At 40.3% G+C, this 72,089-nt stretch overlaps 1 protein-coding gene across 6 annotated transcripts; it reads right to left on the reverse strand.

Annotated features, from left to right (window-relative positions):
- Window positions 1–16,634: 16,634 nt before the first annotated feature.
- Cpsf6 (cleavage and polyadenylation specific factor 6) lies at window positions 16,635–47,525 on the reverse strand. Of its 6 annotated transcripts, XM_032912787.1 has the most exons (12): window positions 47,390–47,524; window positions 39,244–39,453; window positions 37,642–37,745; window positions 34,969–35,114; window positions 34,007–34,180; window positions 33,769–33,879; window positions 32,839–33,343; window positions 32,426–32,541; window positions 31,055–31,205; window positions 27,955–28,149; window positions 27,803–27,873; window positions 16,635–21,465 (listed from the first exon to the last, which is right to left on the reverse strand). In XM_032912787.1, exons 1-12 carry the CDS (start codon window positions 47,447–47,449, stop codon window positions 21,413–21,415), a joined length of 1,896 nt encoding a protein of 631 aa, XP_032768678.1. In that variant the 5' UTR covers window positions 47,450–47,524; the 3' UTR covers window positions 16,635–21,412. The 6 variants fall into 6 exon arrangements, with proteins under 6 accessions (XP_032768678.1, XP_032768702.1, XP_032768686.1 ...); XM_032912811.1 differs by lacking the exon at window positions 27,803–27,873 and having other exon boundaries at window positions 47,390–47,523; XM_032912795.1 differs by lacking the exon at window positions 16,635–21,465 and having other exon boundaries at window positions 26,643–27,873; window positions 27,955–28,147; window positions 31,056–31,205.
- Window positions 47,526–72,089: the final 24,564 nt, after the last annotated feature.

Here is a 72,089-nt window from a genome sequence, read left to right on the forward strand (position 1 = left end):
GAAAAAGTGACCAAAGCTCTTTGAAGGAGCCCAGAAGATCAAGTGTGGATCCCAGATATTGCAATAAGTGGAAGTTGCCTTAGATAACCCAAGATGCTAGCCATGTCAAAGCATGGGAATACCTGCTGAGGAAAGCTGCTAAGAGGGCGTGGAACCAGTCCAAGAGAATGAAATTTGTTGCTAGTGAATGACAGATCTACCAACAGCAGTCAACAAGCATGAAAGGAGTTAGAGATCTGAAGAGCCAGCCCTTTGACATGAGACATAGAGACGTGGGGTTTGCCCAGGTGGTTTTCTGTCTTGTTTTGGTCCAGTATTTTTGACTCTATAGGGGATTACAGTTAAAAGACTGCATAAATCTTGGAAGAGACTTTTAACTTTGGATTTTTTTGTTGAGACCACTATAAAATATGGATACTTTTGAAGTTGAATTAAATGTATTTTGCATTATGCTATGGTTAGGTATGACCCCCAGACTCATGTTTGAAACAGGGCTATAGGGGCCAGGGAGTGGAATGTGGTGGTTTGAATATGCTTGGCCTAGGGAGTGGCATGATTAGAAGGCGTGGCCTTGTTGGAGTAGGTGTGTCACTGTGGGTGTGGGCTTTGAGACCCTCCTCCTAGTTGCCTGGAAGTCAGTCTTCTTCTAGCGGTCTTCAGACAAAGATGTAGAACTCTCAGCAACTCCTGCACCATGCCTGTCTGGATGCTGTCATGCTCCTGCCTAGACTATGGACTGAACCTCTGAAGCTGTAAATCAGCCCCAATTAAATGTTTTTCCTCCTAAGAGTTGCTTTGGTCATGGTGTTTGTTCACAGCAGTAAACCCTAATTAGACAGTATGCATGTGTGCACTCCACCTCATCTTTCACTGAACTCAGTACTCACTGAATACCTAGAATGGCAGGCTAGAAGGCTCTGACCTTCCTCCCCAACCCTGTGCTAGAGTTACAAACATAAGCAACCACACCACATCACCCCTCACTGCCAATTTTTTTTAATGCTAGTGCTAGAGATTTAAACTCAGGTCTTTACCCTGTATGGCAGTCATTTTACCAACTAAGGCATCTTCCACGCCCATCTTTTAAATGAGCGTCTTGCCTTTCTGTTGTAATATAGCACCATGACAAAAGCAATCTAAGAGACAAAGGGTTTAGTTTTGGCCCGATGTTCATGTTCAACGTAGAGGACAAAAGATAGCAGGAGTTTAAAGCTCATCACCTTGCATCCAATCAGAAAGCAGAGATGAATGTCTGTGCTCAGCTACCTTCCTTTTTATTCAATATGGGACCATAACCCATGGAACTGTGCTACCCTCTGTGGGAAAGTCTTCCTACCTCAACTCACCAAATCAGGACAATCCCTCAAAGGCATGCATGCCCAGGGCCTTATCTCCAAGTCCTAGCTCAAAGTGACAATTGGGACTAATCGTCACAGGTCATGTCTCCACTCTTGTCTTAATTTTTGTTGAGATTTCAGTATTGAAGAAATCAACCATTTCCCCCAGACTTTAGGGTCTAGTTTTATATAGGAAACTTCCCATAGCCTGGATAGAAAGTCCGGGTGTTTTGAAAGCGTTTTCTGGGAAGGTGACCTCTTTGGGCTTGTATGTGTCCTTTAAACATAGAAATGTGTTAAGATTTCAATTCAGGTTGCTTTATGTTACGGTGATCACAGCACAAGAGCTGCACCTAGTGTCTACATGTGGTACTACTGATTTGGGTATATTTTCCTTTCATAATTATGCTAGTGCTTGGACTCAAAGTAGTATTTGGAGAAAAAACAAGGGAGGGAGGGAGGAAACAAACTAGATTCTCCTGGGAAAGAAATAGTCTGACACGGAAAGATTCTGGTCAGCGTTAACTGGCAGAGAACATTTCCAGCACTATGCTTGAGGAGCAGCTGATGATGCACAAGATGCATGTTTAGGTCCCACTATCCTGTCGGAGAGAATGAATGCTGCTACTTTTTGAGGCATCACATGAGAGGCTTTTTAGATTTATTTGCCACTGGCTCAAACCTACTATCCCTTAGCTACACTTGTCCTGACCCTCAGTCTAGCACTGGAATTTTCCTCTACCCACTGCTATTTGAAGAATAACCTTAGGGCTACTCTGGAAGAAAAACAGCATCAAAATCTCATTCCTAAGAAACCTACGTCTTGATTTTATTTGAAATAAAAATTCAAAGTAAGAGTAACTTTTAAATCATTTTTAACTTATCTTTCTCCACATTTAAATTCTCTGAGCAAAGAATTATTTTAAAGTAGTATCTTTGTCATGTTTTGGGAGAAATATCTAAGATTTCTTCTATCATTTCTAGGCATAACAGTAGCTTAAATTGTCTAGAACACATTTTGTGTAATAGGTTATTGTACTGTATATATATTCATGTATGTGCATGTGCACACACATGCGTGAAAATGTTGTTTGCAGCCCAGGCAGTGAAATAGAAGGTGGGAGCTCCTATGAGAGCCACATCAGGACACACATGTAGTCTCCGAGGCTCTCCTTGACTGGATGAACCCCTCTACTTCCTTGCCCTACAACTAACATGCTGATCTTGTTCACCGTTTTCTTGTACTACTTTCTTATATTATTTAATACAAAACCCACCATATTTGCAATTTTGCCTTTCTGGGAATGTACATAAATGGAATATTGAGAATTTTTCTATCTTCTTGAAGTCAAGATAATTTCATGACTCCTATGTATTGGTATACCTAGTTAAGAGTTAATGCTATCAGACTACAAAATGTTTTATTATATGACTATACTATTTACACTGGGTACTTGAGCTGTTCCCCTCCCCCCTTTTAAGATATTACAATACTATATTCTTATAAGTATCTCTTACGTGAAGACAAATTCCTCCAGCACATACAAGACATGCTAGGCCAATCTACACTTCCAACTATACTGTTTTCTACTGCACCATATCTGAGCTGAAATACACAACTGCTTAAGCATTTTCTCCAATCTTATGGTTGTAAAATAGCACCTGTGATCTTAACATACATTCCTAGATTTCTAATGAGTTGTGTCTCACATTTAAGGACTGTCTCTGTACAGAGTCAATTCATATCTGTTGTCCCCTCTGCCACACCTCCCCTTTTGTCAGGTGGGGTTCTTCCTGCCTCAGCCTCTCAAACAGCAGTGGCTAAGCACCACCCCACCTGACTTGCCATTCAAGGTTTCAACTAGCTTTTCCCTGTTATGATAAATCTGCACTATCCGGGAACATGGAGGAGGGCGGAAGCATGGAAGCTGACCAGAGGTGACCAGCCGTGTGGCAGACCTTCCAATAGAAAACGGGATGATTAGTATGTGAGCTAGTGGGGGACAGCCAAAGCTTATGGCCAAGGTGTTTGGAAATATAATTTAAGTTGTTATTCTGGGAGCCTGAGGACAGGAAGAACCCCCACTTTTACACTGGAGACCATACCTAGGTCATTATGCACACAAATACTCTATTATTGCTGTGGCCTCAGCCCTGTTATAAACATTAGTCTTTAGTGAGTTGTGAATGTCAAATATTCTCCCAGTATAGGACCTTACCTCTTTCCGATTTAAATTATCATTAGTTCTTAATGTACTCAATAGCTAGTACTGTCCTTTTTACCATCGTGTATTAAAAATAGTCTTTGGCACCAGCTGTGGTGGCTCATCGATGTCAATTTCAGGACTTCCAGGGATTAGTTTCAAGGGAGCCTGGGCTACAATGTAAAACTGGTCTGAATAAGCAAACAAAAATACCCAAACGTCAAGGTCATTTTAATTTTTAATCTCCTTTTATTTTTGCCTCTAACATCAAGTACTTATTTGGCCTACCCAGAGTTGATATTTCTATATAACATGAGAAAGTACAGCATGTGGTAACCTCTGCCTTTTCAGCAATTCCCACTCTACCACAATCAGCTTCACACGAATGGATTCTGTCCATACTGCTTCCTGTAACTTCCCTACTAATGCACGGAGACTGTGCTGTCCTACTTACTGCAGGCCATGGCACTCCCTAAACAATCCTACCTCGTATTTTCCCTCTTAGTACTCACTTGCCTCTCAACTCCCATATAAAGTTCTGAACCAGACTCTTTTTTTAAGAACATTTTTTAAGATTTATTCATTGTATGTATGCATATGCATACAACTGTAGCTGTCTTCAGACACACCAGAGGAGGGCATCCGACCTCATTACAGATGGTTGTGAGCCACCATGTTGTTGCTGGGAATTGAACTCAGGACCTCTGGAAGAGCAGTTGGTGCTCTTAACCGCTGAGCCATCTCTCCAGCCCTGAACCAGACTCTTACACTCTGTAACAAAATCTTTTGGGATTTTAATTCAACTTAATTTGATTCTAAAAACTAATTTAGGAGAAATTGTATTACAATACTATCTCTTCCTAACAAAGCACGTGCACCAATTTTCATTTATCTTAATGTCTTCCAATAAGTTTAAAACTTCCAGCAAAAAGGACTTTGCAGTTATCAAACTTAATATTGGCTACATTGGTTTCTAAATTGATCCTGTACACTGAGCTTGCTCAGTTTTTTGATTCTAGTAGTTCACATTGTGTATTTGCAAATGATTCCTAAAAAAGAATTCCTGTAACATTCTCCCTTGATTACAAGATAAAGCAAATCTACATCCTTATTCCTTAAAATGAGGAGCCCAAAAGGGCTTTGATGCTCATATACAACAGCTGAGAAAAGTGGTCGGTATACATAGTCTCTACCTCCTTCTAGACAGCCCAGTATGTTAGTCTTTATCTCTTCTTAGATAGCACAATGCTTTCTTTCAATGTGCAGACATATTGCACAATCATCGCTTCTGTCATTGGGAGAAGTATCTTTCCCTGGTTCAAGAAGATAGATCTACACACTTTCACCTAGGGCTAAGAGCAAACAAATCTTCCAAAAGCGTCAAGTCCAGATTCTTACATTTTATTCAGAACTTAGGACAGCATACACTTGTTTAAAAACCAAAACCTTAAATGAGAACCTGTGTAGCTGGTCTCTGCTACTTTGTGGGTTCTTCCCACCCTTTATTCCCTCATCCCATGTCACCCCTATCACTAGATAGGAGAGAAAGGATAGAGGGGAGAGAGACAGAGTCTTAAATCTAAATTTTCTTTTCTTGTTTCCTCTTTTCTACTTTGTGAGTTCTTCTTTTTCCCACCCTTTGCCCCACTCCCATTTCACAATTTTTACTTGTCCATGGGTAAACATCTCACTGAATCTGGGAAAATTCAGTGTTATAAAGTAGCCATTGGAGTTTATGGTCCTTTGCCCTCAGGGGCAGAAAAAGGACTGGGGGGGGGGTAGGGTGGGGTGCAGAAGAGATCCCTGAGTCTAATTTCTTTCCTTTTGTTTGTTTTTTGAACAAGACTACTTACAAACTGCAGCCAACACCTGCTGAATGACCACCAACCACCAAACCTGCCTCTTGGGGTCCTAGCATTTATATAGCCTCTGAAAAGTTCCCAGAATTCCAAACAGCACACAGTCAAAGAAACTATCTCCGGCTGACAAAACCACACCTCTAGGAGAGCACAAGGCAAATTATAGTCTGCTGCTGTGGTCAGTTTGAAACAGCGCCATATCCCACACCTGGGATTAAAACAAAAACACATTATATTTCTGTCTTAAACTAAAATTCCAGAATCCTCACATCATTTCCCCATTAATTAAACTATGCTGGGTGTAGTGGGAAATTATAAACAGACATTTTCAATGAAAATAAGAGTTTTTGGCTCAGTGACCAAGGTTTTAAGTGGACCTCTCCTGCTCTTTCTTCTGGATTGGCTTTGCTTTTGATGTGGGGAAACAGTAGCAGCTGAGCAACTCTACCACCTGTGTTAAATTGCGTCTCTCTTTTGAGGCAGACCACTATTTTATTTCTCTTTCGAAACCTTCATCTAGAATTCCTGGATGCACAACGAATCCTCGGGAAGTCACTCCACTCCTTCCCTAGGTTATTCCTACTGTCCCTGAGGGCAAAGGACCACAAACTCCAATAGCTACTCCATAACACTCAATTCTCTGACATAGAGTGAGTTGTTAATCCAGAGCAATGATGCTTGCACCTCCTCTTCTGCATGTCGATCCTTGGCTCAAATGACTCATACTTTTTGCTTCAGGTATGCAGCTGGGCTCCCAAGGCCATCCTGGTGCAACTGGATATGGTAACAAAATGGTCATTTTTTTTTTTTTCCTGGAGCTGAGGACCGAACCCAGGGCATTGCGCTTGCTAGGCAAGCACTCTACCACTGAGCTAAATCCCCAACCCCCAAAATGGTCATTAATGGTAAGAAATTACCTTGAACATCTTCTTTGGATGTACTCACTGGTACACTGGACATCTTTGCAACATCACCTGCATAAGCCCCGGAAGTATAGGCCTTCATTTGAATTATATTTAGAAAAATCATTGCCCTTTAGAGATGCCCTGTTCATAATTCTGTCGCAAATGGCCATACTTCCCACAATGGAAGCACTGGGCATTTTGATATTGGAGACCTCTAACTACAGCTTGACCTAGTGTATTACATGTTCAGATCGATATTGGTCGTATCTCTTATCCATTCATCCGTAGGCACTGCTCATGCTTTTAATGTTCTAATAACTTTTTTTTACATTCAATATTTGCATTCTCATACACCAAGGTTTATATCAACCTCTGCTTTGCAACAGAGTCTGATACATCTTGGTTCACAGGGGAGACTTATCTTTTTTCTAAGATTTATTTATTATATATGAGTACACTGTAGCCGTCGTCAGACACACCAGAAGAGGGCATCAGATCTCATTAAAGATGGTTGTGAGCCACAATGTGGTTGCTGGGGTTTGAGCTCAGAACCTCTGGAAGAGCAGTCAGTGAGTCATCTCTCCAGCCTGAGACTAATCTTTGTAAACCATCAGTGAAGGTTTCTTGAGAGCTTTGCATAATCTTTGTAAACAAGGTGAACCTTGGCTCCTCAACTTTATCCCAAGCACTTAAAGCCACTCAGTGGCACTGTTGTACAGAAGCATCATCAAACTGAGCCTGTTTTCATCTACCACAGAACCACCCTTCACCCAGCAACTGTCCTTAGCATATACCTTCTCCTCCGTGTTCTGCTCTTCAGTATCTGCAGCTTCTTCCCTCTACTGTGCTAACCACTGCAACTGTGGCTCAGCCTCTAGAACTGCTGTTATCAGTCCTTCAAGTCTTAGGGAATAATTCTATGTTGAGTAACTCAGTTTAGAATTTGTTCCACATAAGGCGACTGCATCCGTATGAAACCATGGCCTCTTTAAAATGCCTTTAGATCTACTATTTCTATAGGATACATCCTATCTTGTCATAACCTTTGTTCCACACCATTAAAGAAAATACTGGGAGTTGATAGTGATCTCATAACCTCCGGTTGCCCTCCTCCCACTCTGGCAGCACAGATTAACCCTTTCTCTCAAAACTGGCTGTTTCATCAGCTTGTCCTCCAGCCTTTCTGTGCTTCTCAGACCTCACAGTCCTCCAGGACAATTTTTTTTCCTCTTTCCTCCCAATGGGGAACGCCCACTCTCTTGCTCAGTCACCAGGACTGAGCCTCATTGTTCTCTTCCGTGCTCCTTTCCTCCCAAGAGCTTCCATCTCCCTCAGTAACCTCTTCAGTTGCACTGGCAACTCTGCAACACCTCAGAAGAGGGCAGAGTGACCCCTTTTGTTCTCCCATTCAGCCATTTTTTTTGTTTCTCAGGCCCCTCCATTTCCACACCAAAATTTCCCAACTGCTCAGCCATTCTTCCAACCTTTTCTTTTCTTTTTTGAAACAGAATATACAAAGGAGAAAAAGAAAAAATTAAAAACCCAGAAAATCCCCTCTGGAACCGAAGTTGGTTGTATGCCAGTGGTAGTCACTACAATAAATGTTTTTTTTTTTTTCCCTTTGTCCTCTGCCACTACCATTTGGAATCAAATTTCCCATTTTTTTCTTTATGGTTGGTTGCCATTTGTAGCTGGACTACTTTGTGAGTTCTTCCCACTTTTTAATCCCACTCCACCCTCTGCTGTTTCTTCCCCAACAGTAATAGTAGAGAAAGGCAGAGGGGTTCCCTGAGTGATTTTTTGATTCTTTTTGAAAGCAGGACTAGTAACAAACTGCACCAACCCCCCTGAACCACCACCAACCGCCAATCCAGCTCTTGGGGCCCTAGCATTTACATACCCTCTGAAAAGCTCCCAGAACACTAACCACTAGACAATCCTGGAACTACCTACACCTAGTAAAACCCATGCCTTTGCTAGAACACCAGACAAATCCCAGCTGTGGTGGTCAGTTTGAAATAGCCCCATATCCCCACACCAGGATCAAAACAAAAACACATTCTTGTATTTCTGGGTTCTTTTGGTTTTGTTATGCTTTTCAAGACATGGTTTCACTGTGCAACCCTGGCTGTCCTGCACTCACTCTGTAGACAAGATCTGCCTACTTCTGCCTCCTGACTGCTGGGATTAAAGGCATGTGTCACCACACTGGGCTATTTCTGTGCTTTTAAAGCAAACAAAATTCCAGAATTCTTACTATAAACCTGTACAATGGCTCAGTGGTTAAAGCACTTGTTCCCCTACCCCAACCCTGGACTAACCTCAGCCCAATGTTCTGAGTTCAATCCCAGAGATCCCCACATCTAAGAGAACCAATTCTCTCACATTGTCTTCTGACTATAGGAAACATAGTTCCCAATAAGTAAATGTCAAAATGTTTACCTTTTGCTTATCTTTTAGTGTTAAATGACAGCCTGGAATGTTACTCAGTGGTTGAGTACTTACTTGCCTACTACCTGCAAGGCCCTGAGTTTGAGTCCCAGAATGAACTCAAAAAATGGACAAAATCTCCAAGTAATGTTAAATGTATTCTCTAAGACTATAATGTATTTAACATCAAAATAATCTTTTAAATAACTTCATGTATATTGCATAATTTTACAAATATCTTCAGTAAGACAGGTAAGGACCCTAATGACTTCACCAGGAGAGTCAGCTTATTACTGTGAGTAAAACATTCCTCTTGGGGTTGGGGATTTAGCTCAGCGGTAGAGCACTTGCCTAGCAAGCGCAAGGCCCAGGGTTCGGTCCCCAGCTCCGAAAAAAAGAAAAAAAAAAAAACAAAAAACAAAAAAACATGCCTCTTCAAGAGGCTACAGATTTAAAAGCATTTTTAGTAATTTCTAGGCTGTTACATGAGCCTGCCCCTTTTGGGGTCATATAACTTCGGTTCTATATTAGTGCTTCCCTTGTTGCTAAAACAAAATATCCGAGCAAAACTACTTAAGTGTTTACTTGAATGTAGTATGAGAGGATTCCCAAGATGGTGGGGAAGATATGAAGGCAAGAGTATGAAGCCCAGCGCAGCCCAGTCAGGACCATCAGAGCCAGCAGCAGTTATCAGCTCATGAAATGGAGCCACCCCAAACTACGGTACTCACCTAGATCGTCCCTCACATGCCAGAGGCTTTCCTTCCAGGTGATTCTGTATCCTGCAGAGTTAACAACCAGTGTTAACTATCACAAGCTCTCAGTCTCTTTGTTGTTTAGACAGGTCTCACTGTACAACCCCAGCCGTCCGGGAAATCACTATGTACACTACACAGATCTTGAACTCACAGATTCGGATGATGAGATTTGGGTGCACACCATGCCCAGCAGATCCTGAATCTCTTTACTGAAAGGTTTTCCCAGTGAAAAATATTAGGGACTAAAACCTTCACACAATTTACAAAATTTGTGCAAACCTATCACTAGATGGCAGTATATTGCTAGAAATTCAGTAAAGATGACTAGGCTAAAACTCAATTGGTAGTGCTTGCTTAAAATTGTACGGCCATATACTGGATCTGTCATGTTACAAAGCAAAACTACCATAAAAAACAAAGTATGTTAAAAAAAATTAATCACCAGGGCAACTTAATGTGTTCAAAACTTTCACCTGCTCACTTTAATGCATAGCTTACTTTTATGTTCATTGGTGTTTTACCTTCATGTTTATCTGTGTAAAAGTGTCAGATGCCCTGGAACTGGAGTTATAGATAGGTGTGAACTGCCATGTGGGTCCTGGTAATTGAACCCAGGTCCTCTGGAAGAGCAGACAGTGCTCTTAACTCCAGAGCCATCTCTCCAGCCTCAACTGTTCGTTTTCTTTTTTCTTTTCTTTTTTTTCGGAGCTGGGGACCGAACCCAGGGCCTTGTGCTTGCTAGGCAAGCGCTCTACCACTGAGCTAAATCCCCAACCCCAACTGTTCGTTTTCTTAATCAGGTAATTGAAGTGATTTTTAGAAGAGATCTCCACTAAGATAAACAAATACCACAGTGATCCCTGAGGTGGGGAGGGGAGAGATGATTAGATAGCCAATGGTAAGAACTAGCTTAAATTATGGTATATGAATTTAAGTATCAGATGGGCATTACAGGTAGTCTAAAAATGGGTTGGCTGGGGTGGTCTCTGATTCTCAGTTAGGAGGTAGGTAGAAGCACGTTTCAGAATTCAAAAGCAGCCTGAATGAGATCCTATCTTAAGAGTAAAACCTGTTGTGGTAGCGCATGCAGGTAGGATTTGGTGAAGGAGGTAGGGGCAGGAGTTTGAGAGCAGCTTGAGCTACACATTTTGGGCTGGAGAGATGGCTCAGTGGTTAAGAGCACTGACTGCTCTTCCAGAGGTCCTGAGTTAAATCCCAGCAACACATGGTGGCTCACAACCATCTGTAATGGAATCCGATGCTCTCTTCTGGTGTATCTGAAGACAGTGACAGTGTACTCACATACATACGATAAATAAACAAATCTTTAAAAAAAAAAAAAAAAGAAAGAAAGAAAAGAAAGAACAGGGGTTGGGGATTTAGCTCAGTAGTAGAGCGCTTGCCTAGCAAGGGCAAGGCCCTAGGTTCGGTCCCCAGCTCCGGAAAAAAAAGAAAAAAGAAAAAAAAAATAAAAAAAAAAAAAAGAAAAGAAAGAACAAAGCCAAACAAAGCCAGGCATGGTATTAAAGACCAGCCTAGTCTACAAATCAAATTCCAGGATGTTACACAGAGAAACCCTGTTTCAAAAACCAAACAAAAATACAGAAAAGACAAACTTGCAAACCTGTAGTGTGTATTATACTTGATAATTGTAATGCAGAACTCAGTTCCCAGGCCAACTGGTGTCAATGTTGCTATAGACCATTTTCTACTGCATTTTTACACCTTTAATGAGAAAACTTTATAAAGCTGACAACCATTGAAAATGGCATCCAAAAATTTATAGTCCAAGTACTATGTTTTAGACTGTTTGTTTCTACTTTAACATGCTATCAGAACATTTCCTTGATCGCCACAGTATTATGCAAAGCAACAGAATGTGAATATAAACAACTTGGCTTCCCTGGAACTTGCTCTGTAGACCAGGCTAGCCCCAAACTCACAGATCTACAAATCTCTGCCCCATGATGGCACCTCCCCTGCCCAACGTCAATGAGTCTTAAATCTTATTAACTTATTTTTTTTTTTTTTTTTTTGAGATAGGGTCTCACTATGTGGCTCTGGCTGTCCTGGAACTCACTACATACTCCAGGCTGACCAGTACAGCACAGTGTGTCCAGGGTCCTGGGTTCAATTCCCTACATGTAAGGAGGCCTGTGACTGAGACCAAAAAGGTAACTTAGTCCTCTGACCTTGTATATGTATTTACTTGCTAAACCCTATTTTGACTGAATGGTGAGGATAAATTTGAAACACTAGCATAGACACCCACAATACTCCAGAGAGCATGGTATGTACCATGCAAAGATTCAAAGGGAGGAACATGTTGATCTGTCTGAAAAACAGGAAAAAAAAAAAAAAAAAAGACAGGAATAGGCTGAGCACAGTGGGCAAGAGATGAATTAGATCATCTGGTCAGAAAAAGGACCTAGAGCTCAGAAAGGAAGTTCTTAGCACTACAGCTTTACTGAAACAGGGAGCAAGCTACTGCAGGATTCTGATATCTGTGCTATAGAGACTGTGTGGTATCAAGGGCAGAAAGCAGTCTGAATACAGAAAGTGGTCCTGGGTATTCATTGATGGGAGATGGGCTGATGTGTTGAATGTGAAATGTGATGGATCAAGGGGAGCTCTCCAAGTTTTAGGAGGTAGCAACTAAAATGTTAGACTCAGTGGAACGCGTAGCTGAGATGGATGTACCAATGATCAGAGTTCAGTCTCAGCAGGTTAAGTTCGAGATTCCTATTGTGGATTTTGCCAGTAAGCAAAAAAGTTTGGGAGGATTGAAGTAGAAACTGTAATTCTAGCACTTTCGAGACAGGTCTCTCTGGGTTCAAGGCCAGCCTGGCCGAGGTCTAGGATAACCAGGGCTATACAGAGAAGACCAGTCTCAAGAAAAAGAAAGGTACAACTTACAGCCATTTAAGTTTAAAAAAAAAGCAAGGCAAACTAGGAAGACTAAACTCCCTTGGGAGTACTCAAAAACAAAGACAGACACACATAGGATCTTAAAAAGTGTGAATTTTACATTTCGTTTATGACAGTTCAGTTATGGGCCTAATAAAGGATGCCATGTTCTGTAGTTATTATGTGTGTGAGCAAGGGAAATAACCGGAAAACAACTGCATCGCCGTATATTCTCCTCAGATCATTAATCTAAACCAGCCCAATAAAATGGGCTATGAGCTGTAGTTTCTGTGTACAGATATACACCCTACCTTTCTAAGGAATGTGAGTTCTCTAAGGAGCTCGTTTGCTCACAGGATAACCTGAGACCTGCTGCTGGCTGTGAAGCCACCCACCAGTAAATGCACACAGCTGCTGGCTGAGCATCCTAACTTACACATCTTTCTAAACCAGCTGTGTTCCTAGGATGAGTGAGACACTTCCAAGGGGAACACAGGGCTCAATTTTCTACACTCTAAACTTGTATAAGCTTTGATTTATACTATTTAAGAGTTTGCTTGCATGCATATTTATGTAACATGAACATGCCTTGTGTCTTCAGAGTGCAGAAGAGGGCACTCTATCCCCTACAAGTGGAATAACAGCTGTGAGCTGCCACGGACTACTGGAAATTGAACCTGAATTCTCTGGAAGAACAGCCAGTGCTCCTAATTGCTAAGACATCTTTCTAGACCCTTCCCCAGGTTTTATACTCATCTGTCCACCTGGTAGCTGACAGTTAACCACAAATGTAGAGTAAGTACCAATATTTAAAAAATTATGTACACACACGTGTGTGTGTGTGTGTGTGTGTGTGTGTGTGTGTGTGTGCGCGCGCGCGCGCGTGCCAAGTGTCCATTGAGGTTAAATACTACCAGATATTAATGCTGAGGACCAATCTTGGATGCTTACCAAGAAGAAAAGTACACTCTTCACCGCTAAGCCAATTCTTCTGTCCTGCATAAATATTTGTATGATACTTTAAGAAAATGAAGTATTACTTGAGCTGCTTACTATACCCTGACTTAAATACAAAGCATCTCACAAGATCTATGTAAATAGGTACTCAAGATTTCTGGAAGTGAATATTTATAAACATATTCCTAATTTCAGTTTAATTATCAATAACTTAAAAAATAAGACTTAGTGTGATAGGGACGGACAAATAACTGTAAAATGAGAATCCCAAGAGTATTTTCTAACTTCCACTCATTTTTCTGCCCATCACAACTCCTCAGAGCTTTTTTTTGTAAAATCTACCATAAAGTGTGAGGGAAAAAATGAAAGACTAAAAGTACAAAAGCAGTTCTGTAACGCACAGCCTCAGGCAGGGAGTAAATGGGTAAGCTGTATGTTGTGGCTAGGCAACAACAAAGTGCAAGTTGAGGTGACAGCCTGTCTGCAGCTTTATGCATTTATCTCCTCCTGGGAAACAGATGCAGGCAAATGGACTGCCACAAATAAATGAAGCCTAAACCTCAATGCGTGCCAAGCCTTAATAGAGCTAAGAATATCACTTCTCCTAAATATAAGCCACACTTACATGATGGTATTCTCAACTTCTACTTCAAATATTGTAAACTTCCTACCACCTAAGTACAAACCTATAAGCTTTGATGTATTTATTCTCCTTTGAAAGAACTTTTCTGTTTCCATCCAAGAAAGTAGTACTCAGTACTACTGAACTCGATGAGTCCTTTGCTTCCTAAAACATAAGTATGACCATAGCAATGGACCTTCCTTTTTACCACTGGTCAAGTTCTTAGCAAATTTATCTCTATCTTAACTAAAGGTTACATAACTTAAGATTTAACCCCAGTTCTCAACTTCAAAGTCATGACTACATGATTATAAAATGGAAAGCAAAAACACTAAATGTGCACCCTTTGTCTCCCAATGTACTCCATCGTCACTGCTGCAGCCTTACACAAGCCCTTCATTCTCACTCTGTGCTACCTCACTCTCTCCCTTGTAGTTCATCTCCTGATTTAGTAAACTTCATTGTCCTACCTCCCTCATCTCTTTCCCAATTTAATCTGTAAAGATGCTTTGAAATGCTAACTAAATCCTGCCACTTCACACACACTCCTCACTCCCTGAGACACTGAGGGAATTTGGGAGGTGTGGGCGACTGTGCTTGTGTACAGAGGCAATCCACAGGAGTTAGCTCTCTCCTCACACCACAAAGCCCCATGACTCCCATGCTCCTCAACACCTGCTTCAGGCAATCAAGCATCCTTCAAATTTCTACCTACCACACTGAACTCTCCTGCCAACAGGTCCGTTAGGAGCTTCCCTCTTTGCCAGGCCTAACTCTCCGGGTTTCAGTAGTATAATGTTCAGGAAAGAAGCTAAAGCTTTCATAACTGAGTGTGGGGACTTTCCTCCCATTAAATGTAGGGCCTACCTGGGTAACCGCACTGGCTACAGAAACCCTATGGCGTGACTCCTAAAGCCCAAGTAAAAGCCAGAATACAGTGGCATGCACTTTCCATCTCAGCACTCATACTGATCACAAACCTGCTAGGCGGAGTGTGCCACTCTGGCAGAGACAAGGGGAGGCTATCTAAAAGTGGAAAGCAAGAGCTAACCCTGTATGTGGTCCTCTGATCTGACAGGTTAAGTGCCTGCACAACAAAAATAGAGATAACTGCTGACTTACTTTGGCTGGCCTCAAACTTGATCCTCTCCTTCCACTTCCAGGTGCTGGCAATTACAGGCACACAGTACCGCACACCCAGCTGACTCTATGGACTTCTGAAAAGGCCCAGAAAGTAGCTATTTCATGGTTAGGAAACCCAAATAGGAAGACTAGGGAAATCATCTTAAATCCCTTCTTTAGCAGGGAGACCCAGCTTTACCCAGGTCGGAGCTGGAATTCAGCTGTTAGAGTGCTTGACTATCATGCAGGAGGCCTTGGGTTTCAGTCCCTAGCTCTGCAGAAAATGGGAATGGCACTGTGCCTGTTATGGCAGCACTTAAACATGGCAGGCAGGAGGATCGCAGATTTAATGTCCTCCTCATCTATACTATAGTGTGAAGCAATGCAGGCTGTGGCTGGTTCCTTCTTAATTTGATGTGTTCTTTACTCAAGATATTCCCACTAACGTTACGCAGTTACATGCTCTTTGATGTTACATAAAGGCTAAAAAGAGCCTCAAGTTATTCCAATAAATGCAACTTTAAAAATGCATAAAGATGACTGGAGAGATGGCTCAGTGGTTAAGAGCACTGACTGCTCTTCCTGAGGTCCTGAGTTCAAATCCCAGCAACCACATGGTGGCTCACAACCACCTGTAAAGGGATCTGCTGCCCTCTTCTGGTGTGACTGAAGACAGCTGCAGTGTACTCATATACATAAATAATTTTTTTTAAAAAAATGCATAAACAGTAACAAGAAACCTAAAATGCTACACAAGCACTGATGGCAACCTGCATTATTTCAATCTAAATTATTTAGCATTGTTACTGAGAAATCAAATTGCTTAGTATTGTTATTGAGAAATTAGTATTTGCACATAAGAATTTGTTCAGAACTTCAACTGTATATCACATGTCTTTCTTTGTTAAAAGACTACCCAAAGACGGCCTGAATCTCATCAGATGAGGAAACTTCTGATCCCAAGTGCTCAGATTACAGATGTGCCCTACTGCGTCAGCTCTTATTGGTGCCATGTATCAAACCCAGACTTCCAGCGCTGTATGCAAGTACTCTGCACCAACTGAGTTATATCTCCAGCCCCAGTGGATCAAATATTTGACGAACTAATCTGTTCTTTAAAAGTATGTCCCATAATGTTCCTAAGTTAACTGGTAAAGTATGTTGCTATGATCCAAAAATGTTAATTCTAAAGGATTAGTGAGGTTCATAATCTTCTTAAGATGAGGCAACTATATTTTAGCCAGATGTCTGAGCAAGTAAAGCTGATGCCACCTAACCCCTGCAAGTTGTCATCCCACCTCCACATTTGGGCCATGGCTGGACATGCACGTATGTATGCATGCATGCACACGAAATGGATTTAAACTTTTAAAATATGCCAGGAGAAAATAGCCACTCTCAAAAGTGTTGGCTTAGACAAAATACACATGAAAGTCTAATCTTTCATATTGCATTTCCCCAACAGATATTATTCAAGGGTAAAGGAAATAGTTACCAAAATTATAAGCCAAACAAAAAGAGCAAACTGCAAAGTCTTACGAAAACTTTTTTATTTTCCATACAAGATAAATACCATGCTTGTTACTAGCGCAGTTTAAGGCCAACAATGGCCATATAGAAAACTGCTGAACAGTCACCTAAATGCTAAAGAAAGAAAAGACAAAGTAAACATTAAACACAAATTTGCAAGTACAAACATTTTAATAAAATGGGAATGAGCCTTTTGAAAGAAGCTAATATGGAAGTCTAGTTTTCATGGACATCAAAAGAATGCCTATTGAATGGAATATCACCTTACCTTTTGCACAGAAATCTTATGAAGTCACCACATTCAATAGCTAAATCAAGACTTTCTTTGGCCTTCTGGTATTAGACAACTTATTTACAGAGGGGGACCATAACCCATAGGTACTGTAATATGATACAATTTTTTTAATTGTTAAGGGTTTTCCATAAAAATTTGTAAAACAACTTTGTAAGGCTGTGCTGGGCTGTAAACTACTTTGCTAATATACCATGGGATGCAAGGAAGGAATAATAGACCTTTTCTTAAGGCTAAAGTCATAAATGTTATAGTTGCAGTCCTCAAAATGCATTATGATTCACCTCAAATGATCATTTCTCATTAAATACCACCTGAGTACTACAATTTCCAAAGTAAAAAAATGAAAAAAAAAAACCAAAAAAAACCCCATGAATTATCACTGAATTTTAAAATAATTTGCACACAGAAATGCTGAGAAGTGTTACACAGTAAAGTGTAAACTTTCAAAATGAAGTACTTTTACTAAAATGAAGGGTATATCCAATCATGAAGTGAATGTGATTTACTCCCATGGTGGAGTTTTAGGGTACTTTGATATGGAAACTGCTCGTAGTATTTACTATCCACGAATACCATTCAAGACCTGTGTGACTTCAATTCAATGCTACCTAATATTTTAGATGTCTCCCGTTACAACATAATTAATGTAGCAGGAAGTCTTTAAAATCTGCCTACATGTAACCAAGAGTTCATATGCCCCATATGAAAACCATAGTAGCTATATATTCAGTGAATGCCAACTACCTGGAACTTTAAAGAAACATTGGGCTAAAACCAACCTAAAGCAATCTGAACATAATACAATGGCCTGAATATTTAGAATATTCATAAATTCATATTGCTTCTTTCTAATGCTAAGAAAGAAGAGTGTAAGAACTTCCTCCCAGAAGCCTAGACGCATAGTACACTTTCTGTTTTGACTTAAAATGAAACTAATTCTAAATCTTGATTTAAATAAAATCTAAATTTAAAAAAAAAATCTCACGATATGAACACAGAAAACACCACATATAAGGCCACATCTCAAGAAATTCATAATTTTTGGTTGAATGTTTATTTAAAAATTAGTCTAAGGCTTCTAGGAGTCAAGTTGCTAAAAATAAATACACCAGTGTTTAAACTGAATATTAATGTTAACACATACACTATAAGAACATAAAAATAGAATGCTTTGCTACAAAAACCCTACTTAATATATTTTAGCACAAAAAAATGTCTAGTATGTACAATGAAAAAGCGTGCATTTAGTAAGAACACACAACCAGGGGAAACATTTACAGAGGGCCATGGGATGCAAATGAAGTTCATGAATAAAATTTAAAAATCAGTTTATCTGTGCAATAGCAAGAATCTCAACACTGTATTCTCAGTAAAGAATCAGAACATAAACTTCCTCTTAAAATAACTTAAGCTGAAGCTTAAAACACAATATTGGGGCCACCTTGCAAGATACAAACAATGCAATGACCATTTGGGTAGCAAAACTAAAACGTTAAGAGCACTCCAATCGGAGTTCTGCAGTAGCATCTCATTGTATGAAACAGAATGTACTTAGGCTATTGGCACATTTCAACACAGGGAAAGAGAAAGTCTTACCCTTTTCAACAATCTCCCCCCTTTACTATAAAATATTATACAACGTTCATGAAAACTTCCATGTTTATTTTTAGAACTGACTTTAAACTAGTAAAAACTAAAGCAACAGTCTCCATAGGAGAATCAAATCAAAATAATACCTTAAGCTACATGCTATTTGTAAATTCCAAATTGTAGTTAACTGCTTAAGATTATAGGTTAAGGAGACATTAAATGGCCTAACATGTATGATCAATAGCTATGGCAAGTCACTAAAATCTTGCTCATCTTGCTGATGAAAGCTGACAAAACATACACACATGTAAATGTACACTGAAAGAATCCTTTCTACAAATGTATTTCCTTTACCTCAAAGCAGTATATTGAATTCAAAGTGCTGCTCCAGGAGAAATACCATGTGGGCGCTTTACCAAGCATCTGGAATTTTAACTACTAGTTGCAAGGAATGTGACTGCACAGCACTAGGCAATGCTAGGATTCAAGACAAACTCAAGCTTGCTTTCACTGCCACTATATGAACCACAATTTCTTGAAAATTCTCCCTAGCTCCTTTTTTCTTCTGACTTTTTCTACTCTTTAGTTCATTTGTCTGCCTGCCTGCCTGCCTGCCTGCCTGTCTCTTATTTCTCTCTCTCTCTCTTTTTTTTTTTTTTTTTTTTTTTTGGTGTCTTTGTAAAATTTTATCTCTTTGGATTGTTTTTACACATTAAAAACCAGTTTTCAAATGAAACTGACTCCTCAACAACAGAAGGCTTTGACAAATAAAACAAGGTTTGCAATGTTTACTTTTACTGCTGACATTCATGTGTTATCAGGGAGGAGACACTGTAAAACTAGACAAACCAAAGTTATTTTATTTCTTCCTGACAACACTTAAAATAATGGACTAGCAGCAGCAAACAATGCTAGTCCACTCTGTCTGTGTCCAAAGTCAGGTAATGGAATAAGCCGGGCAAGAGGGTGACATACAGAGAGCAACAAGAGTTCCAACTCATTTTTAAAAAAGAAAAATAAAAGGTAATAAAGGATTAAAATTAGTACAAAATCTCCAGTTTCATTTCAAGTATATGTATTTTTGATTCCATTTTAAAAATGTTCAGAGAAGTTCTATCTATGGGCATTGTACTTACCTTTTAATCTCACTATCAACTAATCTTAATCTCCCTTGTAAACACATGTATGTCCACACGGCTTCACATTAGGATATTGTAATTAAACTGTTAAAAAAGCTAAGAAATGACAAAAACTTACAATACCTATATACAAAACAAAATAGATTTTGATACAACTCTCAAATTAAAAGGTAATTGCATTTCAACAAGATTAAAACTTAAGAAAAATCATTTCTGAGAGCTAACAACAGTTTGGGTAAACACCAATGATCCCTTGCAAAAAATACTCTGCTCACAAAATGTTTTAAAATGAACTGACAGTGGTATGGATATTTTTGAGTATTTTAAAAGCAGAAAAGATGAAACTGAAGAAGAAAAGTACAAATCTCTCAAGCTGCACACTCTCGACCTATGGTACATGCCTTAGGCACTGCTCTTAAATTTAGGTAAACTTTAAGATCTTTTAAAACATATTTAACACAAATTAGCTTAAGGGCTTTATCTAAAAATTCTTTAGTAATTCAGATTTTTATCTTCCTATAAAAATAGGCAATCAAATTAACAGTTTGTTTCTGCTAATTTTGCAGAACACATGCTAGCCAGGTGTGTTTAATACAACCTTTTATTAAGGCTGGATTAAAAAAAAAAAACAACTGATAACTAACTCTAATCAAGCATAGATCAACAAAGTTACAGGAATATACACAGAATTCCTCGAACCATGAAGACAGTGTAACTATAATTTTTCATTATTCACACTGAAGAATACAACCCAATGTTAATAAACATCATACCCCTCAAAAATTTTTATCAAGTACAATACTAGGGCTTTCTTTACTCATTTATCTTGCTGTGTGGCCATAATTACACTGCCTATGGCACCATCAGCATGAAACAGTAAATTACTGCATGAAATCAGAATTATCAAAATCTATCTTAAAAGCTAGCAGTTCACAATTTTCATTTCAGTATATCTGGGTTGTAATTAAGCTGCACTACTGTAGCAAATACATGAATTTTTACCAAAAATGTTACAACCTTCAATTTTTTGACCCCCTAACACATTGACTGGATTGCTCTGTCAGATTTCAGTTTTTACACGTTTACATACCATTCAGCAAAATCACAAGCTAACTAGGTAAAAACAGCTAGAAAAGCAGAATATAGAAATATTAAATACCCATGTAATCACCTATTCTAATATCAAAATCAAGGGCAATAGACACTTAATTAGTCATGTTTAATTCACTGAACGCAAGATTAGATTGATGCATATCCAAACACGCTATTGCAATGCTTTTTTAAAGGACAGTAAAAATGTTGTCATAGTAACATTATCTTTAGATATTGCTGAACACAAGACTTTCCCTGAGGTGTAAACATCAAATAACTTGAACAGCTTTACACATCAGCCCCATTAAACAGTTTATTACAACACTACATCTATTGTAATCAAATTGGTGCTGTTTACAGACATTATCATATGAACATTTTAACAAGAACAAACTACTATAAAAACAAGCATTTACTTGACTTTTTCCAATTGCTTGCACATTATAATGGCCAAATATATAACCAGTAATAAAGTTGCAAAAGCTATTAACTTTTTAAATCACACAGTTTCCTTCAAATAAAACAGTTAAGCAACATAAAAAATAAAAGTAGAGCTACTGGTTACCATTTATGCAGATTTGCTTTATTCAGATCTATTCCTGTTCAGTTTATCCATGAATCCTTACAGGTTCAGTTCAATCAAGAAGCAAACTGCTGGACAAGCGTCACTTTCCCCGTGAAGACTGCTTTGTCTTGGAAGGTGTTCCTCTTCCTTCAGCTGTAATGTGTCAAAATTTGTGATGTAGATTTTGCTATTCCCCAGAATACACAAAAAAATGTTGGCTTAGCTATACATACACAAGTCGTGCAACTAGTCACTGTTAGGGATTCTAACACAAAATAAAAAGTAACTCAAACAGTAGCTGCTTACATGATGGAGAAATGCTCCTATAAATTGAATTTACAAATTCAAAATAAATTCTCATATTTCATTCTTTATGTATTAATTCCTTTGAAATTTAGTGATTCTCATATGAAGACCACTGTTTTGTGCAAAAATGGTAATTTTAAAAAGAACAAAGTCACAGTAACAAATGAAAAAACAGCAGCTACTGTTTCTGGGATGATGAGAACAACCGTAAGTCATTGTCTAAAATATGCACACTACAAAATAAATGGGAAAATGCTTGGATTTGAATGTAGATATTTTTCATTCATCCACATATCAATGTATTTAACAAATGCTGAACTGAATATAAAAATGCAGTGAAATTTACAAATTAACTGTATTTGACAGCATACACGAACTTCTGCCAATTTGTTATAAACCAATGGAGTTCCATGTTACAGAATTTATAAGTAAATACCTCAATATGGTCATTAAATATGACATCCACATACAAATCTTTAGACACAATACAATTTAAGACATTACTTTCTTCTACTTCACCTATATCCACTAGCCCAACACAAACTAATGAGTATCTACAATGATGAGTCTCATCGAAAACTTACATAAAGAGGGAGAGGGGAACCCAACAATAAAATTGATACTATAGGTTCAGGAATACATATTTATGTAAATGTCAAGTAAATGTCCAAAAAAGAATCATTAATTTAAAAATGATCACTTTTATACCAAATATTTAAAATAGAAATATTAAGGGATATTTTAATATTTTTCAAAAGCACATAATACTTAGTGGCATTCTGTAATAAAAATAATTTTGAAAGATCCTTTGTTTTATAATTAGGATGAATTTTGGTAACGACTATGAATTTTGTGTTCATTTCTCTATTGGGAGAATCTTAAGAATATCAGTGTGTATAGACACATCCATCCTCCCTAGTAAAACCTTAAATCTTAAAAGTACAAAAGGAGTCTTTCTCAACTACCTTGTTTAAAGAGTCATTTAAACTATTCTAGAAATCACCCTTTGTACCTTCACTTTCATGATGTGTTGATAGGCTTATACAGAGGAATTATTTAACAGAAAAAAACTACAACATCAGTTTTCAAATGTTTTAGTTTTACAGGTTAAAATTTTGGTAGATATCTTTGTTTACTGGGATTGATGCTGAAGACTGAATTCAGGACTCCACAACATACTAATCCCATTACCTACACTAACACTTCCAGCATTAGTGACATTTAAAAACATTAGAGAAAGATATGGCAGGTATTTTAATCTACAAAAAAAGATTGTGGAAAATTCATAATCCTACTAAAAAAGAAATGTTATCTCCCCTAATATTTTTGTTTTGTTATAAAGGATGAAGAATGAGTCACTGAGAGAAAAATTACTTAATGTCACAATTCCGGGGTGAGGGGGTAGGGTGATATCAATCTTTCAAAAAGCCACGGGGTATATATATTACCATGACCCCAATGGAAACTTACTACTTGTATAGAGGAAATCCTGTCGTGAGGTCATAAAACACACGTTTATGCAGAACCAAAGCACTCATCTTTTGCTTCATTAGATTATAGATAGGTCTTTACTAATTGATAAATCTTCAAATTTTACCATACAGACATAAAATTTAGGGAATAGTTTAGAAACTTTTATTTCTAGTTCTAAACACTTTACATAAACACAAATTTTACAATCTCAAACGGAAGCAAAATTTGAAGGCAATACAACCCATTTCCAATAATCCAATTCCATATGATAGACTCGAATGTCTAAGTAGACATCTACATAAACAAAGATATTAAAAAGCTTAAAAGTAACAAATACATTTGATGCCCGTATGTTCAAAATTGCATTTGATCAAATCTGTAATGTCAAAGCCACACAGTTACTTGCTTTACCTGTCAGCTATGAAAAGGAACCTACACAAACAGCTATTACATGAACTAAGACAATGAAACTAGCCTTAAAGTCTGCAAGCTAAAGCAAGCAGTAAAATTTCAATAGACTGAAATGCCTATATTTTGAGATAATGAACTCTCAAATAATTATGAACGACTCAAATTGAGTGTTAATTATATATGCAATCTTGGTGTTATTCATATTTTAAAACTCATGGTAAATTAATCTTTTAAGTAAAACATTTGAATATTTATTTGATAAAGAATTCTCATAGGTTTTTATGTTGAGTGTTTGCTCTTATTTCTGAAACAGGGTATTAGTATAGAGGCCTGGCTAGCATGAAACTTCACATGTAAACCAGGCTGGTCTGAAGCTCACAGCATCCTCCTGCATCAGTAGTCTCTTTAGGTGTTAAGGTCACAGGTGTGTACTATCACACTCAGCTCTTACAGGTTTTCATAGTAATGTGTTGAAGGATCCTCACATAATTTTAGAAATGCAATTGCTTTTAAATTAATAAAATCTATATTTCTATATCTGAAAATTTCTCCTTAATGAAGAATGGGCATGAGGTAGGCAATAGAAGCATCTAAACATATTAACTCTTCCTGAGTTTCTCCTTATATTGACTAGAACACAGTACATTAAAAAAAATCCATTTATTACTAATGTTAACAAAAAGTTCATAGCCCCTTTTCTCTGAGCATACTTACCCCATTTCAACTAAATCACTTTATTACTGTACAAAATACACAATGAAGAATCCTATGCAGTTGACTACACAGAAAGATACTGCATCACAAAAAAGAAAATGAAAGAAAAAAAGCTTTGTGCCAAAGAGAGTCACTCAAAAAATATGGATATTTCAAAATAAGCTGGTTGTTATTTAGAATTCACCCACTATCAAGAGTTAGAACTTGCTAACTACAGAACACAAAAGCATAAATTTACAGAACATGAATGTTACTCTACTCTTACTGGTTAGTAGGTTTCCTTTAAACAATACTAACTGAATTTATTTAAAACATTATGTATTCCAAACAATCCAATATACAAACTAAACAATGGCAAAAATATCACACTGAGATGAGGTGAGAGCAGGTGACTCACACTGGCACTGAATTTTTTTTAAGACAGAACATCAATTATTTATAAACAAAACTATATTCTTAAACCACAGTGAGCAAAACAGACTATACATCCACCCAAGAGGCCGCTTTCTACCCTCTCTTGTCACATCAAGAAAAACAGTAGATAGATTTTACACATACTAAAACTCTGAGAAATCAGAAAAGAAACGAGAGCCAGCATGGCGAGATGAAGCGGAGCGGTTGAGATATATGGAAACCACAAGAGAACAACTCTGGGAACACTAGGCAGGTAACAACATGAGATCTAAGACTTGTAGAAGTACTTTGGAAATCTTGTTAACAGACAGTTATCATTCACTAGGCAATAAAAAAGAATTTAATTTTCATAAAAGCCTCAACGTAACACTCCTAACAAGATGGAACATCTTAATATAAAAGAAATGATTTTCTTTGGACTTTCCCCCAAATTAACACAAGCTATAATAACCTGGATAAAAAACACAAAGTATCCTAGATCCTATGCAGTAATTAAATCCAAGTACATGACATTTATGGTAGAAGTAATCACACGGCCATACTCTTAGAGTTATAACCCAGATTCCAAATACAGTATCTTAGGGGGGAAAAGTAATCATTTGAGAACATGAGAATCTCATAAATTAGTAAGAAAAGCCTGAATAAAAAGCATCTAGAAAAAGAATTTGCTTTCATTGTTCTTCAGTACACAGAATTCAGTTGTTAACAGAAACTGCTGAGTGGGGCTATTCTAAACAAGTTGTCAGAGCAACACAACCAAGGGAAGGAGCTCGGCTGCAACTGAACAGTAGCATTATTCCTGTGAGAACAAAACCTTACAGCTTTTATTTTGCTCAGAGTGGTCTGAGAATAGAGGCAAAAATTACAGAATATGAAGCACAATGCATTTATACATTGAAATTTACAAAGCTGTTATTTTTCTCGAAATATTATCACCTATTTGAACTCCGATATGGAAAACTTTTAGAAAAACTAATACATTTTTTTCAAATGAGAATGCAATTAACATTACTCAACAGTTCAAACACAAAAAAACTTAGGATGGGACAGACATTAACAGCTGTCAACATCACACTTCCAGAACCTGCCCTTTACCACCACCACCATCACTTGACAGTATGTTACATCATTGACTTATACAGAGACTGACATTCACTTTATTGGTGAAGTACTTCTAATTCCATTTATTCCACTTAAAATTTACAAGGAAGTTCAAAAGGACTCATATTTAAAAACTTCTAAAGAGGTCAACAGACCTTATAATGGTAATAAAATCTGCAAATAGATTTGCACTTCAATATATGTATTTATGCCCACCCCCACCCTCTTACATCTACTTCCACAATAAATACTGTTTGGTATGGCAAAGGTACAATAATCCAGGAAAACATATTTTTTTCTTTCCCCCACTGTAAATACTTGTAAAATTTTGCTTGGATGAAGAAGGCACATAACAATATTACAACTCAATCTCAATTCTGGTTCTCAATGTACAAACAAAACATGGGACTTGGGAAATGATACATCACTGATTGCAAAAAACTGCATACTAAGAAACTGTAGTTAATGTCTAAATGACGTGGGACTCGAATCATGACATAGTTAGGTGATTACTCTTGACTGCAGTGTAAATTCAATGTAAAATTAACAATGCATACTTAGTTTACTGGATTAATTTTATGAAAACCTGTTTTTAAAAAAAAACTGCTAATTGAAGCTACGTATGAACTGGCTTAGAGGCCCCTTGATGGACACACTAAATTACTGAATATGTATCCAAGTTTCACTATCATATCTTTGGTAACTATAAGATGGTGGATAAACTGGAAAGTCTAAAATAAATAAATAAACAAACAAATAAAAATACAACTTGTAAAATTGGTACCTTACCAAATAACAGATAATTAGACATTTCAAGTATTAACTTGATCCCAATCCACCCTAATGGATACTTTAGAAATAAAAAAAAAAAAAAAAAACAAACCTCATTTAAAATTTAGTTTAGATTTGTATGATACAATATCCAATTTTTATATCCAAACAGTACCAATTCTAGTAATTTTAAAATAGAGAAATGTTTTGAGAATTAAAATTTTAGTGTAACATATAACCAGTAAAAAGGTTTTGATAAATATTCAAGATGTAAGACAAAGTAGAAAATGGGTTTCCTCACTTCATAAAGCCCTTAAACTGTTATGAAACTTGTATTTCATAAAAATTACCTTACATTTTTTTTCTTTTTCAAAAGGGATCTTGAGTGAGTGTGTATGTGTGTGATGATTAAAGAAACTACTAGTCACAAAATTACATACACGATAAAGCCAATTACAATTTAAATATTAACAATTTTCAGACTGGATTTTCAGTAAGTTTCTGTAAAATTTACTTCTAAGTATACTTATAAAGGCTTTGTTTTGAATCTACTTTAATGCAAATGTGTTTACAGAATTGATAACCTGCCACATTCAAGATTCACAGTGCTCTTGCCCCACTCCTCATGAGTAAACACTGCTCACAAATAGAAAATAAAATTACATGTAAAAATGAAGCATAAACAGACAACTCATTCTACTTTATGAAAAAATGTACACAGGAATTTTAAAATACAGAAAAAAAAAGACAATGATCATGGTTTATGAATGAAACATCAAAGAAAATTATTCCCAAGTATTTCTCACTTGGGATGTATGGCTTGGCACAATTTTAAGTTTTTAGATATGAACCCTAAATCCAGTTTATGCTTTCTTTGCAAATAAAAGATAGTGTTCCTTTAAAAATAATATCAAATGCTAGCAATTCTCATCTAAAAGTGATTTTTAAAAGGGAAAAAAACCTCTTTCACTGCTGAAAAACATATTTTTGTATTGTAACCTATTATAATATTAGATTTTCTTTAAAGGTTTCAGGGACAAATTAAATTAATTCTAGGAAGAATAAAAATTTTATTTTTAAAAATCCAAGCACATAAATATTTTATAAATATTTTAAAATCACATGCAAACAATGTATGTGATTACAAGAATCCCAATTTTCAAATTTAGAAGTACACAATGAGTCCTCTTGATTATTTTTCTTGCTTTAAGACTATGAAAATCTGAAATCTAAAAGTCAGAGATAACTCATGAATATTCAAGGAGGAAAAGGTCAAAATTATTTACCTGTGATGGCTTACCTGTTTTCAGATGTTTCCAGAAGATTAAATCAGAACAAGTACTTGGACCACTTAAAATGTAGGTATATTTACTGTATAAACAACAGCCTTGGAGTTATAATTACTGTTAACAACACACACATATAAATAAAGTAATAAAAAGGAATGCCCACCTTCTAACGATGACGGTATTCTCGCTCTCGGTCGCGCTCCCGGTCACGATCCCGATCGCGATCCCGGTGTCTCTCTCGCTCTCTGCTTCTCTCTCTGTAATAATCATCATGGCGATCTCTACTCCGAGATTTATGACGTCGACTCTTTTCCCGTGATCTACTATGGTCCCTTTCTCTTGATCGTTCACGTCTTCTAAAAGAAATTACTGGATTAATGCTGTCCGTAACTGAAAGCTTCACAAGATATTTAATACAGTTATCTTTCCTTTATCACTAGTTTTACTTTCCATGGTTGCAGCTACAGACCACCAGCCTAAAACTATTAAGTGTAGTTTCAGAAATAAAACAATCATATGCCATTCTGATTAGGGTAGGAACAGAGGCAGCTCCTAGTGAATGAATTCTGAATGAACGCATTATTACCAGGGCCATGTATCTGGGAACTCCAAGGCCCTACCTAGCTGAACCCCATGGAACCCTGGCAAAGATAATTCCCATACAGCAGTGGCTAGCTACACTGAGGAACCTGAGCTGAGTGTTTATGAAAAGATCACTGCACAGAAAGACTACAAAAAGCGGCTTCTGTTGGGAGGTTTTTCAGACAGTAACTGGTACTCTAGAGAGACCTCCTACCTAGACTAGCTGGCCCTGCCCTAGTACTGTACTGGTCATCCTCAAAGTTCCAGGTTGCAGCAGTAGAACCCTGATTCTGGATGTATCTAAGTGTGTCTGTCCTTTCTTCATTTCCTTGAAACCCCTGGTCATATTTCCAGGACCCAGGCCACCCTAGACTGAGTCAATCATGATGAAATATTTTGTCCTCTTGCTCCTTCCTGCCTGCACTGTCAACTATCCCTTTGCCTAGTGCACCCACACTAAATGTTATTACCCATTAACTACTCAGTATCCATCTTAAGAATCATCGTGGTGGCACAGTGCTTATACTTAACTATTCTTTGGATTACTTAACAATAGCACCAAAGTGGGAGAATAATGATGTTGACAATTTGGACATTGATTATTTTAGTGGAGAAAAAAAAAAAAAAAAAAAGTCATGTTGCAATTGCTAAGTGAGAACCCATGAAACAATGAAGAAAAGTAAATTCGTGCAAATTTTGCCATTTCATCTTAAAAACCCAAAAATCCTAACCAAACCTTATAATAATTCCATTAGTTTAAATAATATTTCATCGTTAATTGTTGAACCGGGCACCTAATCTTAAATATTAAGTGCAAGCTTCTTCATCAAGCTAGATGTTCTCACAATGAAGACAATGCATGACACAACCTCTAGTTATGACAAATTTGTTCAGAGATACTTATAATGAGCCAAAAACGTAGTAACAGAGTAAAAACTGACCAATATGAACTTCTTGCTCTCAATTAAGATACTACCTCCAGGAAAAGCATACTAAGGTCAGAGAGAACAACATGTGGAGAACTGGAGAGATGGCTCAAGGGTTATAAATACTGGTTGCTCTTCCACAGAATACAGGTTCAATTCTCAGCATCCACACAGTGGCTCAAACCTGCCTCTAACTTTAGTTCTGGGAATGAATCCAAGGCACTTTTCTAGCCTTTGTGGGTACCTAACATGGGTATTTTATAGCCAGAAATGCAGGCAAAATATCCGCATATATGAAATCAAAATATTCAAAAATGCGGCTGTGTAAGAATGAAGAGTCAATCTAGGAAGCGCAAGGCCCTGGGTTCGGTCCCCAGCTCCGAAAAAAAGAACCAAAAAAAAAAAAGAATGAAGAGTCAAGCTGATCTCTCTGTAAGTTCAAGGCTAGCCTCATGTACATGAGACTCTGTCTCAAAAGAGATCATGTAAAGATTAAACATTTACCTCACAAAATAAATAAATTTCAAAATTGCTAAAAATGCTTTTAAAAAGTAACTTTTAAAAAATAGTATCAAGAGGCTGGAGAGATGGCTCAGTATTTAAGAGCACTGACTGCTCTTCCACAGGTCCTGAGTTCAATTCCCAGCCACCACATGGTGGCGCACAATCATCTGTAGTGGGATTTGACGCCCTCTTCTGGCGTGTCTGGAGTGAGTACTGTGTGCTCATATACATAAAATAAATAAATCTTAAAAACAAACAAACAAAAACACAGGGTCTGAAAAGATAGCTCAGTGGTTCAGAGCACTTGTTGCTCTGAGGACCTAGGTTTGATTCCCAGTACCCACATAAAAGCTATCCAGTTTGAGGGGACTCAATGAATGTTCTCCTCTGGTTTCCTCTGGCACCAGAGAAATACATACATGTTTGCTAGAAAAACATTGATACATACAAAATAAATCTAAAATAAAACCACCCTTATTACAAAATAACCAGTCATTCATAACTCTTTCAAACACATCCTGTCTCTTGTTAAAGCAGTGTTTAATTGGTAAAGCCCCTACCATTGTTCAACATGTGTTCACTAGGAAATGGGCATATTCAATAATGAATAGATGGTTATAGCAAATACTACAAGTGAAATAGATTCTGGCAGACTAGATTATGGTAAAACATGAAGAAATACAGAGGCAAATAAATGTTTAGGGGAAGAAAACAGCAAGAAAAGTAGTTCCAAGGAGGAATATCAAGCACAAATCAGTAAGGTGGTCAAATGCTTAAGAGGTCCAGGAGAAGGGAGCCCCATTTGGCTAGAAAACAGTGAGTAAGAATGGGAATTATGAGAATCAAAAAGATTATATCACTCAAATGCGCTTGACTGTATACAGATGTCTATGAGTGAAGAGAAGCCATATAGTTCCTTGCATTTAAGTATTTCAGGAAGCACCAATATATCTGAGTTAAAAAAAAACAAAAACAAGGGGTTGGGATTTAGCTCAGTGGTAGACGCTTGCCTAGCGCAAGGCCCTGGGTTTGGTCCCCAGCTTGGGGGGGGGGGCCGTTTTAAAAAAAAAAAACAAAAAAAAAACAAAAACCAAAACCAAAAACAAACCCCAAAAAAACTGTTGGGTACACAGTAAGTAAAATCAGTTTCACTTTTTAGAAGTGTGTGTGTGTGTGTGTGTGTGTGTGTGTGTGTGTGTGTGTGTGTGTGTGTGTGTGTGTTTTAAAATACATGACACAGGAACATTTTATTGATCAGACCCATAGGACTTGGACTCAATTCCATGAAGGCAGTCTTGCAAAGAGCTAATAAGAACTTTGCAGCGATCGTCGGCAGATACTTTGGATTGTTTAATTAGAGAAATTGCTGTTACCAATGTTTCAATAGCACTCCCATAATCACCTGCAGAAAAGAAAAGGTTAATTATCAAAAAAAACTTGTTTTCAAATTATCTTTTGAGATAATTCAAGCTGTCCTAGAACTCAGTCTATAGAGCAGTCTGGCTCAAATTCAGAAATCTGACTACTTTCCAAGTCCAGGGGTTAAAGGCATATGTCATCTCCGCCTGACCTGAAAAATCATCTTCAGATGACCACAGACAATGACTTTTGTTCAGTTTTTTGGAATTTGGAAGACTCTCATTTTCATGAAGCTAATACAATTGATTCTGCCATGAAGAGACACAGTTATTATTATTACTTTGCAAATATGGGAATGAATAAGCTATCTCTAGGGCTCTGAACCATAAAACACCAAAGTTCATATTTATATCGTGTCAGGTGCACAAGTGTTTTGCCTACATATGTCTTTGTATCCAAAGCAAGAGTGGTGTCCACTGAGGCCAGAGAGGATGTCAGATTCCCTGGAACTGGAATTATAAAGGTTGGTGAGCTACCATACGGGTGCTGGGAATCAATCTCAGCAGCCAGTATAACTCCTAAGCTACCTCTCCAATCCCCAGTTGGAATTTATTTTTAACTTTATGTAAATGGACATTTTGTTTGCATGCATTTCTGTGAACCCTGTGTGTGCCTGATACCCACTGAGGAAAAAGAATTATAATGGATTCCAGCACTAGCAGCCAGTGCTCTTAACCACAGAGTCACCTCTCCACCCAATAAGTATTTAAATCTAAATCTAGTAATTCAAAATTGGCAGTCTTCCTATTACACTGACATGTATCTTTCTTTAATACTTTAAAACTAAGTGACAGATGATTTGGGACTAACTATACAGATTACATAAGAATTAAGAAAACTCTTTATATGCTGCACTTAGCTTTGGGTTGTGTTTAATTTTAAATTTTCTGTGTATGGGTATTTTGACGGCACGTGTCTATCTTTGCACTGTAAGCCGGAGAGGGCCTTGGATCCCCAGGAACTGGAATTAGCAGATGGTGGGTTCTTCTGGAAAAGCAGCCAGCTCTAAACAGCTAAGTCATTTCTCCAGCCTCTGGGTTTAGAGTGATTCTTTTTTTGGGGGGGGGTTCTTTTTTTCGGAGCTGGGGACTGAACCCAGGGCCTTGCGCTTCCTAGGCAAGCGCTCTACCACTGAGCTAAATCCCCAACCCCAGGGTGATTCTTAACATAAATAGGAAAGAAGACTGAAACAAATATACAAACCAGCACTAGCATCAGATACAGCTCTTGAAATAGCACTGCTAGAGATTGCCCGATTTCTATTCATGATTTCTTCAAACTCAGCTTCACTCAGAGGTGTTCTTGCAGTATCCATTTCCCTACAAAAGACAAAGGAATGATATGTTGTTACTTAACAAAAGTTCTCAAGTTAATAATAATGTAAACACCTCCAAATAAGCAGCTTTTGGCATTTGCTTTAGAGAAGTTGTTACTTTTCCAGATGGAAAAAGCTGTCTTCCCTATCACATCAAATTCTCCTTTTCTGGCTGAATTTGTTGCAGTTTAGAAATCTGATCTTTCTACAGGACAAAAACTATATTTCTAAAATATAAAAGACTTCATAGTAATTTATCTTTTACCAACTAAAGAGTTTCAGTACTCCATGTTTAACTTACCTCCCAGGGGGACCATAGTCACCCCTATCATATGGTGGAGGTCGGCCATATGGGTCTGTTGGCGGTGGACCTCGACTATCTGATGTTGGCATGCCACTATTAGTTGGTGGAGGGAAAAAAGCAGGATTCACATGTGGAGCTGGTGGTGGGGCACCTGGAGGTGGTCCCGGAAGATGTGGAGGAGGAGCAAGTGTAAGGGGAGGCCCTAGTGGACCTGGTGGTCGAGGTGGAAAGGGGCCTGGAGGTGGAGGTGGTCCCTGCTGTGGAGGCGGTGGACCTGGAGGGGGGCCGTAGCCTGGAACTGGAGGTGGAGGCCCAGGAGGAAGTGGACCCAGCGGAGGCTGCCCAAAAGGTTGTCCAGGAAAAAGAACTGGTGGTGGAGGGCGGTCTCCTCGATTAGGAGGTCCTGCTAGAGGAGGTGGCAGAACCTGACCGGGAGGTGGAGGACCTGGGGGGCCAGGTGGGCCAGGTGGACCTAGAGGTGGACGTGGTGGAGTCTGTCCAGCTATAAAATAAAGGAGAGAAAAGGGGGGAAAAAAATCACTTCAATAAAGATATTTAACCATTACATGTCAAGAATACATTTCTAAAAGCAGAATTTATAAACCATGACTCGCTCTTTGAATGAAACCCACAGGGTAATGCTCTAATAATTACAAAGATAAAGAGTTTCCTTACAAATTTAACTAGTGCAAATTATGATTACAGAAAATCACTACACAGAGAACTTGGTAAGATTTTAACACTGAGTTTCCATCTCTCAGCGCACACTTCTCACAGGGAAGTCGCCCACTTTACACTCTACTCTGATGCCAAGCTACAAGGGAACAGGGAAAATGGTCTTGAAAGGATTTTTTAAGAGGTAAGAAAATAAGACGGATGTAAATATTCTATATATAAAGTCAAGCAAGTGTGGAGAAAAATAAAGACCTTTTAGGCCAAAAATGGGTATTTCCTCTATGCTGTGCCCCATATGCCATGGAATCCTAGTTTCCAGGAACAAAGGCCGAGTTCCTTTAACAAGATGCTTGATCAAATTTCCTGGGTTCCAAAAATAGCATAACAAGGAGAGTGAGTCACGTTAATAATGCATTACTTGAAAAAGAGAGAAAGGAAAAAGAGGTATTAGGCAGACATGTTTTCTCCATGATAACTTAAAAAGTTTTACCTGGGAAAGGTGGAGGTGGCCCTCCTGGTCCTGCTGGCCCAGGAAATCTGTCCCCACCAGGAACAGCCCCTGGAAAACGGCCCCGTCCTCTACCACCTTGTGGAAATGCTGCGCGTGAACCGCCTCCTGGAGGACCAGCTTTACCTTCCCCAGACATTTGTCCTGATTGTGTAGCTGCAAACATCCAAATACTCATAAATAGCACTTATTAAAAGTTGTCTGAGTTGTAACCACTGCTGTTAGAGACTATTTCAAAGTTCATTTATACTACTCATCAATTTCTAGATGCCTCAGACCTAAAGTACTTGGCAAGGAAAACATTCACATTTATTTAAGTATTTTCCTAGTCTTAAAATATTCAAATTTAAATGTATTTCTATTGAGAGATAAACAAGTTGCTTTTAAAATACCAGTACTCTGCAATAGCCAAAACAGAAAATCTTCAAAGGAAATCTTAATTTCAATAACAGATTATTTTATGCCATGTAATATATTCTTCAGATAAATCTTATATTAAATGCCCAAAAAAACAAAACAACCACCTGAATTTCTACTAATAACAAGTGTCTTCTATATTTATTTTACCAAGTAGCAAAAGGTCTTGGTAGCAAGCAGAAAACCCAGTAACTACTTCATTAGCCTCTCCCCCATCAGAGCAGATAATACATGTAGAGGCTCCTCCTCTAAGGTTAGAATGCAGCTTCTGTTCTCCAGGATGAGAGTGGCAGGACAAGAATGCCAGCACCAGAGAGCTTTCAAACTGTTGCATACTGATTGGTCTATCTAGAAAAAACTGGAATGGGAGTGGGTTTCCAGTATATTGACCCATAGTCATAAGCAATGATTAAATCAAGTTCATGCAAAATTAAATAGTAACATGACTTCCTAAGTGTAATATTTAACAAATGACAGCAACACTGCTTAAATACATTTTTAAAAAGGCTGCTGAGAGATTTGCTTACTTTTCCTGGATTGCATTTCAAACTGACTCAGGAACTGTTTATTGCATGGAGTTACAACAGGATTCTGACCATGAAGTTCTCTTTTAGGCAAAAGATCCATTAACTTTTTGGAAGATGCTTCAGATCCAACACCAACAAGGGCAAATCTAAAAGATATTAAGGGGGCAAGAATAAAAAGCAAGGAGGAACTGAGAATGTTGCTGTTGATTAAAAAAAGAAATGGTCTTAATCTTTTTTGAAAACATTTATTATGTACAGTGTCCAGTCTGCATGTATGCCTGTATGACAGAAGAGGGCGCCAGATCCCATTACAGATGGTTGGGAGCCAACATGTAGTTGTTGGGAATTGAATTCAGGACTTCTGGAAGAACAACCAGCTCTTAACCGCTGAGCCATCTCTCCAGCCCCTTAATTTACTTTTATGAGAAGAAAAAATAAACTATTTAAGGCTCCACAAACTTGGACTACTTTTTATAATATACTACAGAATCCACTCTCAATGTACACTCTAATAATTTTTAAAGTATATTCATGTGTTTTACAAACATCATGAAGGTTCATTTATAACATCATTACCCAAAACAAAGATCTAGCCTCTACCAACATTCCTATTTACTCTTGTCTCTTAATCATACGGAGTCATGAATCTATTTTGTCTCTATAGATATGCCTCATAGAGTATGAAATTCTTTACAACCAGCTTCACTGAGCATTAAAGATCTAGTCATGTTATAGCATGCATCATTAATTCATTCCTTTTCATGGCTGAGTAATGTTCCATTATAGATATCAGTTTTGGTTTTGCTTTAAGCCCACCTATCAGGTAGCAGGCACTTGAGTTGTTGTCACTTTTTATTGCCACTAAAAGTTATTCAGGGGCTGGAGAGATTCCTCAGTAGTTAACAACACTGACTTCTTCCAGAACTTAAGTTCAATTCCCAGTAACCACATGGTGGCTTACAACCATTCATAACTCCAGTTTTAAGAGAGCCAATTCTCTCTTCCGGTCTGCATGGGTATGAGGCCAAACACCTGTATACATAAAATAACGAACTAATGCTCAGTATCATTGCCTGCCAAGGTACAAATCAAAACCATAGAGATGCAATTTCCCATTATAATCAAAATCACAGCTATTCAGTACTGGTAAGGTAATGAGAAACTACAACCCTTCTTTCTGCATGGTTGAATGTACAATCTGGCAGCTTTTCAAAAGTTAAACACACTTACCATATAACCTACTAACTCCACTCCTAGATATATGCCCAAAACAAGCAAAACTTTATGTTCACACAAAACAGTATACTATTAAGGATGACCACCTTAATAGCTAAAAGTAGAAACCACCCACACATTCCTCAGCAGATGGATGTTCCTCATTAAGTGCTACCCTATTATATGAGATTCAGGTATAAAAAGGAATGCTGACGTTGTCACACAGAGGAACCTTGAAAACATGACACCAGGTGAAAGAAGTCAGACACATTAATATTATTGTAATTATAAAATACCCAGTACAATTTATTTATAACATACCCAGAATAGGCAAATTCTGAAGTAGACAGTACATGAATGCTTATCAGCAAAGGGTACAAGGGAGACTGGGGATTAATGCTAACAGACATAGGGTTTCTGTGGAGGTGTGGGGTTGGTAGGGTGATGAAATGTTCTGAAATTAGAAGAATTACAATGGTTGCTTAACTTTGTAAATATATATTTGTAAGTACTGTATTGTACTCATACACATGCAAAATAAATTAATGTAAAAAGATCCAATTATGTGCTTACTGTATTATTTAAGAGGCACAAGTAGAAACAATAATACACAAAAATAAGAAAAGATGTATTTATCACAAGCATTTCTCCTGCTCTTTGCAATCAAACATGATTAAATATGAATTATAATACTATCTTTTAGAGGAAAGCATAGAAAACACATTCACTTTCTTACTTTTAGATACTTGCATTATACAATGTTCATATAATAATCTTAGAGAAATGGGACAAGATGCCTAGGTTGCACTGTTCAGTTAGTCTCCGTCACTTTTATTCTTAGGGTACTGGGATCAAACCCACACATCAGGCAAGTGGCTCCAACGCCAAGCTACATACCCAGATCTTCGCTATCTTTTTTCTTTTTGGGGGGATGTGGGGGTAGGGCTGTCGAGACAGAGTTTCTCTGTAGCTCTGGCTGTCTTGGAACTTGCTCTTCAGATCAGGCTAGCCTCCTGCCTGCCTCTGCCTCCCAAGTGCTGGGATTAAAGGTTTGTGCCACCACCATCTGACACTTCCTTATCACTTAAATCACAACAAAAATAATACTTCTTAGCCTAGTTGTTTCTATCTTAGGAACGTATAGTATATAGAACGAACTCAGTATAGTCAGGAAACAGGCCTAGTCTGTCCAATCCTATCTCACGCAGCTTCTGTGTGTTTTTAAAAATCAGAAAATAGAAAATTCAAGTGAGAACCTCTGCCTAAGATCTTCCTCCTAGTGTGTTCATGTGGCTTCCTAGGAACTGAGATTGTCAGGTTTGTGCCGCAAGGACTTTTACTACCTAAGCCATCTGTCAGTGCAGAGATGTCATCTACACGTGTGTCATCAGCATTGAACCTAAGGCAAACTAACTTGCAGTCACTATCAGATTACATTAGGAAAAATTAAATTCTTACCCCTTTGATTGTCCATTTGCCCGATTTTCAAAAAATTTTATCTCCAAAATATCATTTACTCCCAAAGAATGAACTGCTTCAGTTAGGTCCTCATCTGTTGTCCACTGCAAGACATTTCCCCTTATTAGCCATTAAGACATATTCAGGTTTTATTACTGAATTTAACATTTAAAGGTAAACAAGTGATAAAGGAAATTTTTTTTTATTTTTGCAAATCTAAGCAGAGATACTGTATAGTATATAGTACCTACCATACTACAGAAGGTAACTAATACCAATTTAATATCAAACACTTAACTCTTACCTAAGTCACTATTTTCATAAGATGCAACAGAGTATGGGATAAACCCCTTATTCAAAGTCACGAAACATAAGCATATACCAATTCCTTTTTTTACTTTTTTTTGAGATAGGGTTTTTGTGTAGCCATGGCTATCCTGGAACTCACTATGCAGACCAGGCTGTCCTGGAACTCAAGATCAGCCTCCCCAGGCATGTACCACCAAACCCAACAAGAACACCATTTTTTGTTTTGTTTTTTTAAGATAGGATCTCACTATGTAATCTTGGACCTAACTGTGTAGACTGGGCTGGCCGTCAAACTCAGAGCTCCCCCTGCCTGTGTTTCCCCAGTGCTGAGATTAAAGGTGTGCACCACCAATTATTTAGCAGCTAAATCTCAAGTTACACTGCCATTACTCCAATTTTGTGAGGACTGTTCAGACTGGATGACAGGAGACTCGGTCAATGTGAGGGCCAGAGAGAAGGCCCCATGGAGGACCTCAAATTCAATTCCCAACATCCACAAAATGGCTCACAACCATGTAACTCCAGTCCCAGGAAATCTGATACCCTCTTCTGGCCCGAGTGACTATATACATGTGGTGCATCAGCATGCATACACAAATACCAATATACATAAAATAAAATCAAAACAATGTGAAGTTAAATATTTTCACATAAAATTCTATAAGCAGGGTAGAAGTCAACATGTTGCTATAACTTTTAACTTTCCAATATAATAGCTGAGATAAAGACATTTCTAGAACTGCTTTAGTGACTGTAGGGTCTGATGCTAACAGACAAGTGCTCATGAGGAATTTTACCAATAGTCTCAGAATCTTATCAACAACACAATTAAAATACAAAATATATCCAGGCAACAAGTTAAAGTTTTAAAGTTTCTAACAACTTCTAACTAATTTCAAATTAAAGTCAGAAATGAAACTTAAATTTATAATATGAATTAGAATAAGGAATATTTTTAAAACTATAGTGGCATTTTATCTTTCTTTGTCCAATTCCTAATTTGAGTTCCTGCGTGAACAATTTTCTTGGTGAAACTGGTAGGAATGTAAAAAGGGTGAGTGAACACAATTGCAAACTCAAGTAGAATATCCCCAAACCAGGCTACAAAATTTCAAATTATATTAACTTCAATGTCTTTTTAAAAGAAGTTGGTTTTGCCCTTCTCATCACTTGGGCAAACATGAAAAAAATTAATTTTTTTATATTGTAATGTCTATTTTTTTTTAAAAGCTGGGCAAAACGATGTACTGCTAGATCAGTTCAAATGACTGCCAACAATCTGTGTTTACTTACCCATGTTAGATTTCCAATATACAATGCGATTCTCTTTCCAGTGTAAGTATAGACAACGTTTGGTGCTGCCCCTTTACCCACATCATCACCAACAGTTGGTGGAAGAGTATCCATGTAGTCCCGGTCTTCTGGGGCATCGCCATTATTTGCAGATGGAGAGATGACATCATCATACAAATCTATCTGATCATGCCCACCATATTCCGCTTCCTAAGACACAGAAATAACATTAGATTATATGAGTCAGAATAGTAAATAAATGTGAATACCGATTCATTCAACTTTCTTATTTTAAAAATCTCAGACAGGAAAAGGCCCAAAGATCTTAATACAAGTCTCTTATTTTATATAATAGATGTGTTCTTGGTGACTTAACTAACACCTTCCTTGAAAATATTCTTAAAAGTAACCACACATAAATGCAAATAGACAAGTTTCCAAAGAGTATTTGTCATAATACCATCTCACACACACACACAAAGGTATTACTATAAGTCTTTACTACGGACCACATGTGAGACACCAGTTTTTCTTTGGTATTCAGATCTTATTTATCTACTCTGAGAACACTAATGGGTTTTTTTTTCCTTTTCTTTTTTTCCGGAGGTGGGGACTGAGCCCAGGGCCTTGCGCTTGCTAGGCAAGTGCTCTACCACTGAGCTAAATCCCCAACCCCTACTAATGTTTTTATAAGCTAAGCCATAGGTGACTAAAATACACACACATAGAGATAGATATGATATATACATGTTTCAAAGTCTTAATTATCTATTGAAATAAAAAATACATAAAGCTATTCAAAGTAATATCTTGCAATGATTGTATTATTCTCAGTAAACAAAGAGCTACTACTTACCTGACTTTTAAAATCTAGCCAGGTACATTAGCAAATGAAAAGTATACACATAGGAGTTAGTACAACTGCCACTGTCACCAGCAGAATCAAAGCATTGCTAGGATGTCACTCACATGCCTAGCAGATAAGTAAGCCAGGAAGAGGAAAAGAACAAAGAAACTGACCTGAGGAGGAAAAAAGTAATTCAATTTCTCAATATCCCTTTCCACGACCAAGTTATCCTACCAATATCAATGTGAACTATTCTACCCTACTGAGGGAAATCTGAGAGAGAAAAAAGCAACTTAAGAGATATAGCTAGGGGTTGGGGATTTAGCTCAGTGGTAGAGTGCTTGCCCAGCAAGTGCAAGGCCCTGGGTTCGGTCCCCAGCTCCGAAAAAAAGAAAAAAAAAAAAAAAAGAGATATAGCTAGTCATAACAATCTCTCATGTGTACAATGTACTAGGAACTGGCATATAAATGGCATACAAGAGCTAGTTTTAGAGAACATAATGATGACCAAGTAAAAATTTGCTATATGATCAAAAGATACTGTAGGCACCAAGAGTGCAGGGCTATTGTTCCACCTTTCAACAAAAAGCCAAAATAAGACTTAATTTTTAAAGAGAAAGGGAAGAAAAAAACCTAGAAAACACTATTCACAAAGCAATAGAGACCTCAATTTTCCACTGTTTTTTTTTTGTTAGGTAACCATGAATAATGAACTATGTAACTTTCTAAATTTAATATTACATACTAACTTTACTTATCACAAGGCAGGATGTCTGTAACTCTTAAGATTTACAAGTTAATAAGAGCTAACACGTTAAATAAGTCTGTAAGTTAATGAGACTTAAGTTATCAAGGTAAATCAAAGAAAAGCCACCTTCAGCAAAAGGCAGAAATTAAGATAAGTCACCGAACGATGCCATTGATTTTAATGCACAACAATGCTAAAATACCACACCTCAGTGATGAGTTTTTATCACACAAAGGAGCTACTCAAACTGCATTGACAGTAAAACTCAGAAAAAAGGAGAGTAAGCTCTGTGATGTTAGCTGAACCTTTTCTGGTTATGTGGCTACAACAGTAGCTCCATATTCTTAAAAAATATTAAGAAACGGTATAGTTGGGCACTTGTACAATCATGGTTCTGAACATCAAGTAAAATTATTATAATTATTCACAGGCAGTTGTGAATAATTACCACACAGGCAGCAGAGACTAATTACAAATTACAGTCTGAGGGAGAGTAAAAAAGAAAGCAAGACTAAAAGTTTTTAAATTTCTACTTTCAGGAAAAGATTAAGATATAATTTTTCATTAGTTATAAATAAGTGAAAATGTTTACATAAGTAGACCATCATTTATAAGCCGCAATTGAAGCTACACTAACCTGGGCGCTACAATTGCTATTTTTTATGCCCACGACTTCCTACAGTGACACCAAGCATATTTTCCACATTCATGAGGAAGACCATAATCAGCCATTTTGTCTGGTTGTTGGATTGCTTCCAAGTGGTTAAAGTGATGCTAATTGAGACCATGGTCCTGGGGTTTGATCTCCACATGGACTAGTTAGCTGTGTTCTAAGACCTCAAACAGTATTCTTAACCCCAAGGGTATACATTGGACGTGGTGAAAAAAAAATTAATGAATCTGTTACAAATATTGCCATTGCTAAGAAAGCACCTCAAAGGATACTTAAAAGTTTCCCTATTCTTCCCTTTTTAGATGATTTTTTTAAAAATCTAGAATACATTCAAGTGTAACTACTTCAAGTAGAAAAGGTATATACTCTGAAATTAAGCAAAATGCCTATCACCAGTCAAATAAAAATGAGCTCTGAAGACGTACTAAATAAACTAAAGCCTTTCCACTGGCAAAGGCAATCAATAGCATCAAGTTCTGTCACGTGAAGTCTTTTTTCAAATACATTTAATGGTGTTCAAAAATGGAAAATTTCAATACATCTGAAATTTCAGATTCCAAAAGTCACCCAGCCTTATTCATGATTCTAGGATCTAATCATCAATAAAGGTGCATACCTAGAAAGAACAGCTATTAGGCAGTTGGGAATGATGTCAATGCCTTTAATCTCGGCACTTGGAGGCAAGTCAGGTAGGTAGATGATCTGTGAGTTTGAGGCTATCTTGGTCTACATAATAGTTTCCAGGGCATAGTGAGACCACGTCTCAAAGATACAAAACAAAACAAACAAATGAAACAAAAGAACAGCCCTTAAGGTTTGTGAAAAGAGTAACAAAGTAATTTTTCTCAATCCCTACTATTCTGAATCACTATAATCACTCTAATGGCAAGCAAGGCATCAAAACCCAGTAATGGTTGTTAAGCCCAGCTTTGAAGGTCCTGTAATTCTAGCATTTGGGACACTGGGGCAAAAGCAAGCCTAGGACACAAAAGGCAAGCAAGCCTTTGCTGCGGGGGGAGAAAAAAAAGAAAAGAAAAAGAAAAAGAAAAGAAAAGAAAAGAAAAGGGAGGGGTCACTCTCTCAAGATTTTGCATTACAGGATGACTGCTTTCCTCCTACATGATACACAAAACTGTTTCCCAGTCAAAGAACAGACTTAAAAGTATGGTGGACAGAAAAATGACCAATATCTCACTCATTTTCTTAGGAAATGTTTTAATCTTTTTCATTAGCACTATTTCCCTTCCTTCAAGATTTTTACACAATTTCCCCCAATCATACCATATATTTTTTTACTACCTCAGATGAACTGCATATAATATTTACCGTCATTGGGATTATCCTGATAGAGCCATTAAAGTACCCATTTTCCCTGACACACTAGAATCACAGTTAATACCATTTGTGCACTATTGGTACTACCAGTAAAGGACAGCACCTATTAAAAAAAAAAAAAAAAAACCCAACCCTGTATTTAAAAAAGCATTAGGGCTGGCGAGATGGCTCAGTGGTTAAGAGAACTGACTGCACTTAACTTCCTGAAGTCCTGAGTTCAAGTCCCAGCAACCAACCACATGGTGGCTCACAACCATTTATAATGATGCCTTCTTCTGGTGTGTCTTAAGGCAGCTACAGTGACTCATATATAATAAGTAAATCTTTTTGAAAAAAAGCATTAAGTCATTCCATTTAAAGGATAGTTATTTCACTATAAGAGAAGGGGAGCTATACTTTGCATGACAAAATGTACTCAATACTATGTAAGAGGAAAACCCAGTAGCAAGAAACTGGTTCCAACATATCCTCTCCAATCTATTCAGAATGTTTAACCCTCTTATATAAAATGATACAGTATTTGCATATAAACTATACATCTTTTCACATACTTTAAATTATCTCAAGGTTTTTTTAAACTAACATACTGTAAATGTTTACATAAAGTGACTGACTGTATTGGTTTAAGGAACAATGTCAAGAAGCCTGTACATATGCAGTATAAGTGCATTTCACCCAGCCAGTACTTTTGATTCCAGTTGAATTCTAGGATACAGAAAGTGTGGATTCTTTTTTCCCATAAGTATCACATTATGGATATGATAGGGGATTAATTTTATAATTCCTGTAAAATATTAAATTAGATCTTAACTATTATGCCATCTCTCCATCCTCTATAGATTTATCTTTAAGATATTTTCATTAAGCATATCATAAAGTTTCACAGGGTAATAGATGCTTTACAGTGAATATACAATGACTAAGTATAAAGTGAAATGATTCACTCAATAAAACTAGACTTATGGGGACGGACATCTAAGCCCTTACTTACAAACTGATACCCCAACCCCAGCCACTGCCTCCATTTGCTTTTAAAGTTAGGTGAGCAGGTAACTAAATCAGTACTTCTTGCTATCATTGATCCACAATCTGATAGACACTACACTACATAAACTGCTTCTGACTGACCCCCAGATAAACAAAATATATATTATTTGATTGTACAGAATATAAATTAAGCATGCCTAATTAAAGAACCTTGGTTTAGTTCCTAGCACCTTCATGGTCCATCTGTAACTTCAGTTCCAGAGGTTCTGATGCCCTCTTCTGCCTTCCATGGGTACCAGAAATGCACAAGGTATACATACATACATACATACATACATACATACATACATACACACACACATGTAAACAATCCGTAAACATAAAAGAAAAGTACATCTTGGGATGGGAAGGACTGCTTTCTTTGTAACTCCAAAGTCAGTACAAGCAGTGTAGATTCAGAAGTAGTTCATATTCTCCCTCCAATGAGCAAGCACTCTCAAATTTGTCCATGATAAAAGTTGTTAGGAATCAACCTTCTCATATTTATTCTCCATTCTTAAAATTACCTAGTAAAGGGGATGGAGAGATAGCTCAGCAGTTAAGAGCCCTGTCTGCTCTTCCAGGGGTCCTGAGTTCAATTCCCAGCAACTACATGGTGGCTCACTACCATCCGTAATGGGATCTGATGCCCTCTTCTGGTGTGTCTGAAGACAGCATACTCATATACATAAATCTTTTTTTAAAAAAATTACCTAGTAAAGAAAGTAAATACACTAACCTAAATATCATCCTACCCCCAATATAAGCTTAATACTCAGTCTCATACTTTCTGCAATTTATTGTGCTTTGCCAAAATGCAAAAGGCTTTTATAAAAAGTATACTATTTTAAATAGTAAAAAGAGACTAGCGACTAGAGGAAATTTCAAGCACAATTAAAACTGCAGCTCACACTAGAGAACAAAAGATGTCTTAGGGGCTAGGGAGATGGCTCAAGGGTTAGAACACAGGCTGCTCTTCAGAGCACTCACATTTAATCCCCAGCACCTACATGGTTGCTCTCAACCCTCTCTGTAATTCTAGTTCCAGGAAATCTAACTCCCTCTTCTGGTCTCCTTTGGCACCAGGCACCCACACAGCGCAGGCATGTATGCTAGTAAAGACTCATACATTTAAAAAAAAAAAAAAAAAGGAAAAAGATAAAGAAAAAGGTAAAAAAAAAAAACAAAACAAAAAAAAAAACCAAACACTTATAGATGTTTAGAACCCAAAATAATTTAAAACGTCTAATGATTAGCTCTGAAAAATATTTTGTTCAATTACAATCAAATAATCACACTGGTTACTACAGCAGCTAGTAGAAATAAGGTTATCACCTATTAAGAGAGAACAGATTACTGGGGATGTTGCACAGAGTCAAGTGCCTAGCCTGTGCAAGGGCCTGAGGGCAAACTCCCAACAGTAAGGGGGGGAAAACGAGCAAGAGAGCAGACAGGTTGCACAGGCTGTAATCCCAGCACTGGCCGGTGAGGCAGCAGGTGCAATCACAAATTAAAAAAAAAAAGTAAACCTGGAATACACAGCAAGTTCTAGGTCAACCAGAGCTACAAGATGGGAAAAAAAACCCAAATAAACAAAAAACAACAAAGGGAGGGAGATCAGAAGATTAAGTCAATAATTTTGTTGTTTCTTTTAATTCTGGTAGGATCTCAGAAAATGATAGTAACACTTACAGAAAACATAACAAATCTTAAAATAACTGGCAATCTTTTTGTGGCTACTTTTTTTGTTCGGTAATTCAGAGCAAGCATAATTCATACGCAACCAGTAGCAAACAACTCTGCAGTGAGGCTATAGCTCAGGGGCAGAGTGCTTACCCAAACAAGAGGTTTGGGAAAAGTTACTTAGATCTCCCAACTAACCTACTTAAACCTACAAGGATTTTACTTATAAAAGTACACAACCATATATCAGATACAATGCTAAAAGCACAAGTCAATGAAAAGCTACATTTATTAAAAAAAAAAAAAAAAAACAAAAAAACAAAAAACCACGGCCTGTAGTTCTTCGTTGGTGTCAAAAAAAGTTTAATCTCGCCAGGCACTCGGGAGGCAGAGGCAGGAGGATCTCTAAGATCGAGGCCAGTTTAGTCTATAGAATGAGTTCCAGAACAACCAGGACTACACAGAGAAACTCTTGTTTTTGTCAGCAGTAATTCAAACCCTGTCAAAATTTGCTTTTCTTTTCTAATATTTAAGCCAAAGGCACATTCTTGAAAAACAAAGCAGTAAGGATTTAAGAGTTTCCACTGTTTTTAAGTCTTATATCCCTAGTCATAAATAGAAAGCAAACACAATATAAACCAATGGCATTTTACTAAGGTTCTCACCGGAACCTTGGAATTTGTTAATGTGGTTGGATGTAATTTGAAAAACGTGAATATACGAAATGCAATTTAAAAAAATATATGAGGAGAGTAAAAGGCTAAACAGAGGTTACAAACTCTGGCAATCAACCGTTTCAAGGATATTCATCACCAGACAACAGAACTAGCAGTTCTGTGTATCCGAGGCCGGTGAGACCGGAAAACGTTACACGTCTCACTTTCTCCAGCCTTTCAAACCGTGAAGCAGAGCCCACAGGGCAAACACTTCGCTTTCAAACTACAGTCACGTCCACAACGACTTGTCAGCTACACTACCGAGTGGCGGCCGGTCTCCGTTTCAGCCTCTCTGATCAGTTAAGCTAGGTACCAGCATCCACCATCTTTTTGTTCTGTCCAACCACCGCGCTTCCAAGTCTTTGGCGATATTTTTTTTTCACAAAGGCCAAGGACTGGGCCTCGGAGGCTCTGCAAGTCCTCGACTACCAAGGTGGGCCGCCGCACCGACTTTTAAACGCGATCGGTGGGTCCAAAAGTCAGATGACTTGTTGCAGACGTAACCAAACCTAAGCAGCCATCCCTAGGGGACCGGTGAGCAAGGACCTGGGCGCCACACCGAAATCCGTCGCAAACGCGAGCAGGAGCCCAGGGAGAGCGGGCGCGCGGGATACAAAGGGCTGTGAACGCGGCCTTCCATGAGGCGACCGTGCGCGGACAGAGACACAAAATGGAGCGGCGGGAGGAATCGGAACCCGAAGCGGCAGGCAGGGCCAGGATGGAGGCGGCGAGCGCGCGCCCAGCCAGGGCTTCCCCTCAGGCCGGCAGCGGGGGAGGGGGCGCGGCGGCCCGTTCTCCCCGCCCCGCACACGCGGCCTAGCTCGGCGGGAAGCGCCCGCCACCTAGCCAACAATGGGGCGTGAAGCCGTCCTGAGAAAGGAGCGGGCGGCGGCGGCCGCTGCACGGCGACGGGCCCCGCGCTCCAGAGCCCGCGGCCCGCAAAACGACGCGCGAGAACAAGGGGTGAGGGGACGTCGCGCACGGCGGCGCGGCCCGGAGGCGCCAAGGGCGCACGGTCTGCAGCGAAGCCGGCTCGCGGGCCGCGACGGCCCTGGTCAGCCAAGCGTCCAGGCCGCGGCACCGTCCGCGTTGGCGGCGGAGCCCGGACCCTCACGTACCTGGTTGAACTCTTCCCCCACATCCGCGTAAATGTCTATGTGGTCCACACCGTCCGCCATCTTCCCTCGGCCTCGGCCGCCGCCGCCGCCGCCTCCTGCAGGTCGGCCCGCCGAGGCAGCAGCAGCGGATCTAGCGGTGGGGGCGGGGCGCTCTACGTCACTTCCGAGGGGCGGAGACGAGGGTGCAGCGGCCCGCTGGTGCTGACAGAGGACTCCGCTGAGGGTCCGTGGCGGTTCTGAGGCGCTAACTAGTTCCTTTGTGTGCAGGGTTGAGCCGCGGCTGGGGAAGGGGCGTGATTTCCCCGCCATCCCGCACGCCATGAAACCCGCTTATTTCCAGAGAATGTCTTTTCAAACTGCATATGTGCGTGCGTGTGCGTGTGTGTGTGTGTGTGTATGTGTGTGTGTGTGTGTGTGTATGTTCTTATTTTTTCCTACGTTTTTTGCTTCCAAGGTCTCGAGAGATGGGAGCTATGTATACACAATTAAAAACAGAATGTGATGCCCTGGTCAATGTCTTATTTTTGCTTCTTCAGACAACTGAATTTTGTGGTTACCTTGAATTATTTGCATATTGCACGTTTGCATCTATCTTTATGTAGTTATAAGCATCTTTTCGCTTCTTCCCTCCTCCTCCTCCTTCCTCCCCCATTGCCTTTGCTTTTACCTTTTTTATGTCTGTAGTAGGTTATCCCCAGGCATCGTTCAGAGTCTTCTATCCTCATTTTAGAGCGCATACAACAGAGTAGATGTATCCTAAATCAACTAACTCCTGGGTTCAGAATGCTGAGCTATAAGCGAAATTAAAAAGGTGGCGTGAAGTCCAAGCAACCCGTTTTACAGATGAGAGAACTAAGGTCTCATAGAACTTAAGTTACTTAACTGGGTTTGCATGACTTGTAAAGGTGCACGCCTTTTAACACCGATGATTCAGAGATCTCTATTTCCAACGGCTCCACCCATTTCTTTCCTTCCCATTTAAAAACTCAACAGGTCACTCAGCTGCCTGCGTGCTTGATTCAGTGCCCCCCAGCACTCTGAAGGAGAATAGAGAGAATGGAGCCAAATCCTCTTTTTTTTTTTTTTTTTATTTTGGAGTATTTTTTTATTTTTTCTTTTTTTTTTTTATTAACTTGAGTATTTCTTATATACATTTCGAATGTTATTCCCTTTCCGGTTTCCGGGCAAACATCCCCCTCCCCCCTCCCCTTCCTTATGGGTGTTCCCCTCCAACCCTCCCCCATTGCTGCCCTCTCCCCAACAGTCTAGTTCACTAGGGTTCAGTCTTAGCAGGACCCAGGGCTTCCCCTTCCACTGGTGCTCTTAATAGGATATTCATTGCAACCTACGAGGTCAGAGTCCAGGGTCAGTCCATGTATAGTCTTTGGGTAGTGGCTTAGTCCCTGGAAGCTCTGGTTGGTTGGCATTGCTGTACATATGGGGTCTCGAGCTCCTTCAAGCTCTTCCAGTTCTTTCTCTGATTCCTTCAACAGGGGTCCCGTTCTCAGTTCAGTGGTTTCCTGCTGGCATACGCCTCTGTATTTGCTGTATTCTGGCTGTGTCTCTCATGAGCGATCTGCACTCACATTTTGATCATCCGTCTTGAGTTTCATTTGTTCTAGGCATCTAGGGTAACTCAAGCATTTGGGCTAATAGCCACTTATCAATGAGTACATACCATGTATGTCTTTCTGTGATTGGGTTAGCTCACTCAGGATGATATTTTCCAGTTCCAACCATTTGCCTACGAATTTCATAAAGTCATTGTTTTTGATAGCTGAGTAATATTCCATTGTGTGGATGTACCACATTTTCTGTATCCATTCCTCTGTTGAAGGGCATCTGGGTTCTTTCCAGCTTCTGGCTATTATAAATAAGGCTGCGATGAACATAGTGGAGCACGTGTCTTTTTTATATGTTGGGGCATCTTTTGGGTATATGCCCCAAATCCTCTTAAAATAGTCCTCTGATCTACTCAGTACCTCTGTTTAGCTACTCCTACCTCCACCCCAACCCTGCCAAACAAATAAATAAGTTAACATTTATTAAGAAAACAAAAACAAAAAACCACCAGATTCAGACTGGTCTGAAATCATCAAAAAAAACCATCTATGTCTGTAAAAGTTGCAGTCACAGAGACTAACCTCTTAATCTGAATAAACATTTTTTAATTTTTTTATATGTTGGGGTGTTTTGCCTGCATATAGTCTGTGTACTACACATGTGCAGTGACCTGGGAGGACCCAAAAAAGGGGTATCAGTTGACTAAGATGGTATTAGATAGGGTTGTGAACCATCACATGGGTGCTGGGACTCAGACCCGTACCCTGGAAGAGAATCCAGCACTATGGAGCATTGTACAAACAGGAAAACAGGACTTAACGGTGACCACCACTGTTGAAAAGCCCTAAACTCCAAATTTTGCTTAATTAGAAGTCAAATGCATTCTGAGTGGTGGTGGTCACAGCACTTGGGAGGCAGAGGCAGGTGGATCTCTGTGAGTTTCAGGCCAGCTTGGTCTACAGAACGAATTCCAGGACAGCCAGGCTACACAGAGAAACTCTTGTCTCAAAAGCCAGAACAAACCAAAACAGTAAAAAAAAAAAAGAAACACAGCTTCATCCCTCAGCTACATTTTGAGATCTGATAATTCCCTCAACTGTAGACTCACTTTTGATAAAGAGGTCCCATCCTTTCTACTTCTCTGCCAGATGATTGCTCATACACTATCTTAAGAATGTTTTGATGTCAGGCTCTGGGGCATTCAGGAAGCAGAGGCAGTTGGGTCTCCAAAGTTCAAGAACAGCCTGATCTACAGAGCTAGCTCCAGGACAGCCAGGGCTACACAGGACCCTATGTAAATAAGAATAAATAAGTAAATAGAAAAAATGTTTCAATTATTTTTTTCAGATGTAACTTTCAGAGTACCTTTTTACTTGACAATTTTCAAGCTTTAAAATATTTGTGAAAAATAAAAAGAAAAAAATATAATAACTCCAACACTTATTTTTTTCCATTCTCCTTTAATCCATAAACACCTAGTCACAAGTTGCACAAATCATTTTTTTTGTGTGTGAAGGCAGAGAAGGGTATAGATAGAGAAGTGTTTTTTTGTGATGTGGGGGTAGGAGAAGGGACAAGGAATTGGGAGCTAGTCTACTCTCTCCTCAGTCCTTATAGGACTCTGTCCAGCGCTTCCTTTATGTTTACTTATGTGCTTACTGTGTGTGCGCATGGATGTGTGGTCATGTCCATGCTGTGGATCATGGATGAATGTCATTGAGAGTCATTTCCCTGCCTCCACTGTGGACATCCTTGGGGTCAAACTAAGAGAAAGGTTATCAGCGTGTCTTTCCCTATCACTTTTACATACCAGCCTTTTTGTTTCGTAAAAGATTGGAAACAGGTTTGTTTACTCAGTGCTGACTAGCCAAATAACCATGGACAAGTCTTTTATTTGGTGGGGCAGGAGGCTGTTTTTGGTTTTGTTTTGAGACAGTTTCTCTGTGTAGCCTTGGCTGTCCTGGAACTAACCGTGATGACAAGGATAGCCTCTGCCTCCTGAGGGCTAGGATTTAAGGTGTGGCGCTGCCACTGCCACCCAGCTCATCTCAATTTCTGGTTTTCTTTTTTTCTTAAGATTTATTTATTTATTATATATAAGTACACTGTAGCTGTCTTCAGATACACCAGAAGAGGGCATCAGATCCCATTACAGATGGTTGTGAGCCACCATGTGGTTGCTGGGATTTGAACTCAGGACCTCTGGATGAACAGTTGCTCTTAACCACTGAGAGATCTCTACAGCCCTACATCTCAATTTCTTGAAGAAGATTCTAAAATCTTTTTGTCTCAAGACTACATAGTACAGAAAGTCCAAATGTCTTTAGGAGAAATACAATAGTAAGTTATATGTTGCACATAGATGACCTTATCACCACCGTGTGTTAAATTTCATATTGCTACTGTAACAACTTAGTAATATTGTTAGGGACCAAAACAATACAGATTATTTTTTATCCTCAGTTCTGCAGGTCAGAAACTCAATATAAATTTTATCAGGCTGTTCCAGTTACTTTTTCTGTTACTGCAATAAAACATTCTAACCAGAAGCAATTTAGGAAAGAAATGGTATATTATTCAGGGTTCTCTGGAGTAACAGAATTGGTAGAATGACTCTCTTTAAATATATAGAAAGGAGATTTAGTAGAACCTACTACAGACTGTGGGCAGACTAATCTAACAATGGCTTACCTATAAATGGAGGGTCTGAGAATCCAGTTTAGACTGGATGTCTCAGCTGGTCTTCAATACATACTAGAATCCTGAAGAAGTAGGAATGGACTGCTATCCATTTGCAAGAGCAAGCAGGCAAAGGCAAAAACTTCCTTTCTCTGTGTTCTTATATAGGTTTCCGGCAGAAGGTGTGGCCCAGATTAGAGGTGGGTCTTCCTATCTTTGGATTAAAGTTGAGTCTTCCTCCCTCAAATACCTGGATAAGAAGTGGATCTTTCCACTTCAATTTAATAAAAGGTCTGTCACAGGTGTGGGATGATATTTTAGGGTTTTAGTTAAGTCCAGATGGAGTCAGCATGACAACCAAGAATAGCCATCACAGAGGTGACAACTCAGAGCAGCCAGCACAGAGGGTTTATTTGTATTACACTTTTTTGTCTGTTTTTATACAGGTCAGGTCCAGCTGCCTAGGAATGGTGCCTCTCAAAGTAGGCTGGACGACTCCCCAACACATACATTATTTGTCATCAAGATAGTCTCTCACCGGGGTTGGAGAGAGTGCTTAGTGGTTAAGAACATTGACTGCTCTTCCAGATGTCCTGAGTTCAATTCCCAGCACCCACATGCTAGCTCACAGCCATCTGTAATAGGATCTGATGCCCTCTTCTGGTGTGTGTATGAAGACACTCATATACATAAAATAAATAATTTTTTTAAAAAGATAGTCTCTCATAAACCTAGCCACTGACCAATCTTAGTAGGCAAGTCCTCAATAGAAGGTCCCCTTTTCCAAGTAGTGCAGACTTGTGTCAAGTTGACAAAAACTAAGCAATCAAAGGCTTACCAAAATACTTTAGAGAGTCAGAAAGAAGTAGAAAGATAGTCCCAATGTTCTGTGATGCATCTACCTATTTTCTTTCTTTCTTTCTTTTTTTTAAAGAATTATTTATGCATAGGAGTACACTACAGCTGTCCTCAGACACAGCAGAAGAGGGCATCGGGAGTCACCAAGTGATTGCTGGGAATTGAACTCAGGACCTCTGGAAGAACAGTCAGTGCTCTTAACCACTGAGCCATCTCTCCAGCCCTTCCTTTTTCATCTATGTGCCATACCACAAAGCTACCTCAATTCAGGGATAATGACCGTGCAAGAAAACAGGCAGCTGCCTTAGTCCCAGTTACAAACCTAAGGACAGAGTAACTAATTGCCTCATCTTTTAAAAAAGTAGCACTATTCGTCGTGAAAGCTAAGAGATTTGATTCTGACATCTTCATACGTAAATATCATATACTTTAACTGTTTCCACACACTCCTGTTATCCACTCTTGTACATCCCTTCCTCATTCCGCTGGTCCTCTTCCCCCTCCCAAGTAGTCTCCCTTCTACGCTGGTGTCTTTTACATCTTTTTAATCTAGATAGATTCCATATATGATATGAGCAGAAACAATATTTGATTTATAAATCTGGCTTAATTTTTTATTAATGTGACCTACAACTGTTTTCCTGCAAATGACATAATTTCACTCTTCCTTATGGCCAAATGAAACTCCATTTTGTGTTCATTATACTTTCTCTATCCTTTCATCTGTCGGGGTTACTTAGGCTGACGCCAAAACTTAGATGTTGTGAGTAGGGATATCCTGCTGCCCCTCTGTCAGTATTTGCTGTTGTTTGATTTCTTGATCAGCCATCCTGACAGGTGTGAAATAGAATTGCTATGTAGTTTTTAAAGCTTCCGTCAGTCTATTTGGGGAAGGTGGAGTGTGCTCAGAGGCAGCAGCATGCACCAGAGGGGCTGGCTCAACCCCTTTCACCTTGGGAGTCCAGGGATCGAACTCAGACTGTTAGCCTTGGCGGCGAGTATCTTAACCTACTGGGATAACTTGCCAACCTCCCAAAATGTGACTTGGATTTGCAATTCCCTAATGGCTAAAGATACTGAGCATTTTTTTCACATATTCATTGACTACTTGTATATTCTTTAGTTTTATGAATTCTTTATGTATTCTAAATATTAATTCCAAGGAAGATAAAAGGACTAGGGAGGTTTGTCTCCCATTCTGCCGGCTGCCTCTCCGTCTGCACTTGGCTCTCTCATTTACTGCACAAAAGCTTTTTTTTTTTTTTTTTTTAATGCGAGCCCAGTTGTTATTCTTGCTTTTATTCCAGGGATGAGAGTCCTTTTCAGAAGGTCTTTTCAAACCCTGCGTCTCGAGGCGTCTTCCTCGAGTGCTTTTGTAGGTTCAGGCCGAACTTAAACTAAGGCCTCAAATCTGTTTGGAATCGACTCTCCTGTGAGGTATAAGACAGGGATCTAATTGTCCTCTTCCGTAGGTAGGTGTTTGTTTATCCCAGGACGGTTTGGTGACAAATCTGCCTTTTCTCCACTGTATGTTTTTTGACACCTTTGTCGGCATCAGATAGCTTGGTTTTGCTATTGTATCTCCACCTTTATCCCATCTTCCACCTTTGGGAGTGGTCTTCATTATTCAAGGACCTGGTTTGTGTGTGTGTGTGTGTGTGTGTGTGTGTGTGTGTGTGTGTGTGTGTGTGTCCAGTAACATGTCCTTCACTGAGACCTGAGAAATGGGATTCAAGTAAGACTTGGCTCCTCCAAGAGAGGGTTGCAGAAATCTGTTTCTACCCTCAGCTTCTATTTCTGAGGTCACCCACTCCACAGAAGATGTAAATCACCCAGCAACTGAGGCAGCAGAACCAGCAGTGTGGACGGCCCTCCTAAGCCCTTACTGAGAACCCTGTCTGAAAAAACAGATCAGCACCTTGAAGAAGGTGGCTATGCCGTGGTCTTCTGTCAACTTGACACAAACTAGAGTTATCTGAAAGAGGAAACCTGGAATGAGAAAGTGCCTCCAGGAGACCCAGCTGTGAGGCATTTTCTTCATTAGTGATCAACGAGAGAGCCCAGGCCATCGTGGGTGGGGCCATCCCTGTGCTTGTGGTCCTGGGTTCTATAAGAAAGCAGGCTGAGCAAGCCATGGGGAGCAAGCCAGTGAGCAGCACCACTCCATGGCCTCTGCATCTGCTCCTGCCTCCAGGTTTCTGTCCTGACTTTGGTGATGAACAGGGATATAGAAGTAGAAGTCAAATAAACCCTTTTCTCCACAGCTTGCTTTTTGGTCATGGTGTTTCATTGCAGCAATGGAAACTGCTACTAAGACAGTGGTTTATTAAGCTAGCAACTGTGGAGTGTTACAAGCAGCTCCTCCCTGACCAGCATCTGAAGCAGCTGGGAATCCCATGTCAGTCCTGTCTATGAGGCTTTCTTGAGGATCCTTGCAGGTCGATGACTCTTCAGGTCTTTACTCTGGGCCAGAATATGGCCTGGGTTTCAGTCAGAACATTGGGCCGTACCTTTCCTATGCGTCAGTCCAGTGAGTTGGCTCAGTGAGTGATGGTGTCTCCAGCCAAGCACCTGATCTCCCGACTGCCATTCCTTAAGCCCGCATGGTAAAAGTAGAGGGCCAACTCCCACAAGTTGTCCTGTCTTCTGCACCTGTCATGCTGCGTGCTTCGCGGCCTCCATTAAAAAAAATTATTAAATAAACTAGCCCTGTGGTAATGACTCAAGAGGCAAAGGCAAGCAGCTCTCTCTGAGTACTGCATCTAACAGTTTGCACCACCACACACGACCCAGCAGCGTCTTCCATTTTTATCAGTGTTTACTTTTTTACATTGCAGATGTCTTTTGTCTCCTTGGTTGTGTTTATCCCTAAGGGCTTTTTCTTTTCTTCTTTCTTTTTTAAAAGTTTTTTTGGATTTGTATAGCAATTATAAATAGAACCGTTTTCCAACTTCTTTCTCAACATGTTTGTTATTGGCAAGAAGAAGGAGGAGGAAGAGGAGGAAGAGGAGGAAGAGGAGGAAGAGGAGGAAGAGCAGAAGCAGTAGCAGCAGCAGCAGCAGCAGCAGCAGCAGCAGCAGCAGCCGCTATGATTTGGGGGCTGGCCAGATAGCACTGACCTGACAATGGATCTAGGAGGAGAGCACCTGTTCCTACAAGTTGTTCTCTGACCTCTATGTGTGCACTATGGCACTTCCATATGCACACACAGAGAGAGAGAGAGAGAGAGAGAGAGAGAGAGAGAGAGAGAGAGAGAGAGAGACAGAGAGACAGAGAGACAGAGAGACAGAGAGACAGAGACAGAGACAGAGAGACAGAGAGACAGAGACAGAGACAGAGAAATATTTTTAAAGCTATCGATTTTGTATTTTGATTTTTATAGGCTGCTTTTCTTTGAAAATGTTTAACAAAGATAAAAGTGTTCTGGTAGGATCTTTAGGATCTTTTAAGTGTGGGATCATATCCTCAAATGAGAATAATTTCATTTCTTCCTTTCCTTTTTGTATCAGTTTAATTTCTGTTGCTTCATTCCCCTGGCTAAGACTTCAAGTAGTATATTCAATGACCATCAATAGCAGGGGCACTCTTGTTTCATTCCTGGTTTTAGAGGGAACACATCCCCTTTTCTCCCCAATTACCATAATGTTGACTATAGGCTTATCATATATAACTTTTTATTGTGCTTACTTGTATTCATTACTTCAAGACTTTCCATCGTGATGGGATGTTGAACTTTGTGAAAGGCCTTTTCTGTGCCTTTTGAGAAGATCATGTGATTTCTGTCCCTGCAACTACTGATGTACTGAGTTTCACTTATTGACTGTTGAACTATCCTTGCATTCCTGGAAGGAAACCAACACGATCATGGTTTGGGATCTTTTTAATATGCTGTTGAATTCTGTTTGAAAGTATATTACACCAGGAACCTTTATACCTGTACTCATGGGGAGACTGAACCTAGTCTTCTTTTTGTGCTGTTGACTAACCATTACCTATTCTTTGGTGTCAGAATAATGTTGGCTTCATAGAGTGTGTTTGGAAATGGGTCTTTCCCCTTTATGAAAATATGAGGGCTGGAGAGATGGCTCAACAGTTAAGAGCACTGACTGCTCTTCCAGAGGTCCTAGGTTCAATTCCCAACAACCACATGGTGGGTTACGAACACCTGTAATGAGATCCAATGCCCTTTGCGGGTGTGTCTGAAGACAGCTACACTGTACTCACATACATAAAATAAATAATCTTTTTAAAAAAGGAAAAGGAAATATGACATCATTTGAGGAACATTGACATTAGCAATTCTTTAATATTCTGGTAAAATTCAGCGATTAATCCAGCTGGTTCTGTGCTTTTCTTTGTTGGGAAATTAATGCTTTAATCTCCTATTTATTTATATCCTCATATTAGTTAGTTAGTTAGTTAGTTAGTTAGTTAGTTAGTTAGTTTTGTTTTTCAAGACATGGCTTCTCTGTGTAATCCTGGCTGTCCAGGAATTTGCTCTCTGGACCAGGTTGGCCTCAAACTCAGAGATTTGCCTGCCTCCCCAGTGTTGGAATTAAAGGCATGGGCTACCATGCTCCCCCCTTCTTATTAAATTACTTATTTATTTTATGCACAGTACACTGTAGATATCTTCAGACACACCAGAGGAGGGAATCAGATCCCATCACAGATAATCTCATGCGGTTGCTGGGAATTGAACTCAGAATGTCTGGAAAAGCAGTCAGTGCTCTTAACCGCTGAGCCATCCCACCAGTCCCTTTCTACCACTTTGGAGTTTGCCTTTACTTTTTTACCACGGATGCAACACTACATGATTTACTTCAGTTCTCTATGATTTTTCTAAAGTAAGCACTCACAGGTATGACTTACTAGGGGCTGGAGAGATGGCTCAGTGGTTAAGAGTACTGAGCTGCTCTTCCTAGAGGACCCAAGTTCAATTCCCAGCCTCTGCGTGGCAGCTCACAACTGTCTGTGACTCCAACTCCAGTTCCAGGGGATCCGACACCCTCACATAGACCTTGTAGTGACTAGTCCTGGTTGTCAACCTGACTCTGTCTGGAATCAACTACAATTCAGAACAGGATGGCTCATCCGTGATCCTGATCTTGAGGCTGGGAGATACAAGTTTCTGGCCTGGATCTTGGCATGGAGATCTTGAGGCAAAGTGGCTATGAATCCCAGGAGACTAAGGCAAGAAGATCTGAGTTCAAGGTCATCTGGGACAAAGCAAGTCCCAGATCCAGGCATGATGGTACACACCTTTAATCTGGGTCACACCTTCTGCTGGAGACCTACATAAAGACATTGGAAGAAGGAAGACTCTCTTCTTCACCTCCTTGCCTTGTGGGACTGAGCCACCACTAGATCTTGGGCTTCCATTCACAGCTGCTGCTGACCATGGTTGGGGAGTTGGACTACAGACTGTAAGTCATCAACCAATTCTCTTACTATATAGAGACTACCCATAGTTCTGTGACTCTAGAGAACCCTAATACAGACCTACATGCAGGCAAAACACCAATGCACACAAAATACAAAATAAATAAATTTTAAAAATAAAAGAATGGCTTATACTGTTGCTGGATGTGACTGCACATACCTTTAATCCTAGCACTTGAGAGGCAGAAGTAAATGGAGCTTCCTGAGTTCAAGGCCAGTCAGGTCTACTATGTGAGCTCCAGTACAGCGAGGGCTACATAGACTCTCTAAGTACATCATAGAAAGACCTTGTTTTAAAAAAATGGTTTACTGTATTCCAAAACTTTTTGGTATGAAAGGTGTATTGTTCAATGTTCATGTCTTTGTATGTATTCTGTTATTTCTTTTGCTATTTGCTTCCATTTTTATTCTATTATCATCTAATAAGGTAGTAAAAATCATTCATGCCTCTAATCCAAGCACTCAGGAGGCAGAGACAGGCAGGCAGCTCTGGGAGTTTCAGGCCAACGAGGCCACACAGTGAGAACATGTCTCCAAGCACACACACGCAGACGCACACACGCAAAATAAAAAAGACATTATTCCTTTGTATTTGCTAAAACTTCCTTTATAACCTAGAATGTTATATGTATAAAGTTCCATGAGGTTCTGAGAAGAATTTGTAACCCATAGCTGTTAGAATATTCTGTGGGTGTCTGTTTTAACGCTTTGATCTGTGGTGTGGTTCAGCTGACGGCTATTAATTTTTAGCTGGATGATTTAGATGTGGAGATGAGGTATTGTCGTCTCCCCCTATTGTGGTATCTGGACCAGTCTGTCCTTTTATATCCAGTAGCGATCATTTTATGAATTTGGCCGGACCAACATTTGGTGCATACGTATTTACAATCGTGTCCTATGGCCCAGCTAGGTTTTACTCCCAGATTCTCAGAGTTGCAACCGTTCTCACTCTCCAGAGCAGCTCAGTCTCAAACAACCCCCCCCATGGCATCTGATCGTAGTACTCCAGAACAAAGGTTGTACAAATGGATGTCCCCTCCAATGTTCACCTGCCACATAGGAGAAGCCACCGTGACAGCAAATCACCTCCCGAGATGAGTCTTGTGTTGCCCTTTGCTTAGGAATGCCGGTCTCTTCTCCAGGGATGTCGGACTCACCTTGTTGTACTTGGTTTTGGCTTCCTCTCCCTTCCTACAGCACAGAGCTCCCTGCTACTTTTCTCCATGTTACCTTTCGGTTTCTCTCTGCTTTTCACCAGCCCATCCTTTCATTTCTTTCATAATTTCCAGATATTTCTGTCTTTGGAATAAATGTTCTTTGTTACTTACACTTTTCCTCTTCTTTTGAAAAAAACACCTTTTTAAAAAAGATTATTTATTTAGTATATGAGCACAGTGTCACTGTCTTCAGACACACCAGAAGAGGGCATCAGATCTCATTACAGATGGTTGTGAGCCACCATGTGGTTGCTGGGAATTGAACTCAGGACCTTTGGAAGAGCAATCAGTGCTCTTAACTGCTGAGCTATTTCTCCAGCCCCCCACTCTTCTAATTCTTACAGTTCCTCCTTAGGTTAACTTCCTGTCAGCCATGGTCACACCACCGTGTAATATTCTTTTCCATGTTAGTCAAACTGGGATAGTTCCTGAAGCTAAAGTCAATTGGTTTCCAGAACTTCCAGACCCAAGACAACATTGAATTATAACTTTATTTTATTTTTGTTTTTTTCAGACAGGGTTTTCTGTGTAGCCCTGGCTGTCCTGGAACTCACTCTATAGACCAGGCTGGCTTTGAACCCAAGAGATCCACTTGCCTATGCCTCCTAGGTGTGAGTACTGAAGGTGTGTACTACCACTGCCTGGCAAATTATATAACTTTATTTTTACCTAGTGCCTTTCTGCCTTGTGACTTCTGGCACCTAGGCTAGGTCCCAAGGTGTGTGTCTTAGTCAGGGTTCCTATTCCTGCACAAACATCATGACCAAGAAGCTAGATGGGGAGGAAAGGGTTTATTCAGCTTACACTTCCACATTGCTGTTCATCACCAAAGGAAGTCAGGACAGGAACTCAAGCAGGTCAGGAAGCAGGAGCTGATGCAGAGGCCATGGAGGGATGTTACTTACTGGCTTGCTTCCCCTGCCTTGCTCAGCTTGCTTTCTTATAGAACCCAAGACCACCAGCCCAGGGATGACGCCACCCACAATGGGCTGGGCCCTCCCACCCTTGATCACTAATTGAGAGAATGCCTTACAGCTGAGTCTTATGGAGGCATTTCCACAACTGAGGCTTCTCAGTTCTGTGATATCTCCAGCTTGTGTCAAGTTGACACATAAAACCAGCCAGTACAGTGTGCAAACAAACTTCCTCCCTTCAAATCTGTAGGAGCAATAATCTCTTCATTCCTTGGACCTAAAGGGAATTGGAGGCTCATTCCCTCCAGGACACCCCACCCCCAATAACGCTGTGCATGGCTGCTGTCTCTTATAATGAGGATCCTCTTAACCTGAAGGTTTGCTCTCCCAGCTTCAAGGCCCCATCATGACTGCCTGCAGCTCTGATGGGTGTGCTAATCCAATGCCTACACATCCACTGGGTGCTTCAGCAAGGATACCTCAGCCCTTTTATTTTTTTTTACCTTTGTTATTGATATTAGCTATAAACAATAAAAATAATAGGTTTTAGGAGTTTAAGAGCAACACATGGGCAGATCTTAAATTCAGGCAGATAGACCCCTGTGAATTCAAGGCCAGCCTGGTCTACAAATCGGGTTCCAGGCCAGTCAAAGCCACACAGTAAGACCCTGTCTCAGACAAAACCAAACCAACCAACCAACCAACCCAAAATCCCTTGGGTATTTTATGCTGCAACAGTTACAGTCCACAAACCTTTACTGTGATTATTGTCCTTTGATAGGGCCATCCTGTGTATTGTACATGATCCACTATACGTTCAGTTTATTGTTCTTAGGTCTCGAGGGTCGTCCAAATGTCCAGAAATATTAAATCCGTATCCAGATCTTAAACTGGACTGTAGGATTTCTGGTGGTTAGATAAAAGCCAGAGTTCCTCAGGAATTTACGAAACTGGTTCCCATCTGACAAACGGAGTCATTTCTGTTACCTCTGGAGGAAGGGACAAATGGCTCCCTGTGACATCACTTAGCATTTGTGACATCACTCAGCGTTTCAAGGTGAATGCTGGCCTCTAGGCTCCCTCAGCAGCACAGGTACCTGTTACACATTCAGAGTCCACACTAGCGTCCTAGCTCTCGCACCTCCTCCTCCACCTCAAACCCTCCAGCTTCTCCTCTCATTATCAGGCTATTCTTGCTCTTCTCTCTTAGGCGTCTACTCTCTGTCACCTACTCTGATTGACTGCTCTTGATATCCTCTCTCTCTCTCTCTCACTCTCTCTCTCTCTCCTCCTCCTCCTCCTCCTCCTTTCCTAACCCTCACCATGTTCAGTCTACTTTTTTTAGATGTATTTATTTATGTATGTGAGTACACTGTCGCTGTCTTCAGACACATCAGAAGAGGGCATTAGATCCCATTACAGATGGCTGTGAGTCACCAGGTAGTTGCTGGGAATTGAACTCAGGACCTCTGGAAGTGGAGTCAGTGCTCTTAACCGCTGAGCCATCTCTCTAGCTCCTCAGTCTACTTCTTTCTCGCTCACTGCTCTAGACTCTTCCAGATGCTACAGTGATAGGCCTACGTGAAAAAGTCTCCTTAAGGGGCTGAAGACTCATCGCTTCAGAGCACTGGTTGCTTTTCCAGAGGTCCTGAGTTTAATTCCCAGCAACCACGGTGCAGCTCAGGATCTGCAAGGGGAACTGATGCCCTCTTTGGCTTACAGGTGTACATGTTGATGGAGCACAAATATTTAAATAAATAAATAAATAATCTTTAAACAAACATTTTTTTAAAGAATCGCCTTAATATTCAACATTGTAGAACCTATCTCTATAGCATGGATTACTAGGAAGCTAAGGAAGTTATTGATTAAAGCCCCTTCATTTCCATCAGTATCTTCCACAATTTGCTTGAGACAATTGTTTCCATCTCTCTTTCCCATCTATGACGTCATCTTATGTAGCGATCTGAGTGCAATATGAATATGTTGAACATTTAGTTTGGATCCAAAGGATGTTTGCTGTGAGAATTTCTTCCCTGAGAAGGTATAGACAACATTTACCCTTCATAAGGTCCCGCCGACAAACCAAAGTACAATTCAATGATGTTCAGCCTGGGGAACCAGTAAGTTTGTTGGGGTTACTCACAGAGCATGAGTAAGGGGTTACTGGCAGTAGTGAAAGTGACCCTAAAGTAGAGGCACTGGAAAAGTCCTGACCTAGCAAGGATGATAGTTTCCCCTTAGCTCTACAAGCCATGCTAGGACCCTTTTTTTTTCTTTTTTCTTTTTCTTTTTTTTTTTCCAGAGCTGGGCCTTGCGCTTGCTAGGCAAGCGCTCTACCACCGAGCTGAATCCCCAACCCTCTAGGACCCTTTCAACCAACCTCCTGGGACTTATATATGGTAGCACTGTGGTTCTCACCCTCCCTAATGCCGCCCCTCTTTAATACAGCTCCTCGAGTGGTGGTGATGACACCAACTGTAAAATTTTTTCATTGCTACGTCATAACTGTAATTTTTCTACTGTTATGAATCAGAATGTAAATATCTGATATGCGGGATCTCTGATGTTCAACTCCTGTGGAAGGATTCAATCCCCAAAGGTGTCAGGGCCCCCAGGTTGAGAACCACTGCAACACCTCCTGAGACCCTAAGGTGGAATCACGTTCAAACAGATGAGAGGAGTGGTTGGAGTCTCAGGTGAGAGTCCAGTGGGCCCTCCCCTCCCCCTTGTCCGAGGGAATGTAAATAGTCCATGGGTCACTCCTGATAAGGCTCTGACAGACAAGCAGACACAAATGCTGAAATGGAGACCTTTTTGATCGGAGGAACAGAGATGTAGTGAGATCTAAACCTGCTCAGTTGTCCTAGGCACTAGGGATGTGAGGAACAGAAAGTGCTTAAAACACAAGGGAGCAGTTACAAATACTATTCCGTAGAAAACTAGCTTAATTGTTGTATGTGACGGATGTGGTAAGGAAACAGCCAAAATGGCTGCTCCATGATGGGGGGAGGGCAAGATGTTGTCTACAAGAGAGAAAATGTCCAGAAGCAACTGGAAGAGTTCAGAGAAGAGAGGGGGATAAAAAAAAAAAAGCAGACTGGACACAGCCAGGGTTACCTGGGAGAAAAGGGAGACAGTGGGAGGAGGGGGCCCAGGACACAGCACAGCAGAGGAAAGTGGACTTAGCAAAAATGGCAAACTACAGAACTATTATCCTAGGCAGAAACATCTTTACAACATCCATAAACACTCTGGGTGGCTTGAATGAAAATGGTTCCCCATAGGTTCACAGGAAGTGGCACTGTTAGGAGGTGTGGCCTTGTTGGAGGAAATGTGTCACTGGTGTGGGCTTTGAGGTTTCAGAAGTTAAGGCAGGCCTAGTGTATCTCTCTCTTCCTGCTGCCTGTGGATCTAGGTGTAGATCCTACACCAGGCCTGCCTGGATGCTGCCATGCTTCCTTCCCGCCATGATGATAATAGACTGAATCTCGGAACTGTAAGTCAGCCCCAATTATTGTGTGCCTTTATAAGAGTTGCCACGGTCACGGTGTCTCTTCACAGCAATGAAACCCTCAGACAAAACCATACTGTATATTTTCCCCTCAACACGTATAATAACTAAAAGAACATAGAAATAACAAAAGAATGTATTCACTTTACTACTCCGTAAAATATTTTAACTGTAACGTTAGCTTAGTCTGGACCACCATGTCAAGAAGATTCCATCATGACATAGTGGGAGACAGTGTGGAAAGATGTGTGTTCCGTCTCGCTTTGAGGTCCTACGCTGCCGCTCTTCCTGGAGGGCGGGTGTTGTCTTGTTTTCCTTTATTTATTTTTGGAAGCAGGTCTCACTGTGTTTTCCAGACTGATTTCTAACTCTTGGGCTGAAGCAGTTCTTTTTCAGCCAACGACCTAAGGCTACAGGCATGAGCCACCACCACACTTCCCAGCTGAGCTGCTTTAAGCAAGAGCTGCTTAACCGCAGTTGACCTGTTCGAAAGAGAAAAAAAATAGAGATAATAACACTTCCCTCAAGTGGAGCATTTATTGGTGACAAGGGGATGGAAAAGAGCCAACAATTATTGAGTACAAAGCAATTTATACCAGTCCCTGAGGTAATTGCTTCGCAAGCATCAACTCAAATTACGAGCTATGTGTTCAGAGAACTGATAATCCGTGAGCGTGAGCGGAGTGGAGCTGTTACTTTGAAAATCCCTCGGAAGTTGTGTCAGCCAAAAACCGGGCAGGAAGCAAGTGGCATTCCCTGTGGGTGAAATAGAGGAGACCTTGATGAAGTAACCACTTATGAGGGTATATGTCAGGTCTAAAAGAAAGTAACGAAAGATGATGAAACGCTATAGGACAAGCAACCACCAAGGAGGAGCCTGCCGGGAGAGAGTCATCAAGTCAGCAGTAACTGTGAGGAGAGAAAGGGGGAGTGGGGGGAGCGAGGGGGTGTTGCAAGGAAGGGGTCACATGACCCAACTGAGCCTTTAGGACGCGGAGAGCCTAAGGAGTAAAATTCCTGTACCACTCTGCTCCTGATTGACCTTAAATCCTGTTTCCTCTGAGTTGAAAGGTTGGCTGCTTGAGGGAGGAGGGAGGCTGCTGATACTCAGACGCTAAAGTTAGGAAATTCAGGATAGCGACCAAACTTACAAGGCTCAGGAAGCTGAGGAAGAGCGGGGATGGAGGGGAGTTGCGGGTGGGGCACTACCAAAGCACTTCAATAGCTGGAAAGGAGCGCAACCCGCTTGGAATTCTGCTAGGAGCACACTGAGAATATTTTTGCTGTGTTGTTGTTGTTGTCGTCGTCGTCGTCGTTTCGTTCTTTTTCTCTTTTGGTTTTCGACACAGGGTTTCTCCATGTAACCCTTGCTGCCCTGGAACTCACTATGTAGACCAGGCTGACCTTGAACGCCCAGAGATTCACCTGCCTCTGCCCTCCGAGTGGTGAGAGTAAAGGCATGTACCACCTTCTCCCTGGCTCAGAGACTATTTTTATTGTTTTAATATATCGAGATGAAACCTTTTATCTCCTCAATCCTCTTTTACTGCCTTGAATATAAATGTTACACAATAGAGTTATAGAATCATATAACAAAACATGGTAGGATAAATAGAAATAACCTATACACTGGTTCTGTTACAGACATGATATATAGCCTTGACATCAATAAGGACAGGGGTGACAGCTGGCTGGTGATGGCACATGCCTTTAATCCCAGCACTTGGGAGGCAGAGGCAGGTGGATCTCTGGGGGGGTTCGAGGCCAGCCTGGTCTACACAGTGAGTTCTAGAACAGCCAGGACTACACAAAGAAATCCCAACTCAAAAAACTAGAACCAAAACCAAAACACACATTCAAAAAAAGCTCCCGGGGCCCAGTGGCACACTGTTGTTCCCAGTCCCTTAGAGGGCTGGTGCAAGAAATCCCACAAGCCAGCCTAGATAGCATGCCAGAACTTCATTTCAACACTAAAGGGGAACGGGCTGGATACAAGCAAGGTAAGGGAAGCACACACCAGGCAAAATGAAAATAGTGCAGCTATATTAACAGTAAGTCAGAGAGAATTTAGGAGAAAAAAATCACAAATACGAATGAAGCCACCAGTGTATCTTTCTCAAAGAACTGTTTGAGCACATGAAAGGGCTCATTCTGGGCTGGAGAGATGGCTCAGTGGTTAAGAGCACTGACTGCTCTTCCAGAGGTCCTGAGTTCAAATCCCAGCAACCACATGGTGGCTCACAACCAACTGTAATGAGACCTGATTCTCTCTTCTGGTGTGCCTGAAGACAACTACAGTGTACTTATAAACATAAAATTAATAAATAACTCTTTAAAAAAGTCATTGTGTACAATAACTAGTATTAACATGTGTATCTTCTTGAGTATTTATCTCCTTTTATTCTTCCACGCACTGGAAATAACTTTGTGTCCATTTATATTCTATAGAAAACTGATATGCAATAATTATAGAGATGCGTGGACTAAAAGCAGAAGGGAAGACCGCATTATAACTAACACTTCTGTGATGGTTTGCATGTGCTTGGCACAGGGAGTGGCACTATTAGAAGGTGTGGCCTTGTTGGAGGAGGTGTGTCACTGTGGGGGTGGGCTTGGAGACCTCCTCCTAGCTGCCTGAGGATGCTCAGTCTGTTCCTGGCTTCCTTCGGATGAAGATATAGAACGCTTGGCTCCACCTGCACCATGCCTGCCTGGATGCTGCCATGCTCCTGCCTTGATGATAATGGACTGAACTGCTGTAAGCCAGCCCCAATTAAACGTTGTCCTTTATAAGAGTTGCCTTGGTCATGGTGTCTGTTCACAGCAGTGAGACACTAAGACAACTTCACATCTATCCTTCCAGGCACTTTATTGAACACACATAAATGTGCATTGTGTTTTTGTGAAACTGTATCCTAGCCAGATACTGTGGCGCATGCTCAGAACCCCAGCCTGTAAGAAGCTGAGACAGGAGGATGGCAAGCTTGTAGTCAGCTTGAGCTACACAGAGAATCCCTGTCTTACATTAGACTCCCCAGAAAACAAAGACACCGAAAAGAGCAGTAGACTGAGAAAGACAGGCCTTGTTTGTTTTCTCTCAATCTGAGTGTGGGCTGTGTGGAAATAGAGGGACCCCTAAAGGAAGAGACTGGGAGTGACAGGGAGACGTCAGAAGGTGATGGAGGTTGTTATGCTCCAAGTATATGCATGTCTGAAAGAGCACTAGACCCATTATTTTATATACTTAATATCCAATAATAAAATGTGTCTAAATGGCATCATAATAAGCATCCTTTTTTCCACCCAAGCATATAATGTAAATGTTTTTCTACATCGAGAAATTTTTCATCAGTCTAATGCATATATTATCTATTCTGATTTTTTTTTTTTTAGGAGAGACAGGGCTTCTCAGTGTAGTCCTGGCAGTCCTGGAACTTACTCTGTAGATCATGCTGGCCTCGGACTCACAGAGATCTGCCTGCCTCAGCCTCCTGAGTGCTGGGATTGAAAGGTGTATGCCACCGCCTGACAATGTTTTTTATAGTATTGTATTTTTGTGCTTGAAAGTAGGCTTATCTTGTATTTTCCATGCAAAAAATTTCTGTGTGATTACCCCAGAGACCTTCTCTACCGTATTGGTAATGGGTTAATGGTCTATGTCATTAAAATATATGGTGCCAGCCTCAGTGGGAGAGGAAGTACCTAGCCTCACAGAGGTTTGAAGTGCCAGGGTGAGGAGATACCCGGGGAGCTCCCACCAGCTCAGAGGAGAAGGGGAACAGTTAAATATTGTGGCAGGGGCTGACCGTGAGGGGGCAGGACGTAAAGTGAAAAAGTTAAAAAATAAAAATAAATAAAACAAAATAAATACTCCGTGAGCAAAAATTGCTCAACTAGAATGAGAGCAGTGACCATCAAATGATCCAGGACGGGACTGACGTGGAGAAGGCATCGTTTAACAGCACCATTATTTCTTTGACATTCAGAAGAATAACGTAGTCATGGCCTTGGAGGTCACCTTTCGGGAACAGCTCTGTAAAATATAGAAATAGGAAGCATCTAGGCTATCGGATTTCTGTACAGGATGTGGTTCATCAAAAGGAGCGGCAGAGCAGGAGAAACTGGGAGGAACGGGGTTGGGGTGGGTGGGGTGGTGGAGCGTGTGGAGGAGCACATCTGTGCACAGCAGAAAAGGTAGATTGGCAGCTTAGACCTAAAGGTGTTTGCAAAGAAGCCTCAAGCTCGGCCAGTTGTGTGAGTGCGGCTGTCTCACTGGAGGCAGCCAGAAAGAGTTAAACGGAATGGAAATCAGTCTGCGTGACATTCTAGGTGGGAGAACCGGAAACTTATTCCATTACCAGAGCAGAAGTCAGCGCAATAATCACGCTGTGGAACTCGAGGACTGTAAGAAATCAAAGGCAGCTCTGCACTTCTTAATGCTCTCTTTTTAAACAGCAAGTGATACTAGCAGCAGCAGCAGCAGCAGCAGCAGCAGCAGCAGCAGCAGCAGCAGCAGCAGAGTTCTATGGTGTACCACTTCCTACACAGCTTGCTCTGGGACCCCTGACTGGGGGTGGGGGAAATAAAGAAAAGACACCCAGATACTCGCAGGGGCCACATGGGTGTGCACACTCTAATGGAGTGACACCTACTACTGCAACAACCTGGAACCTGGATGTTTTTATTGTGGATAGCACGGGAGGGAGGAGTTAGCTTGCTTCTGTAGGTCTTTCATGGGAACAGTCTCAGGTTGAAAACGGCTGAAAGAAGGAAGCTAGTTTTTTGTAAACACTCGTTGGATACATTTGCACTTGGTCCAAAGGCTGGGTTTGAAATCCCTCTCAACTTTATCCTATGGGTGAGGGCGGGCCTTTGCCGTGCTTACGGGTCTGAGTATTTGGTTCTAGACATGACTGTGCCCATATCGAACAATACACATTCATTCAGGACATGCCACTCTTTATTTATTTATTTATTTTTTAAGATTTATTTATTTCACATATATGAGTACACTGTAGCTGTTTTCAGACATACCAGAAGAGGGCATCAGATCCTATTATAGATGGTTGTTAGCCACCATGTGGTTGCTGGGAATTGAACTCAGGACCTCTGGAAGAGTAGTCAGTGCTCTTAACTGCTGAGCCATCTCTCCATCCCCAGGACATGCCACTCTTAACACACTCACGCACGCTCACATAAGGCCTCTCTAGCTCCCCACAACGATGCCTGCTTCTAGTTCTAGCTACCCGATAGACTGAGGTAGAAGGACTGAGAGGTGAGAATTGTTTGGACCCAGAAGTTTGAGATGAGCCTAGGCCACATGTGAAACCTGAGGGGGGAAAAGCCCTATTTCTTCTTTTTAACTTAGGAAAATTGGCTGGAGGCAGATGACTCACCATCCAAATTCTAAGCTTCCAGGTTGAGGAATCATATATAAAGAAAACAGAAATAGTAAGTGTGCTCACTTCCAATGGCTGCGACACGACCCCTAAAATTAAATCCATGTAAAGGAGAAAGAGGATGTTTGGGTTCATGTTTCCAGAACTTTCAGTCGATGGCTGTTCTGTGAGGAGGCAGAACAGCACAGCTAGGAGTATCCTGGAGCAAAATTGCTTACTTAGCTCATGCTAGCAAAGCAGCAGAGAAGGAAGGGTTGTAAGAAGCGGAAACCGGAAACCAGAGTGTTCTCCAACTGGGCCTCTCCTACTACACTTCCTGTCGCCCCTCCCCTGTAAGGGCGGGACTTCGCTAAGCTATGAACCGGTCATTGGACCAATCATTGATGATGTTTGAGTTCTCGGGGTGTGCTCACCGCCCACAGGTCCCTCTGAACACTTGCTGTACCAGGGACAAAAAGCTTCATGATCGTACAGGGTATATTTAAGATGCTGTGTTAGTGTTGCTATTGCTGCGATAAAACACCATAACTAAAGAAGCTTGAGGAGTAAAGGATTTTAAGTTGCTATATCTCTCCGTACATCACTGAAGAAAAACAGGGCAGGAACCTGGAGGCAGGAGCTGATGCAGAGGCCATGAAGGGATGGATGCTGCTTTCTGCCTTGCTCCCTGTGCCTTGCTCAACCTGTTCTCTTATGGAATCTGGGACCACCAGCCCAGGGATAGAAACACCCACTCACCGATTAAGAAAGTGACTAACATGCTTGCCTATAGCTTGATCTTGCAGAGACATTTTCTCAGTCGAGGCTCGCTCCTCTCTAGCTGTGTCAAGTTGACCTAAAGCTGGGCGGGAGATGGAAACCTGCAGACGTGGTGACATATGCTTCTAATCCCATCACTAGGGACACTGACCCAGAAGCATTGTGGATTAAAGGCCTACCTGGGCTAAACTCTGACCATAAAGCTAGCAGACGCAATATAAGACCCTGTTTCAAAAGAAAAAAAAAATCTAAATTCTAACAACCAAAAGCGATAGTCTAGACTCAGAAACTGGATGAGAGTTTACAAAGAGTAAAAAAGTGTGGGAAGAAATCGATATTTGGGCGAAGAGAATCACAAAAACAAGCCAGGGACTATCAGTTGTCACGGTCCATCCCTTTCTTCTTAGTATAGAAACAATTTCAAAAAACAGGTACAGTGGTATTTGCCTCTAGTTGCACTTGGACTCCTGGCTGAGTTTAGAGGATCCCTTGAGCCCCATAAGTCTGAGACCAGCCTGGGCAGCATAGTGGTACTCCATGTTGGCATTTCCTCGAGGCTCCACCCCACAGTTACCTAGCAACAGCCAGGTGTGCCTGACTCACTGTAAAAGGGGCTGCTCGTCCCCTCCGTGCGCTCTCTCTCTCTCTCTCTCTCTCTCTCTCTCTCTCTCTCTCTCTCTCTCTCTCTCTCTCTCTCCTCTCTCTCTCTCTCTTGTCTTCTCCAACTCTCTTACCCTTTACCCTCTCTGTCCCTTCTCTCTCCAGTCCCTAACCCTGCTCATGGCTTGCCTCCCCTCCCCTTCTCCCTCTCTACGCCCCCTCCCCCACCTTTCTCTGTCTCTATTACGCTCTCAACTCCCCACCCCATGCCTTTAACACACTCTATCTATTCCATACTACATCTGATGTATGGTTGATACCTCAGGAAGAAGGGATGCCTCAGCATGGGCAGTCATAGGCACCCCATTCCTCCACACCATACCCCTGGCTTCTTTTTCTGTTTTATAAAACACAACACTCCATCTTTAAAAAAAAAAACAAAAAACAAAAAACTTAGCTTGCTGCATTGCTGTGGGGAAAGAACCGGGCTTTGTTTGCAACTAAATTATGTGGTTATGTGATTAATTTCTGAGTTGAATTCATGTTCATAACATCTAGATGACATCCTTAACGGCAGGAGTATTTTTTTTTCTCCCTGTCTTCTTTCATTCTGGTCGAAATGTGAACCATCGTCTTCTTGCTTTTGTAGAGGACTTGGGTTCAGTTCTCAGCACCCACATGGTGGCTCACAACCATCTACAGCTCCAGTTCCAGGGGATTCAACGCCCTCTTCTGACTTCCTTGGGGTTCAGACATGCACATGGTACATATATGTAGGCAAAACACTCGAAATCGAGGCTCACGTTGGGACAAACCAGGCCAACGCGGTCTTATAGGGAGAAGGTTTATTGGGATGGCGGAGACAGAGGGATGAAGGGGGTAAGAGAGGAAGAAAAGAGAGAAGAGAGAAGAGAGAGGGGACAGGAAAGTTCTGCCTTTTATTTGACATGTGCCATGTAATGCTCCAGGGTGAAGGTAGGAACTGAACCAAAGATATGCTGGGAATGTATGGCTGTTGCCATGGCAACAGATGCACAGTTGACCAGGTGAGGTCACTGCTGGAGGCAGAAGCAGTTCCTGATACCAACAGTACGAGCCATCTGCTTCCTGGAACTGCCGAAGTAGAAGGGACTTGGGCCCCCAGAGTTTTACATCAATCCGGTACCATGCATCTCGATTCTTTATCTTAATTTGCATAGATTGAGTTTAAGGTAATTCATATAGAGCCTGGTGTGGCCCACACCTGTGACCCCAACACTTGGGAGGCAGAGGCAACTGGACCCCTCCATTGGACTATTATGAAACAAATTCCAAATATCACTTTTTAAAATTTATTTTCCAATATTATGTGTATGGGTATTTTGACAGCGTGTACGTCTACGAAACATGTGCATGCATGGTGTCCTCAAAGTCTAGAAGAGGACACAGAAGTCCTGGAACTGTGAGCCACCGTGTGGGTGTCCGGGATTGAATCTGTGTCCTCTGGAAGGGCAGCCAGTGTTCTTAACTGTCGAGCCATCTCTCCGGTTCACATTACCTCTTCTGCGGGGCACCCTCACATGGAGGGCTTCTAAGCCTTTGACAGTAGAAGAGATCTCCCAGGGAAAGTGTTTCCCTTGGTTGAAAACAGAAATACCACAAAGCAAAGGGTCAGGCAAAGCAGGGAGTTCTGGGAGATAAGATACGCGTGTCGGATAGGAGAGTAGAGTGGATAGTGTTCCCATTTCACCAGACTCCATTTCTCATGGCGACTTT

Source organism: Rattus rattus, chromosome 1 (assembly GCF_011064425.1).
Source record: "Rattus rattus isolate New Zealand chromosome 1, Rrattus_CSIRO_v1, whole genome shotgun sequence".
In the NCBI taxonomy this organism is placed as follows: Eukaryota; Metazoa; Chordata; class Mammalia; order Rodentia; family Muridae; genus Rattus; species Rattus rattus.

Excerpts from the sequence above, each read along its gene's own strand:
- Cpsf6 (XM_032912787.1), bottom strand. The coding sequence starts at position 47,449 with ATGGCGGACGGTGTGGACCACATAGACATTTACGCGGATGTGGGGGAA. Across the intron at positions 31,206-32,425 it reads TGTATCTGATGCTAGTGCTG|GTGATTATGGGAGTGCTATT; the intron begins GTTTGTATATTT and ends TCTTTTCTGCAG. Across the intron at positions 28,150-31,054 it reads AAGTCCTATGGGTCTGATCA|AGAAGACGTGAACGATCAAG; the intron begins ATAAAATGTTCC and ends GTAATTTCTTTT.